The 72089-nt window shown below is 46.0% G+C and overlaps 10 non-coding genes across 10 annotated transcripts; all 10 read left to right on the forward strand.

Moving 5' to 3' along the window:
- The first annotated feature begins 1974 nt into the window (after positions 1-1974).
- On the forward strand, positions 1975-2047 carry TRNAF-GAA (transfer RNA phenylalanine (anticodon GAA)). Its single transcript has one exon. It is a non-coding gene; the product is annotated as a tRNA-Phe (tRNA).
- A 24938-nt stretch (positions 2048-26985) lies between these two features.
- Positions 26986-27058, forward strand: TRNAF-GAA (transfer RNA phenylalanine (anticodon GAA)). Its single transcript has one exon. It is a non-coding gene; the product is annotated as a tRNA-Phe (tRNA).
- Positions 27059-27863: 805 nt separating this feature from the next.
- Positions 27864-27936, forward strand: TRNAF-GAA (transfer RNA phenylalanine (anticodon GAA)). Its single transcript has one exon. It is a non-coding gene; the product is annotated as a tRNA-Phe (tRNA).
- Positions 27937-28761: 825 nt separating this feature from the next.
- Positions 28762-28834, forward strand: TRNAF-GAA (transfer RNA phenylalanine (anticodon GAA)). Its single transcript has one exon. It is a non-coding gene; the product is annotated as a tRNA-Phe (tRNA).
- Positions 28835-31196: 2362 nt separating this feature from the next.
- On the forward strand, positions 31197-31269 carry TRNAF-GAA (transfer RNA phenylalanine (anticodon GAA)). Its single transcript has one exon. It is a non-coding gene; the product is annotated as a tRNA-Phe (tRNA).
- An 825-nt stretch (positions 31270-32094) lies between these two features.
- Positions 32095-32167, forward strand: TRNAF-GAA (transfer RNA phenylalanine (anticodon GAA)). The gene has a single exon. It is a non-coding gene; the product is annotated as a tRNA-Phe (tRNA).
- A 2385-nt stretch (positions 32168-34552) lies between these two features.
- TRNAF-GAA (transfer RNA phenylalanine (anticodon GAA)) lies at positions 34553-34625 on the forward strand. The gene has a single exon. It is a non-coding gene; the product is annotated as a tRNA-Phe (tRNA).
- A 1701-nt stretch (positions 34626-36326) lies between these two features.
- On the forward strand, positions 36327-36399 carry TRNAF-AAA (transfer RNA phenylalanine (anticodon AAA)). The gene has a single exon. It is a non-coding gene; the product is annotated as a tRNA-Phe (tRNA).
- Positions 36400-39023: 2624 nt separating this feature from the next.
- TRNAF-GAA (transfer RNA phenylalanine (anticodon GAA)) lies at positions 39024-39096 on the forward strand. The gene has a single exon. It is a non-coding gene; the product is annotated as a tRNA-Phe (tRNA).
- A 1361-nt stretch (positions 39097-40457) lies between these two features.
- TRNAF-GAA (transfer RNA phenylalanine (anticodon GAA)) lies at positions 40458-40530 on the forward strand. The gene has a single exon. It is a non-coding gene; the product is annotated as a tRNA-Phe (tRNA).
- The last annotated feature ends 31559 nt before the right edge of the window (positions 40531-72089 follow it).

Here is a 72089-nt window from a genome sequence, read left to right on the forward strand (position 1 = left end):
TTGCTGTATTCCGCGCCTCTAGATGTCGTCACTGCTTTTGTGATATAGGATGTCTTCGACTAAACAAAAATTATGACTCCATACGGCCAACCGTTTTTTCTCATCCATCCTTAATTGGGGTGGCGGTAACCCTGTGGTTAGAAAGTAAGTCATTTCCATCAACCACCGATCTAGAAAAGTCTTTTCTGTTCTTGCTACTAAAGTTGTTATACGTAGAATGTCTGCATCCGAAAAGTCGTCATCATCTGCTGGAATTTATTGATGTTGTATATCATACCCATTGCTTCATGTTCCGTTGTGGAGTAGTTACGCTGAGTCATTGATAGTTTCCGACTAGCGTAGTACACTAGTCGGTACCAATTCGGTTTCGTGAGCTGCATCAACGCACTACCTATTGCTATATCTGAGGCATCCACAAACACGTGTAATGGTTTCGCCCAAACTTGTGGCTATACGATTGGTGCCTGCGTTAGCATTAGTTTTAGCACATCATACGCCTTCTCTTCCGTTGTTGTACATTTGAAAGCAGTACAGTGAACGGCGGCATGTAATGGTCTCGCGAAATCCGCCAAATAACGTATCATCCGGCTGTGCCATCGTATTTGTCCCAAAAACCAATTGAATGCTTTCGTGTTTCTTGGTGTTTTTGCGTGAGTAATCGCGGAGATTTTGTTCGGATCGACCGATATCCCCTCCTTACTGAATAGGTGGCCGAGGAGGGCCCCACTGGTGACACCGAAGGTGCATTTGGTGGGATTCAAGCTTAAGCGTGCAGTTTGGCAACGCTCCAAGAAAAGCTGCAAATGCGTAAAAAGTTTGGTTGCTGTCTCATATACCGCAAAATCATCTAAAAAGACTTGCATGAAGGCAGGTAAATATTCCCCCAAAATCTCTATGATTGTCCGTTGAAATGTAGCCGGCGCCGTCTTTATTCCCCCCAGTCCGTGATAAACGCCATCTTCTCTTGGTCATCGGGGTGCATTCGTACTTGATTGTACCCACTGATGCCATCTAGAAAGTTGTACATGTCATGCCCTGTGACGACATCCAGTACGCAGTCAATTTCCAGTAGTCTACGCACACACGTATTTTGCCATTTTTCTTTGGTACGACTACTATTGGGCTTAGCCATGTAGCTTGTTTGACTAGTCAAATGAATCCGGCCTTGAGGAGTTTGTCAATTTCCTCTTTGACACGAGCCACGTAATTTGGGTTCACGCAGTATTGACGTTGCTGGACTGGTTTCACATCGGTCGCTAAATTAATCTTATGTTGATAGAACTTCGGATGTAATCACTTCATGTCCTCGTGGGACCAAGCGAACACATCTTTATACTTCCTAAGTAGTGCTATCATCGCCTCTCTCTGATCCAACTGTAATTCTTTTGCGATGGAGAGGAATTGAGGGTCTGACGCCATACCTACGTTTACTTCTTCTAGGACTGAGGCAGCGACTCGTCTTGAAATTTCCATTTCCCTCTCAAACGCCACCCGTGCTCTGTTTAATTCTAATATGGACTCTGGGTCTTGTTCGTAAGCCTCATCGTGGAGCGTAGTGGGCGTGGCGTACTCCGTCGCGGTTTCTAGGACGTCGATTTCGAATAACGGAATGATTCGGGGGTGCTCGTCGAGGTATACTTCTAATTTTGTATCATCCACCCTAGCTAGCATATTTATATCTTCCGCATATAACGGTTGTGCTGCCCTTTCCTCTGTGGGTACGTGAACCTTCGTGCGTCCGCGTCCAAAACTGATGCACTTATGTTGCCAGCTCTGTTTGATATTCACTGAACAAAACCAAGGTCTGCCAAGTAGCATAGGGTAAGCTTTTGGGCCGTCGAGGGCGAGGACTACCGCTGAGAAGTCGAAGCGATGTCCGCCAATGATAATGCCTAATTTTCGTATTAAGCCTAAAGGCCTTACTCAGCGGGTATCCGCCATGCGAAGCCAAAATGGGCAAGCTCCTCATCAAACGCGGTGATAGCTTAGTTGGGAAAGCGTCAGATTGAAGATCTGAAGGTCATGTGTTCGATCCACGTTCGTTGCAAAAAAGATGTCACGAAAAACTTGAGATATGATTTTGCTGCACATCCAGCACAAAGAAACCATCAAATACCCAGATAGCTATTCTTTGAGACTGGCACAGTAGATGTTTGAACATCACATGTTCAATCCACAATCCTCGTAGGTATGTCGCGAACAACTAGATATAAGATTTAGGTCTACGTGAACGAAAAGAGAAAATTCAAATCCGCGGATAGTTGAGTTCACAGAGTGTCAAATTGAGGACTTGATTCGCATATGTTGGATCTATGTTCAGGATACAATATATGTCGTGAACCACCTGAGATATCGATTCATGCTCGACCGATAGAAAATGTCGTAAACTATTAAATTCACCGCAACAATGCGATCTAGTGGGGAAATAGTTCACAAAACAAAATATGTACCGAACCACTTGAGATATGACGTTAATCCCTAGTTACTGCAAGAGTATAATCAAATGTGGGTAGACCGTCATAATAAAAATCTCAGGGTCACGTCCTCAATCCAATTTTATTATAGAAAATATATTGCCAAACACTCGAGATATAATTTTCAACTATATCCACCACAAGAGTACGATGAGATGTTGGGATAGTTGAATTGGGACATCATTCCATTGAAGACATCAAGGTCACATGATCGATCCACGTTCATCGCACAAAATATGTCGCGAACCACTTGAGCCATCATGTGGAACTATAGTTACCATAGAAGAATAATGAAATGTGGGAAGATAGTCAAGTTCATGAAATAAAGGTCGTATGTTGAATTCACGTTCACCTTATATCAGGTTGATTTATATTCCCCATAGAAGTGGCATCAAGCGCGTTGATAGCTTAGTTGGGAGAGCGTCAGATTGAAGATTTGAAGGTCACGTGTTCGATCCACGTTCGTTGCAAAAAAGATGTCACTGAAAACTTGAGATATGATTTGGTTGCACATCCAGCGCAAAGAAACCATCAAATACCCGTATAGCTACTCTTTGAGACTGGCACAATAGATATTTGAACGTCACATGTTCAATCCACGTTCCTCATAGGTATGTCATGAACAACTAGAGATAAGATTTAGATCTACGTGAACGAAAAGAGAAAATTCAAATCCGCGGATACTTGAGTTCACAGAGTGTCAAATTGAGGACTTGATTCGCAGATGTTGGATCTATGTTCAGGATACAATATATGGCGTGAACCACTTGAGATATCGATTCATGCTCAACCGATAGAAAATGTCATAAACTATTAAATTCACCGCAACAATGCGATCAAGTGCGGAAATAGTTCACAAAACAAAATATGTACCGAACCACTTGAGATATGACGTTAATCCCTAATAGGAATACGGTTTCCTAAGCTATGCTCGGCCACAACCGAGACGTTGGATGAATCACAGAAAACAAGAATGTGGTGAGATGTATCTACACACGAAACAGTAAAGAAGAGAGTGCACTGGATGTTAACGTGGAAAACCCAAATCTGGGAAAAACCACGGCAGCCCTTAGACTGCAAAATATCACTATATCAAGATTAGAATAATGGGGCACAGAGGCAACAACCTCTTGCTCCCTCGCTTCGCCACCAGGTGGTTACAACAGAGGCAACGACCTCTTCCTCTCTCTCTCTCTCTCTCTCTGTGTGTGTACACAGTTGCGCTCTGAATTATCGCCACAACGATAATAATACAACCAACTCTACATCATACTATTACGTTTGCCCTAGGTCATATTTATACTAATATGACTTTCATGTTATTTACAAATATAGCCCCAGTGGGCTCTCTGGAACATATTTACATATATGTCCCTTCCATCCAATGAGAGGTTCTCATCGGGCCTGCAACATCCGGTTCTCACCGGGTCTTCCGTTGCCGGGTACTCCACATCCGGTTCTCACCGGGTCTTCCGTTGCTAGGTATGCCACATCCGGTTTCGGCCTCGGCCGAGGTACTCATCAACGCTATTCTTCTCACTTCCCATCCGTAGGGACCTGTTTCCTAACAAACTCCCCCTTCACTCCGGCATGGGATGTCTTACTAGTCCGATCCGCTTCCGACATGCATCCAGCTTGTTGGGTATCAGTACTTTAGTTAGCATATCTAACCCGTTCTGGGCTGTGTGGATCTTCGTTAGCGCGAACTCTCGATCTTCTACTCACTCCCGAATCCAGTGATACCTACGGTAGATGTGCTTCGTCCTGGAATGGTACGCTACGTTCTTAGCAAGGTGGATGACACTTTGACTGTTGCAATAGAGCCAATATTCTTCTTGCCGAATACCGAGCTCTCCGATGAAGTCCTTCACCCATAATATTTCCTTGCCAGCTTCAACAACCTCCATGTACTCCACCTCCGTGGTTGACAATGCAACCGTCTTTTGTAGCCTCGACTACAATGAAACAGCTCCCCCTGCATATGTCATTACATACCCGGATGTAGACCGACTGGTATCCACATCAGCCGACATGTCCGAATTGGTAAAACCGTCAAGTTGAGGTTTACCGGAGCCGAATTGGCGACACATATTCGAAGTGCCCTTCAAGTACCGGAGTATCCATTTGACCACGTTCCAGTGCTCCTTGCAGGGATTGCTCATAAACCGGCTCACCACTCCGACTGCGAATCCAATATCTGGCCGAGCACACACCATTGCGTACATCAAGCTCCCGACGGTAGAGGCATATGGAACCTTCACCATATCCGCTTTCTCTACTTTCGTCTTCGGGCTTTGCTTACCGGATAGTCTACTGTTTTCCGGGAGTGTCAATCCGACCGGTTTTGATTCTAACATGTTGAACCGCTGAAGCACCTTTGTCACGTATTTCTCCTACGACAGCCACAATTGCTTCTTTGACCGGTCCCGGATAATGTGCATCCCCAGTATCTGTCGTGCCGGGCCCAAGTTTTTCATTGAGAATGTTCGGCAGAGGCATATGGAACCTTCACCATATCCGCCTTCTCTACTTTCGTCTTCGGGCTTTGCTTACCGGATAGTCTACAGTTTTCTGGTAGTGTCAATCCGACCGGTTTTGCTTCTAACATGTTGAACCGCTCAAGCACCTTTGTCACATATTTCTCCTACGACAGCCACAATTGCTTCTTTGACCGGTCCCTGATGATGTGCATCCCCAGTATCTGTCGTGCCGGGCCCAAGTTTTTCATTCAGAATGTTCGGCAGAGGCATATGGAACCTTCACCATATCTGCCTTCTCTACTTTCGTCTTCGGGCTTTGCTTACCGGATAGTCTACAGTTTTCCGGGAGTGTCAATCCGACTGGTTTTGCTTCTAACATGTTGAACCGCTGAAGCACCTTTGTCACGTATTTCTCCTGCGACAACCACAATTGCTTCTTTGACCGGTCCCGGATGATGTGCATCCCCAGTATCTGTCGTGCCGGGCCCAAGTTTTTCATTAAAAATGTTCGGCAGAGGCATATGGAACCTTCACCATATCCGCCTTCTCTACTTTCGTCTTCGGGCTTTGCTTACCGGATAGTCTAAAGTTTTCCGGGAGTGTCAATCCGACCGGTTTTGCTTCTAACATGTTGAACCGCTCAAGCACCTTTGTCACGTATTTCTCCTACAACAGCCACAATTGCTTCTTTGACCGGTCCCGGATGATGTGCATCCCCAGTATCTGTCGTGCCGGGCCCAAGTTTTTCATTGAGAATGTTTGGCAGAGGCATATGGAACCTTCACCATATCTGCCTTCTCTACTTTCGTCTTCGGGCTTTGCTTACCGGATAGTCTACAGTTTTCCGGGAGTGTCAATCTGACCGGTTTTGCTTCTAACATGTTGAACCGCTGAAGCACCTTTGTCACGTATTTCTCCTACGACAGCCACAATTGCTTCTTTGACCGGTCCCGGATGATGTGCATCCCCAGTATCTGTCGTGTCGGGCCCAAGTTTTTCATTGAGAATGTTCGGCAGAGGCATATGGAACCTTCACCATATCTGCCTTCTCTACTTTCGTCTTCGGGCTTTGCTTACCGGATAGTCTACAGTTTTCCGGGAGTGTCAATCCGACCGGTTTTGCTTCTAACATGTTGAACTGCTGAAGCACCTTTGTCACGTATTTCTCCTACGACAGCCACAATTGCTTCTTTGACCGGTCCCGGATGATGTGCATCCCCAATATCTGTCGTGCCGGGCCCAAGTCTTTCATTGAGAATGTTCGGTTGAGAGCCTTCTTCAGCATCCGTATTTTGGCTTGGTCCCGTCCGACGATCAACATGTCGTCCACGTACAGAAGGAGTATCAGGAAGTGGCCTCCTTCGAACTTCTTCACAAACACGCAGTGATCGGTTTGCGTTTTGTGATACCCTTGGCCGCCCATGCAGGAGTCGAACTTCCGGTACCATTGTCGAGGAGCCTGCTTCAGTCCGTAAAGGCTCTTCTTCAACTGGCAAACCAGGTGCTCCTTTCCTTTCTTCACAAATCCCTCCGGTTGCTGCATGTAGATCTCCTCTTCGAGATCACCGTGAAGGAATGTCATCTTCACGTCCAGCTGCTCTACCTCGAGGTCCATGATTGCCGCTATGCTCAGCACCGTCCGGATGGAAGTCATCTTTACTACTGGGGAAATATCTCATCGAAGTCTACACCCTTCTTCTGCTGGAACCCCTTCACCATGATTCTGGCTTTATATCTCAGGGGGTTGTCGGCATCTCCTGGTTTCAACTTGTACACCCACTTGTTTCGGAGTGCCCTCTTTCCTTTTGGCAACTCCACCAATTCGTACGTATGGTTCTCATCCTGCATGGCACTTAACCATTTGCAGCTATGGGCGTCACTTTTAGTTTCCTCGAAGCTTTCTGGCTCCCCCTCATCGGTTAGTAACACGTGCTCTAGATCTGGAAATCTCCAGGGGGCCCTTCTCTCTCTGAGAGGATATCTCCGTCTTTTTCCTTCGGCAACCGGCTCCTCTATTTGTTCTTCGTCCGAATCCGATTCGGGGTCTTGGCCGGTTCCGGTTTCAGCTATCCCTTCTTCTTCGGCCTATCTTGTCTCCTTACCGTCACTAGTCGGTTCATCGAGTGTTAACCGGTCTCTTGTAGGTTGGGTCTGCTCATCGTAGAATCGATCCTTACCGGTCGACTCAGAGTTCATTATCTTCTTCTCCGACTCCTAGTCGGCGAGTGTCTTATCCTCCATGAAGATAATATCCCGACTCCGGAATACTTTCTGGTCGACCGGGTCCCACACTCGGTACCTGAACTCATCGTCACCGTAACTGAGGAATATGCATGGCCAGGTCTTTGGATCTAACTTTCCTCTCCGGTCCTTAGCTACATGCACGTACGCAAGACACCCGAATACCTTCAGATGCCGGTAGGACACATCCTTACCGGTCCAGACTCTCTGTGGGGTGTCCCCGTCCAATGGTACTGAGGGTGATCTGTTTATCACATATGTCGCTGTCTACAATGCCTCAGCCCAAAACTTCTTGGGTAATTTTGCATGCGCCAGCATACTCCGGACTCTCTCCATATGGTCAGATTCATCCTCTCGGCCAACCTGTTTCGTTCCGGCGTCTTTGGCACAGTAAATACGAGCCGGATTCCCTTCAAGAAGCAATACTCCTCGAACTGCCCCTGATATTCTCCTTCGTTATCTGCTCGAACCGCCTTCAGCTTCCAACCGGTTTCTCTTTCCACTCTCGCGTGGAGCTCTTTGAAGATGGATAGCACTTGATCCTTCGTCTTCAACAGTGTGGCCCACGGCTTCTGGTTGTGGTTATCTATGAACGTCACGAAATACTGCAATCTAGCATGTGACTTTGTGTCCACTTGACACACATTAGTATGCACCAACTCCAGTGGTGCGTTACGTCTCATCGGTGGCCTTGAACGGAAAGAGGTTCGGTTTTGCTTACCGGCCAGGTAGTCGGTGCACCTCTCAAGATGCACGTTCTTCACTGGAATGAGGTTGTCATCGGCAAGCCTCTTCATCCCCTTCTCGCTCATGTGACACAGCCTCTTGTGCCACAACTCACCGGTAGTGTCGAAAGCCACGTTCACTTCTTCCAGGCATAACCGGGCATTCATCAGGTACAACATGTTTACCTTCCGGGCCCGAGCCACTATAAGGCTCCCTTTGCTGAATTTCATGACTCCGTTCCGGATGCTACCCGTGTAGCCTTCATCATCTAGCCTACCGGCTGATATCAGGTTCAGTCGAACCTCCGGAACGTGTCGGACATCCTTCAGCAGTAGCTTGCATCCGGTTGGTGTTGTCAACCACACATCTCCTATGCTGACAATTCGGCATGTACCTTCATTCCCCATCCGGACACAACCATGATCAACGGCTTAGTAGGATGAGAAGCATTTCCGGTCCGGGGTAAGGTGGAACGACGCTCCGGAATCGACAACCCACGTTGTCTCGTCGCCGGCAAGGTTCAACTCACTCTCCTCGGTGATGAGCATCAATTCTTCTTAACTGTCCGCGATTGCCGTTGTTCCATTCCGGTACGGCCCCCTCTAGTCTTTACCGTTCCGGTCCGGTGTCCTCTTAGAATCGGTGCCATCGGTTTCCTTGTCTTTTCGGAAGTGTCGATAGTTCTTCTGGAAGTGTCTCGGCTTGCCACAATAGAAGCAAGTAGGCCTCTCCCTTGACTTTGACCGTGTCCTCGACTTCTCCCGGTTCTGGGGAGTACGGTTCCTTTGTCGTTCGCGTTCTGATTCGGTAAGGAGCGCTTTGGAGTCGGAGCACGTATCTTTATCTTTCCGACGCGCCTCCTCATCTAGCAAGCTCGACTTCACTCTTGCTAGGGATAATCGTTTTATTTCTGACCCGGCATTGCCCAAAGTGACAACCAACGTCTACCAGCTATCTGGGAGGGAACCGAGCAGGAGTAGTGCTAGTACCTCATCGGCGAGAGGTACTTCCAATGATGTTGCCTGGTGGATCAGCCCCTGGAAGACATTCATGTGCTCCGCTATGCTGGAGCCATCTTGGTACCGGAGTCTTACTAGCTGCCGAAATACCGAAACTTGATTAACAACATTTTTGTTCTGAAACATAATGCCGATCTTCTCCCAGAGCTCATGAGCCTTGCTCTCTTCATTGATGTTGTTGTATAGACTCATGTCGATGAAGCACCATATGTACGTCATTGTCTTCATGTGCATCACCTCCCATATTGTGGCATTGATTTTGTCCGGTCTCTTGTCCCCGAACTAAACCGACAACCAAAGATATTTAACCATGAGCATGTCCAGGTGAGCTTGAACATGCCTCCGAACGAATCATCCATTTTTCTGTGTCGTTTCGCTCTGATACCAGTTTGATAGGAATACGGTTTCCTAAGCTATGCTCGGCCACAACCGAGACGTCGGATCAATCACAGAAAACAGGGATGTGGTGAGATGTATCTACACACGAAACAGTAAAGAAGAGAGTGCACTGGATGTTAACGTGGAAAACCCAAATCTGGGAAAAACCACGGCATCCCTTAGCCTGCAAAATATCATTATATCAAGATTAGAACAATTGGGCACAAAGGCAACGACCTCTTGCTCCCTCGCTTCGCCACCATGTGGTTACAACCGAGGCAACGACCTCTTCCTCTCTCTCTCTCTCTCTGTACACAATTGCACTCTGAATTATCGCCATAACGATAATAATACAACCAACTCTACATCATACTATTAAGTTTGCCCTAGGTCATATTTATACTAATATGAGTTTCTGGTTATTTACAAATATGGCCCCGGTGAGCTCTCTGGAACATATTTATATATATGTCCCTTCCATCCGATGAGAGGTTCTCACTGGGTCTTCCGTTGCCGGGTACTCCACATCCGGTTCTCACCGGGTCTTTCGTTGCCGGGTACGCCACATCCGGTTTCGGCCGAGGCCGAGGTACTCATCAACGTTGTTCTTCTCACTTCCCATCTGGAGGGACCTGTTTCCTAACAATCCCTAGTTACCGCAAGAGTATAATCAAATGTGGGTAGACCATCATAATGAAAATCTCAAGGTCACGTGCTCATTCCAATTTCATTATAGAGAATATATCGCCAAACAGTCGAGATATAATTTTCAACTATATGCATTGCAACAGTACGATGAGATGTTGGGATAGTTGAATTGGGATATCATTGTCATGAAGAAAACCGGTCCAAACAGGAATCAAGGAATTAAAGGCGTGAACCCGCCCTTACACGAGTGTACGCGAATTGATACATTGTACATAACTAAGAATAGGACGACTGATGTATATATACTAGGTGTGACATATTTATTAATTAGGAAATCGATGTGTATCTCTGTCTGAATGGACAAAGAATAATGTTGATGTGTTTTGATGTAACGGCCTCCTCGGTGACCTATAAAAGGGAAGGGGAATAGGAGAAGGGTATTACGTTTTGGGGGGAAGGAAGGAGGAGGTGTTGTGGGACTAGGAACCGAGCTCTCTCTTCCTCTGTCATCATTCTCTACGGGGTTGCAACAGTTTTAATTGCCACTGTTATTGTAATAGAATCTCTTGTTTCCGCCAATCCGTGTTATCCGTGTTCACGGAGTCTCTTCTTTCATTTCTCTCGAGTGTGCTGTTTGATTGAGTCGGTATACGCGCTGGTGGTCCAATCAGCGGGTAAGTGTCGCCAGTTGCTGATAGGTCTAGCAGCCCTCGCACTGTCGCACTCCTCACTGCCTCTTGTCTCTCTTGCTCCTCGGTTCACGGCCCCCGCAGCCCCGCCTTATTTCACACACGCACGCGTAATAATGCGACATATTTGGTGAACCCGACGTGAAACTACGCGGCAAAGGAGTCGAAGATGAGGGAATTGGAGCTCGCCGAAGCCATGGCGGTAGCGGTCGATCGGATAGTAAGTGCTGGCGAGGGCACAAGTTCCCTCGACAAGGCCATTGAAGCAATTGTCAGCAGCGGTCGATCGGATAGTAAGTGTTGGCGAGGGCACAAGTTCCCTCGACAGGGTCATTGAAGCAATTGTCGGCAGGATAGACCTGAGCTATTTGGTGGCCTACCGGGCCGAGATGGTAATGAGAGACATTCCGGAGGATAGGCGTCTCGCCGGGTTCCTTCGAGTGGCGACACCGGGCATCCACGTAGAGGTACTCGAGGTACAGGCTAGATGTCGGACCTGTGGAGAATTCGAAGCACAGCTTCTCGAGAGGTACGGGCTTGATGACACGCTTCCATTATCGAAGCGATACTTCATGGAGTGGATGGAAACCCCTCGGAAGGGGAGGAATGCGTCGGCGCTCATCCAGGAGTTCGAAGAACGCTTCTCACAGCTCTCAACGTTGGATAGGACCGTGCTAGACACGAGCCTTGTCCTATTGTTTGTCAAATCGATGGACGTGCGGGATAGGGGCCAGGTGGATCTCCTGCTGGAGACAGATGATGGGCTGACGTCTGACTGGGCCGTGGTCAAAGGGGTCTCCAACCGCTTCGACAAACGAAGAGAGTGGGGCGATGAGATGTTGTCGACGATGGGACCCACCCCGGCAATGAAGTTCAACGAGCCTTTGTCGGCACGAAGGGAGGAAATCCGGGATTGGATTGAAACTGGCCCAGCGTCGACTGGAGCGGTCAAGGGCCCATCCGAGGGAGCGGTCCTTGAGGAGTTGACACAAATGGTGCACGACCTACAGATCGAGCAGGCCTGGAGAGACAATGGAGGGCACCCACATGACCGAAGGCCACCGGTTGGACAACATTGTATGTGGTGCGACGTGGTCGGGCACAGCCGGCGAGAATGTGTGGAGTTTGCCGAAGCCCTCAGGGGTAATGTGGTGTACCTATGGAACGGACAGGTGCACGCTGGTGATACTCAGAGAGCCGTGTAGACAGATTTTGGGCATGGCGGGATGAAGCGGCTAATAGAAGAAGCGGAGGCGCGTCATGCAAAGGCGGTCCATTATTGGGTATCGGCCGGAATCCGGGTGGGAGGTGACGAAGACCGGAAAACGAAGGACTCTGGGTTCTGGCCCTTGGTGCTAGAAGACGTCTCTGGCGCACGATTGAAGAGGGAAGAAGCGAGTCGCGCAGAGCAGCAGGTCCAAGAGGTCACTAGATGGGACAATCCGGTTGAGGAGAACACCGGTCTCGTGGAAGCCGCGTGCCAGAACTACGAGGTTCTGGTAGAAGAAAAGAGCACGGGAAAGGCCGGAGGTGTTGGGCCCTCACAACGGTATGAGACCTGGTTTAGGCATAAGAAAATAGATGCCAGTAACCTCGGCGCACTGGACAAAATGAAGGGGGCCGGTTACTGGCTCAACACGGAGATCGAGAGGTCACCGGACCTGCGGAAGCTCCTCGAAAAACGGATCCTCGACAACAAGGTGGAGCTGTTGCCGAGGGAGGTTCTCGGGATCGCCAAGAAGGAGTTCCACGATTCCATCATGGATTTGGTGAAACGGAAACGGCTCTCGACGGAGTCGGAACCAGAGAAGCCGGTGGAGGTGCGAACCACGCACCTGGAGGACATGGCCCTGGAAGACGAGTTGACGGAAAGCCAATATTCGAGGTCGCACTAGGCCAGGGCCACTACGGAGACCCTTGTTCGGATCGAGGATGTTCAGGAGCCAGTGGTGGCATTGATAGACCACAGCTCGGAGATCAACCTGATGTCCATGGACTTCTATAGAAAGGAGAAGTGGCCGATCAACACCAAGCACAACTGGAAAATGCGCGTGGTGACCTGAGCTAGGGAGGAGCTGCAGGGGGCGTGCGCGAAGATCGGCGACGTCTAGATCGATCAACAATTTTTCGTGCAGGAGATGTCCTTGAACCCGGTGTTACTCGGCGAGCCATACATTAAGGCGGCGCGTATGGAGACAAGGGCACTGGATAACGGTTCAGCATACACGCGCGTACGACCAAACCATGAGTGGAACCGCGAAACCCTCGGCAGCGTTGAACGAGGGGATTTTTAGAGAGGGCTATCAAGGCGTGGGGACGTGATAGTATGGACGCCCCAGAGGATCCCCACACTTGTACCATAGGTAGGAAATTTTGGTTCTCCGATAACAGAGGTTGTACTATAGCTGGCATCAGCGGTCGAGAGAAGAAGCGGGTAGAGGAACGACTCAGGACATGCGGAGTCCTCGACCCCAATGAGGAAATTAGTGGAGCTGTGGAGGTGGTCTCTTTCGATGACACCCTCGGGGAAATCGGGAGGGTGATCGAAGAAGGCCTCAGTGAAGAGTGGATGATTCCGGTTAACTCAGTGGGAATGTACGAAGTCATTGCCGACTTCGGGGAAAGGGTTAGGTCGGATCGAACGGCCTACATGGATACAAGGTACAAGACTGTGGACCGGAAGGTGAGGCCAATCGCGGCACACTTGCTGGAGGGCAGCGAGGAACGAATAAAGGGGGTCACGTGGGACCCAAGTTTGCGGAATCCAGCCGACATAGGACACCGGTTAACCGACATAACGCTACAAGAGCTCAAGGTCGGTGGGGGTGGCTTCCTACTGTTGGTGAAGGAGGAGAGGTTTTGGGGAATGCTCGGAAGGCACGGGAAGGCCTTCACGTTCATGACGGGGGAGATCGGGTGCGTGGACCTAAGAATTGTAGAACCAGTGGTGATCTTCACGGTACCGCATGTGCCGTGGAATCTCAAACCAATTCCGGTACCTAGAGCTCACATCCCGGAGTTGGTGAAGCTGCTGAAATAGAAGGTGGAAATGGGCATCCTCGAGCCGTCGAGTGCCCCATATTCGAACCGGTGGTTTATGGTGCCAAAGAAGAACAACATGTTGCACTTCATTCAGGACCTCCAACCAGTCAACAAAGTGACTGTTGAGAGACAAGCTCAACATGGGCTGTATCGACTGAAGAAGCCGAGGACCGGATCGGTTGGGACCGATCGGTTAGGCCGAGTGCATAAACCGGGAGGCCGTTAGGAAAGATATTCCGTGAGGAATATATTTGGGAGTTAGTGTAGGAGCTCTTGATGAGCATTGAAGTACTATCAGTACTTCGGTCAGTCCTTCTAGGACTTGTATAAAAGTTCTAACTGAGCACGTCTTATGTACAGATTGAGTATTATTGTTGAATATAGTTTTTTGTGTTTCTCTCTCTGTCTCTCCCGAGTATACTGCGTAAGCTCAAGCTCTCCATTGAACCTGAGTTTCCTTCCTTCTGTTCGGTCTTCATACTTGCTTCCGCACGTTACTTTCTACATGGTATCACAGCACGAGGGTTGAGAACCTCTCTGCAGCCGACACAGCTTGACGAAGAAGAACAGGAAGAACGATGGATAGAGGCGTGGCGAGCTCGCTTCCAACAGAGAAGCTCGACAGAACCAACTACGCGTCTTGGTCCTACAAGATTAACCAGTACTTGCTCGGGCACGGCTACTGGAGTTATGTCGAAGGAGCTAATGACGCGGCACCCGAATCGAAACACAACTATTGAGCTATGTTCGGGATGCAAAGACGCCGAAGGGTGCGTGGGAAAATCTAAAGAAGATCTTCGCCGCGAGCACCACAGCCAGGAAGCTTCAGCTCTGACAGGAGTTGAGCAACCTACGACAACGCGACTTGTCGATGGCAGACTATACCTCGAAGATCAAGGATGTCTGCGACTCCCTCGCCTCCATAGAGGTGAACATCGAGGAGAGTGAGATGGTCCAAATCTGTCTCGGAGGTTTGGTGTCGAAGTTCGGAGCGTTCCGAACGGCTGTGTGTACCCGGGAGAATACGCCGTCCTTATTCGACTTACAGTCGATGCTCCTGGTAGAGGAGAACCACACGGGTGCATCTACAAGCACGCACACCGACAGCAGAATGTTGTACACGGAGGGAGATAGGCCCCGTGGATGTGGAGGACGAGGCGAGTCAGCACGCAATGGAGGCGGCCGACGAGATCAAGAAAGAAGGCACCGAAGTAATGCCGACAGCAACTCCGGACCCTCCGGAAACAGGGGGAGTCGAAGCGATGAGAACCGGCAAGGGAAGTCCATCGCGGAGTGCTGGTACTGTGGCAAGAAAGGCCACAAGGAAAGTGAGTGTTGGAAGAAGCGCGCCGATTCAGAGAGAATTGGTTCCGGGAACGGCTCCAGACATACCGACAAGGGAAATCGGCAGCGATCGCACTACGCCGAAGACTCCGGGAGAGCCAGAGAAGGGACTGCCTTCGTGACGAGACACGAAGCAAACTCAATGAAGTAGACCTCCCCGAGATCGGACGAGGTGTGGTACGTAGACTCCGGCGCATCAAACCACATGACGAGCCATAAGGAGTGGTTCTCGTACCTTGAAAAACCGATACAACTTGGAGTAGTCGCAACAGGAGACGACACTCCGCATCCGATCGCGAATGTCGGAGAAGTTCCCCTTAGCCATGTTGGGCAGAAAGGGAAACTCATGAACGTGCTGCACGTTCCGACAATCACGAAAAACTTGGTCTCGGTCGGACAGATCGTCGACCAAGGGATGGAGGTTCGGTTTACACACCTCGGGTGCTTTATTGAGGAAGAAGGCCGTGTGATTGTGCAAGGGCGCAAAGACGGGAGGATGTTCATCCTCGACTCCACTGACGGCGGCACCGCAATGTTCGCGAAGGGACAAAAGACTGAGTTGGACATCGACTTGTGGCACAAGCGGATAGGCCACGTCAACCACCAACGGCTTCAAGATCTGCAATCAAAACAGGTAGTGTTCGGATTGCCCAAATTTAGTGGCCGAAAGGCACAAATTTGTGAAGCCTGCCAGCTCGGGAAGCAACACTGACTTCCCTTCCCCAACGAGCGAAACCGGAGCTGGAACAAACTCGACCTTATATACTCCGATGTGTGGGGGCCGGCACAAAACGTTAGTCTTGGCGGGAGCCGATATTTCGTCTCCTTCATCGATGACCACACGCGGCACACGTGGATCTACCTCATTGAGAGGAAGAGCGAAGTCTTCGACTGTTTCCGGGACCTCAAAGGGTTCGTGGAAACCGAAACGGGACGAAAGATCAAGTGCCTACGGTCGGATGGCGGGAAAGAGTACTTTTCCGGTCAATTCAACGGTTACCTACAACAAATGGGAATTCGCCGCGAATTCAGTTATAGATACACACCGGAGCAGAACGGCGTGGCCGAGAGAAAGAATCGATCGATTGTGGAAGCGGCACGGGCAATGCTGGAGGAGAAGAGCTTGCCCAAGTTCTACTAGGCTGAGGCGGTAAGGACCGCGGTATACATCCAAAACCAGATCGGAGACAGTGTCGGCGCACGAGCTATATTTCGGAACGAAGCTGAACTTGCGATACTTGAGGGTGTTCGGTAGCATTGCGTATGTGCATGTACCGAAGGAGAAAAGGAGGAAGCTGGACGCAAAGGCCGAGAAGTGCATCTTGGTTGGTTACTCGGACGAGCAGAAGGGTTATAAGTGCTATAACCCTTGCAACAAACAAGTGCGTGTTAGCCACGACGTTGTGTTTGACGAGTCTGTGTCCTGGTACCTGCCCCCGACTCCAAACCCTGCCCCCAATCCGAGCTCTAACGATGAAGTCAGCGAGGCCGAGATGCCTCCGAATGAGCCCGAAATCGAGACCTACGAAGAGAGTCCGATTTCACTCCGGTTAAGTGGACCGATTGGACGACTGGGTCGGTACGACCAGTCCGATGAAGAGCCGGTGAGTAGTGGAGACTCAACTGTGCATTCCCCGTGCAGGAAGCCGAGGAGACGGCTTACGCGCAAAGAAAAAGGGAAGAAGAAGGTGTCGGATTTCGGCACAGATAGGAACGAGTCAGACCGACGCAAGTCCAACTCCGAGGGAACCGGTGACGGGTCTTTAAAGGTGAACACCGCATCGAATGAGAAGGCCTCGAGATCAGCTAATGTGAGATTACGCCGATCTACCCGCCAGAAGAACCCAGTTGTGCGGTTCGGATACAACGAGTACACGGCGCATCATTATGCGTACATGACCCGTGTAGCGGAAGTGCGTGAGCTGGAGAGCTACGCAGAAGCGGCTAAAGACGCGAATTGGCGTGCCGCGATGGAGGAAGAGATGCACGCATTGGCGGAGAACGAGACCTAGGACCTGGTTGACGCACCGAAGGGGGTAAAACCGATCGGGTGTAGGTGGGTGTACAAGGTCAAGTACAACACCGATGGCTCGGTCAACCGGTACAAGGATCGGCTAGTGGCAAAGGGCTACGCGCAGAAACACGGCATCGACTACGATGAGACGTTTGCGTCGGTCGTGAAAATGACGACCGTTCGTGTTTTGCTCGCAGTAGTCACGGCCAAGGGGTGGCACCTACATCAAATGGATGTAAAGAATGCATTCCTGCAAGGTGACCTTGAGGAACAAGTGTACATGGTACAACCCCCCGGATTTCACTCCGGAACGAACTCCTCGACAGTATGCCGACTGAAGAAGTCCCTTTACGGACTGAAGCAAGCCCCCCGTGCCTGGAACGCGAAGATCACGCAACAACTGCGTCGGATGGGTTTCGTCACGTCAAAATCAGACTCTTCCCTGTTCATCCGGAAAGGTCGACTTGGCCCGGTTAGTATTCTACTATATGTCGATGACTTGGTCATCACCGGCGCCGACCTAGGTGAAATCGACCGCGTGAAGCTCCAGCTTGCGGCATCGTTCGACATGAAGGATCTGGGAGACCTTCATTACTTCCTCGGGATCGAAGTGATCCGTACCCCCGAAGGCATATTGATCAGCCAACGTCATTACGTGCTGAGTATGCTCTTCAAATTCGGGATGGCCGACTATAAGTCCATCTCGACTCCTCTGGGCAGAACCGTCAAGCTTCGTCCCGATACGGGAAAGGTATGCGACCCGACGAGGTTCCGACAAATTGTCAGAAGCCTTATATACTTGACCATCACCCGACCCGACCTCAGTTATCCGGTCGGGGTGATCAGTCAGTTCATGGCGCGACCTACCAAGGAGCACCTTCAGTGTGCGCAACGCGTACTTCGGTATGTCAACGGCACTAAGGACCGGGGATTGCTATATCGGACCGGTGCAGCCACGCGGTTAGTCGGCTACACCGATGCTGATTGGACTAGCAACACCGCCGATCGCCGATCCACGTCTGGATACGCGTTCTCCCTCGGGAGTGCCGCGATCATGTGGAGCAGTAAGAAGCAGTCGACAGTTGCACTATCGAGCACCGAAGCCGAGTACCGAGGAGCGGCTGTCGCGACATGCGAAGCCATATGGTTGAAGCGGCTACTTAAGGACCTCCGATCCAACGACGATCCAAGTTCGGAAGCGAACAAAAGGGGAGCAACCGAAGGAGAGAGCCGAAGCCAACCACGCATGAGGAGGATGACGCCATCGAGGGCGAGAAGACCGAAGACGAGTTGGAGACAACCAACTCGGACGAGAGCGAAGACCGATCGGAGGTAGCCGAGTCGGTTCGGATGTTTGATTTAGACACGCCGAATCAATCGAGGCCCAAGCGGAAGAAAAGGCAGCAGAAGAAGCGTCAACACCGCAACAACAGAAGAGCTGATGAGGGCCACATGAGCAGACAAGCCGACCAGAAGGGTCAAAGCGCGCGGAGTCGAACAGGTCGAGGATCGCGAGCGAGGCGAGAAGCCAAGAGGAACCGGTGCTGTGAAGATCCCGAAGAGCCTCAAGTTGAGCTTGAGGGGGAGTGTTGAGAGACAAGCTCAACATCGGCCGGATCAGCTGAAGAAGCCGAGGACCGGATCGGTTGGGACCGATCGGTTTAATAGGCCAAGTGCATAAACTGGGAGGCCGTTAGGAAAGATATTCCATGAGGAATATATTTGGGAGTTAGTGTAGGAGCTCTTGATGAGCATTGCAGTACTGTCAGTACTTCGGTCAGTCCTTCTAGGACTTGTATAAAAGTGCTCACTGAGCACGTCTTATGTACAGATTGAGTATTATTGTTGAATATAGTTTTTTGTGTTTCTCTCTCTGTCTCTCCCGATTATACTGCGTAAGCTCAAGCTCTCCATTGAACCTGAGTTTCCTTCCTTCTGTTCGGTCTTCATACTTGCTTTCGCACGTTACTTTCTATAGTGACCATTCGAAATGAAGGTATCAAGCCGACCATTGACGAGTTTGCAGAGACCTTTGCCGGAAGGTCGATCTATTCGGTCGGGGATCTATACTTGGGTCGGGGTATGACAAGTTTCAACTAGCCGTGGAGAGCAGGGATATTACGACGATGTGGACTCCTCTCGGCCTAGTGCGGATGTGTACCTTGCCACAAGGAGGGACCAACTCGGTGGACCACATGGTGAACTCTATGAAAAAAGTGCTAAGGGACTGCATCCCTGACATCACCATGCCATTTTTGGACGACATACCAATAAAGGGATGTCTGATGGAAGAGAAGGATGAGTCTGTTGCACCGGACAATTGCTGAAGGTTTGTTGCGGACCACATCACAGACTGCGAGAAGGTGCTACAAAGGCTTGAGAACGTGCAACTCAGCTTCTTCCGAGAGAGGTCAGCTTTCGGGAAATCGGAGATCCTAGTAGTCGGGCACTTGTGTAGGCCTTATGGCTGGAAACCATCTCTGACGAAAGTGGAGGCCATCTCCGCGATGAAGGACGAATGCAGGTCGGTTACAAAGGTCCGAAGGTACTTGGGGGCGAGTGCGTTCTATCACATCTGGGTTCCGCACTACGCACATGTCGTGGAACCACTCTATGGGCTGCTGAAAAAGGGGTGTAAGTTCGAATGGGGCGAGGAGCATACTGAGTTGATCCGGAGACTGAAGAAGGCGCTTACTGCGGCACCGGCTCTCCGGAAAGCGGTTTACGGCAAGGAGGTCCCAATCTACGTAACCGTAGATACGAGCTCGACCAGGTTAGGATGGTTGGTCAATCAGGAGGATGCAAGTGGCACGCGGTTCCCGATCCGGTTCGGGGCGAAGGTTCTTAGTGAACGACAGGGAGGATACACCCAAGTTAAGCGCGAACTGTGGGGTATTGTTTCGGCAATCAAGGCCGATAAGGACTATCTAATCAGGACGGAAGTAATAATCGAGACGGACTGCCTATCGATTCTCGGTATGGTTTCCGGATGCATGAATCCGGACCTGGCAATGCTCAGGTGGATTGCGTACATCAAGTCTCTAAATCTGGAGATACGACACATCTCCGGTAAAGACAATACCATGGCCGATATGCTTTCAAGAGCACAATTTGATGATGAAGACGTCATGGTTTCGGAGAATGAAGAGATTGACGAGGACTTCTTCGAGTCGGCTCGCATAACGGTGAGGGCTGGGAGCACTCCGGTGCTTAACGAGTTCAACGAGAACAAGTACGAAGGGGAGTGGATCCAGATCGGTGGATTCCTGAAGACGATGACGCCGGGAGCGACGTGGACAAGGGAAGAGGCTAACCGGATCAGGAGGAAACCGTACCGATTCTTCTTGCGAGACGGAAGCATATGGAAGCACCTAAAGAAGCGAAACGGAGTCCCATTGAGGGTGGTGGCAAGGAAGGAGGAGCAAGAAGCATTGCTAATGGTGTACCACGAGAGTGCTTGGGCCGGGCATTGGGGGACATGGGCCACGTTCGAGGAGCTGAAGGAGAATTACTGGTGGCCGAGACTATCCCGGGACGTGCATCGGTTCGTAACAACTTGCGAAAGCTGTCAAATGCATTCCATAGTCTGACATCGGGACGATCTGCACCCGACTTACCCGCCGACCATCCACTTCAAGTGGATGATGGATCTGATGACGATGCCGATGGGGGTAGGGCAGATGTGGTACTTGGTGCTGGCACAAGAAGATCTGATGAACTAGGAGGAGGGCCGAGCATTACCGAACAAAACGATCGCGGTCGTATGCCGGTTCCTAATCGAGGAGGTGGTTTGTCTGTATGGGTGCATAGGAAAGATTGTAGCGGACCACGGGGAATTGGATGCAGAGGAGACCAAAGGGCTATTTGGACGGTTAGGGGTTAAACTCTGGCTCACTATGGCATACAATCCGGAGGCAAATGGGAAGGTGGAAAATGGGCACGGTTCGATCATAAAAGTGTTCGTACGGGCCTGTGGAGGCCAGGTTGGGAATTGGTCGCGGCTCCTACCGTACGCACTATGGGCAAACCGGATGACGCATAGTTCAATGACCGGGTACATGTTGGCGGAGCTGATGTACAGGCAGAAACCGGTCATGCCGGTGGAATGAACGATTTCCTTGTGGGCGGTGATAGATTGGAGGAACGAGATGAGCCGGGAAGAGTTGTTGGTGGTGCGGATTCAACAGCTCGAGCGAAGACCGGAGGACGTAGAGAAGGCAAAGACAAAGCTACAAATGGCGAGGGAGAGGAACAAAGGCCGGTTAGACCGATTTCGTGCCTTTCGGCTCTTCACCGCTATTTCCTCCTCTAGGACCTTCTTCATGCCGCCTCCATATGTGGAAGAAACCTTCGGACTTCGGATTGTGACTCGCATGCTTCTTTCATAGCTTGAACCGCATCGATCTTGGTCGGTGATGGTCTTCGGCCGTAGGGTCCACATAGATGTCCGACTACCAATATTTCTTCTTGCCCGAAGGCCGATTTCTCCCCGGAAAGTGTTAGGTGTACATCTTCTAACTTTCGAACCACTTTCTCGCAATTGCGAATATGGTCGACTACGAACTTTCGGCATCCTCGATCATCCATAGTTTCATCTTTTTCTTCTATCGCGCATTCTTTCATCGTAATGTCATCTAGGAATGGCATCGTTATCTCCGGAATGCAATCTTGAAGCACCTTGTTCATCGTGTTCATCATATGTGAAACTGAGTTTGTCGCTCCTTGTGGTAGTGTGCACATTCCGACTAACCCTATCGGTGTCCGCATGGTGGTGATGTCTAAGCTCTCCACAGCTAGTTGGAATTGGTCATACCTGGACTATAGGTCTTCGATGGAGTATATCGCGCGTCTGGCAAAAGCTTCCACAAATTCGTCCACTATCGGACCGGTTGCAAGTCTTGGGTAAATCGGAGTGACCCATTCTTCTTCGGAACCGTAAACCAATGATTTGAGTACAGAGCGTTTGATGGCTCTAGAGTCCCCATCGCCACCTTCTCCTTGAGCAAGTCAATGATTTTGGGAATATGCGCCCGCGGCACCAGAATCGGCTTCAGGTTCCACGACACATGGTCAATCGTGAAGATCACCATTGGCCAACTGCAACTTATCCTCTACTTTTCGGTATTCTTTCTTCTTTCATCCGGTTACAGCCGTGTACGTAGATGCCCCATCCGGACCGATTCGTACTTGTTTTGCTCCGAGAGTTTTCTTCCTGTATGGGGTCTCAAGGCTTGTTGGACTATCACTTCCCCACTCCGCAACAGTCCGCTCTAAAACTTCATTCTTGTTTGGGACAAGAGATTTGCCGGCACCGTTAGGAATTGGACGGATTTCCCTCCATTTTGGATCCGAATTCGTGCAAAAGCCGCATCGCTATCGAGCACCTTTGTCTCCATCTGTGAAGCCGGGATAAAGGGTTGCCCGAGGATCACGGAGTGTGAGACCTCGTCTTATACGAAGAAATTTTGGTCGATCTCGAGATCTCTGATCTTCACCGTCACATCCGGACAAGCTGCAAATAGATCTTTCGTTGCTTTAGTGGCCGCCCGAATCTTCCATCCATGATTGGTGTTAATAGGTCACTTCCCCTTCCGGTAGAACTCCGTAGACATCAAATTGATCTCTGATCCGTGCCCAATCAATGCTAGCATGGGCTCTTTGATGTTGCCGATTCGGACTGGAGTCTTGGTAGTTGCACACGCCCAGTGTGGCTTTGTATAGTGGGAATTCGGAATCTCGTCCTCCACTTCGGTGTCGTTCATCAGAACGGTATTTGCATTCACCATCAACACATTTTCTTCCATAGTTTGTCTTTTTCTTTTCATGAGATCCACAAGAAGATCATGGAACTCCTTTTTTGCTATTCCGAGTAGTTCCCAAAGCGAAAAATCTACTCGGCTGTCGAGGATTTTCTCCTCAAACACTTTCTTTATGTCCGTCCGTTGCTCGATGTCCGAAGCGAGTTTCAATGTCAGAATCATTTTTCCTTTCCCTCTTCTGTCGGACTTCCAACTCTCCGATGTCTTCGATGGTCCGGTCACATCCTCCGTGCGTCACTGCTTCTCATCCACATACACCTAATGTAACTGACATAGGGCGTATACGCTATTCTTATTGACAGGGCACTCCCATCCCGTAGCTTCCCCAAATGCCTTCCGCGGTGCTTCGGATCTCGTTGGAGTCGGGTTTCTCGGTGTTTTCTAGCACTTCCGGCCAAAAAGACACATTTACTCCCAATGACTCCCCAACACGTATTCCCGCGGTTGTCGCGTAATTGCTCTTCACCGCTATTTCCACCTCTAGGACCTTCTTCATGCCGCCTTTTCAAAAGTTCGGTCAGAGCGGTTTCCGAGAGTCCATCGAATGAATCTGATTTCCCTCGTAGTAGATAAGATCCTGTCGTAGCGCTTCCTTGTGCTCGTTGCAATCCCTCCAATCATGTTCGGTGCTATCGCACCATATGCACCGACGGTCCATATACTTGGAACTTGTGGGACGGTCATCCGACTTCTTCACCATCGCAATTTTCAGATTCTCCATCTCCTTCAGCAATTGCTCCACCGTGGTTGCATCGATTCCCTTCTCGTTCGTAGTCTCCCGAGCCCACGGTTGATGGTTTTCCGATCCAGATCTCGGTTTCAGAATCGGTTCTGAAACCCTCTTTTCTTCGTTGGCAAGCCATTGGCCCCTCTTTGTGTATCGCGCGACGATATCCCGCACGCTTTCCCATGTTTCGGTGAGGCCACTCTTGGTAGTCATGTCCTCTAGAAGCACTCCAAGATCCTTCCGGTCCCGGACGTCTACGGCTCGTAAGAACATGATAACTTTGTCCGGTGCGAGGATAGCTTGATCTCTCCCAGACAACCTTCCGAACTGACTTTCGAATGCCGAAAACACATCGAGGACCTTCATCCCCTTGTCCGGCGTTTCCACCCAATCCTCGAATCCTGTCCACGTTGCCTTGGAGGAGTCCTCGATAGGGAACGTGGTCTTTAGCGCCTCTTTAAACGCTTCCCACATCGGATTTTGTTGTCGTAGCCCGTGGATACTTGCTTGAAGCCCGTCGGTAGCCACCCGGTTGAAGGATGTCACTTGCAGTCCTTCCGAAATCCCGCACCGTAGCATTTTCGCCTTGTAGTTCCGAAGATAGCATGATACGTCCTTTCCATTGAATTGCCCGATCCGTTGCACGAGCCGCTCTACTGCCACCGCTATCTCCGACATCGCACGTTGTACTTGAAGCATCCGTTCGAACATCATCATCATGTTGTTAACCTCCGGTTGATCTTCCATCTCCTTGCCACCCATGTTCAGGTCGGGTTCACCAAATGTGTCGTGCCATTCGGCTCCGGATCGTTGCGTGAGTCGGGCGGGAACCACTAAGGTTTTGGACTAGGGAAAAAGAAAATTCTAAAGCAATTAAGATATGAAATATATTGTAGGAAAGAAAGATATGAAAAACTCGTGAATCCAACCAGTATAGTGTATTAGTGAGTACTCAGATTAAGAGAGAAAAAATAATTAGCAAATTTGTGAATCCCATGAATATATTATATTAATCAACCTTTGTAAAATAATCAACAACCCTAGACATCTTTCTCTCTTCCTTATAAGTTTATCATATGCAAGCATCATGTTTTTTCTTACTTTAGTTTTCATGCACTCTGCATGTGCATGATTAGCTTTCTGTATGCATGAATAACTTTTTGTACCATGCATATCTAGAATGTTTACATGGAATAAAGTTTAGTATAACTTTAAAATTCATAATATGCTAGCATAGTGGTAAGGCTAGGGTTTGTTTACGTGGAGGTACAGGGTTCGAATCTTGCCCTATGCACGTGATAAATATTTTTAATATTTTATTTTACTTATTATACATACTTTAAATCGGATATAGTATTTTACATATTTCACGTAGTGTGTGATTCACACTACAACACTAGACACACCGACAGCGGCCAAAGAAGATTGAGGAAGGCGACTGGGTGTTGGTGTATGACAGCATTCTCGACAACCAAGACAAGGCAACGCGCAAATTCATGAGGAGGTGGTTCGGGCCCTACGTCGTAACGAGTGTGAATGACAATGGGACATATCATCTTGCGGAGCACGACGACACGCGATTAACAGTGCCGGTAGCCCGAAAACGGGTCAAGCTGTTCAAGAAGTAGCATGAGGACGAGCCGGATCCGGGAAGCATGATTGACAACGACCGGTTCCGAGCAGACGAGGATTCGGGAAATGACGGATGATTATGGGCCGATCTTCTCCGGCGATTGTTAGTGTCTGGCGCATACCAGTGGATGCACGTTTTGGTGGGGGTGGATGTCATGAAGAAAACCGGCCCGAAGAGGAATCAAGGAATTACAGGCCTAAACCACCTGCCCTTGCACGAGTGTGCGTGAATAGGACGGCTCATGTAGATATACTAGGCGTGACATAATTATTAATCAGGAAATCGATGTGTATGTCTGTTCGAAAGGACAGAGAATAATGTTGATGTGTTTTGATGTAACAGCCTCCTCGACGAACTATAAAAGGGAAGGGGAATAGGAGAAGGGTATTACATTTTGGGGGGAAGGAGGAGGTGCTATCGAATTGGGAACCGAGCTCTCTCTTCCTTTGTCATCATTGTCTGCGAGGTTGCAACAGTTGTAATCGCCACTGTTATTGTAATAGAGTCTCTTGTTTCCGCCGATCTGTGTTATCTATGTTTAGGGATCTCTTCTTTCATCTCTCTTGAGTGTGCTCTTTGATTGAGTCGGTATACGCAATGGTGGTCCAATCAACCGGTAATTGTCGCCGGATGCTGATAGGTCTAGCAGCCCTCGCACTATTGCGCTCCTCACTTCCTCTTGTCTCTCTTGCTCTTCGGTTCAGGGCCCCCGCCGCACTGCCATATTTCACACATGCATAATAACGCAATGTCATTCCATTGAAGATGTGAAGGTCACATGCTCAATCCACGTTCATCACACAGAATATATTGCGAACCACTCGAGGTATCGTGTGGAACTATAGCCACCAAAAAAGAATGATGAAATGTCGGAAGATAGTCAAGTTCATGAAATAAAGGTCGCATGTTGAATTCACGTTCACCTTATATCAGGTTCATCTATATTCCCCACAGAAGCGCCATCAAACGCGGGGACAACTCATTTAGAAGCGCATCAGACTTATCAAATACTCAGATAGCTATTCTATGAGACTGGCACAATAGATATTTGAACAACACATGTTCAATCCACGTTTTTCGTAGGTATGTCACGAACATCTAAAGATAACATTTAGGTCTACGTGAACCCAAAGAGAAAATTCAAATGCAGGGATAGTTGAGTTTACAGTATGTCAAATTGAGCGCTTGATGCTCGGGATACAACATATGTCCTGAACCACTTCAGATATCGTTTCATGCTCGACCGAAAAAAAATTCATAAACTATTAAATTCACCGCAACACTGCGATCAAGTGCGGAAATAGTTCACAAAACAAAACATGTACCGAACCACTAGAGATATGACATTCATCCCTAGTTACCGCAAAAGTATAATCAAATGCGGGTAGACCGTCATAACCAAAATCTCAAGGTCACTCACGTGCTCGATGCAATTTCATTATAGAAAATATTTCGATAAACACTTTGATATATAATTTTCAACTGTATGCATTGCAACAGTACGATGAGATGTTGGGATAGTTGAATTTGGACATCATTCCATTGAAGATGTCAAGGTCACCTAATCGATCCACGTCAATCGTACAGAATATTTCGCGAACCACATGAGGTATCGTTTGGAACTATAGTTACCACAAACGAAAGATGAAATGTGGGAAGATAGTCATGTTCAAGAAATAAAGGTTGCATGTTGAATTCAAGTTCACCTTATATCAAGTTTATCTATATACCCCATCGAAGTGGCATCAAACGCGGGGATAGCTCAGTTGGGAGAGCGTCAGATTGAAGATCTGAAGGTCACGTGTTCGATCCACGTTCACCGCAAAAAAGATGTCACGAAAAGCTTGAGATATGATTTTGATTCATATCCAACACAAAGAAATGATCAAATAACCGGATAGGTATTATTTGAGACTAGGATGGTAGATATTTGAGTGTCACATGTTCAATCCACGTTCCTCGTAGGTATGTCGCAAACAGCTAGAGATACGATTTAGGTCTACATGAACCAAAAGACAAAATTCATATGTAGGGATAGTTGAGTTCACAGAGTGTCAGATTAAGGTTTGGATACTCAGATGTTGGATCTATGTTCAGGATACAATATATGTCGTAAACCACTTGACATGTCGTTCCATGCTCGACCGAAAAAAAATGTCATAAACTATTAATTAAATTCACCATAACAATATGATCAAGTGCGGAAATAGTTCACAAAACAAAATATGTACCGAACCACATGAGATATGACGTTAATCCCTAGTTGCCGCAAGACTATAGTCAAGTGTGGATAGACCGTCAAAATCAAAATCTCAAGGTCACATGCTCGATCCAATTTCATTATAGAAAATATATCGCCCAACACTTGAGACATAATTTTCAACTATATCCACAACAAGAGTACGATGAGATGATGGGATAGTTGAATTGGGAGATCGTTCCATTCAAGATGTCAAGGTCACATTATCGATCCACGTTCATTTCACAGAATATGTCACGAACCATTTGAGGTATCATGTGGAACTATAGTTACCACAAAAGACTTATGAAATGTGACTACATAGTCAAGTTCATGAAATAAAGGTTGCATGTCGAATTCACGTTCACCTTATATCAGGTTGGAATAAACGCGGGGATAGCTCAGTTGGGAGAGCGTCAAACTGAAGATCTGAAGGTCACGTGTTCGATCCACGTTCACTGCAAAAAAGATATCACGAAAAACTTGAGATGTGATTTTAATTCATATGCAGCACAAAGAAACGATAAAAAACTGGATAGCTATTCTTTGAAATTGGCACAGTAGATATTTGAACGATACACGTTCAATCCACGTTCCTCGTAGTTATGTCGCGAACAACTAGAGATAAGGTTTAGGTCTACATGAACCAAAAGAGAAAATTCAAATGTGAGGATAGTTGAGTTCACAATGTGTCAGATTGAGGACATGATGCTTAGATGTTGGATCTATGTTCAGGATACAATATATGTCCTTAGACACTTTAGTTATCGTTTCATGCTCGATTAAAAAAAAAAGTAGTAAACTATTAAATTGACTAGAACAAGGCGATCAAGTGCTAAAATGGTTCACAAAACAAAATATGTACCGAACCACTTGAAATATGACATTAATCCTGAGTTGTACTGCAAGAATATAATCAAATGTGGGTCGACAGTCATAATGAAAATCTCAGGGTCACCTGCTCGATTCAGGTTCATTATAGGAAATAAATCACTTAAGACTTGAGATATAATTTTCAACTATATCCATTGCAAGCGTGTGATGAGATGTTAGGATAGTTGAATTGGCACATCGTTCCATTGAAGATGTCAAGGTCACATTATCGATCCATGTTCATCGCACGGAATATTTCGTGAACCACATGAGGTATCGTATAGAACTATAGTTACCACAAAAGAATGATGACATGTGGAAAGATAGTCATGTTCATGAAACAAAGGTTGCATGTTGAATTCACGTTCACCTTATATCAGGTTCATCTATATACGCTATAGCGGCAGCATCAAACGCGGGGATAGCTCAGTTGGGAGAGCGTCAGATTGAAGATTTGAAGGTCACGTGTTTGATCCACGTTCACCGCAAAAAAGATGTTACGAAAAACTTGAGATGTGATTTTGATTCATATGCAGCACAAAGAAACGATCAAATAACCGCATAGCTATTATTTGAGGATAGCATTGTAGATATTTGAGTGTCACATGTTCAATCCACATTCCTCGTAGGTATGTCGCGAACAACTAGAGATACGATTTAGGTCTACATGAACCAAAAGACAAAATTCATATGCGGGGATAGTTGAGTTCACAGAGTGTCAGATTAAGGACTTCATACTCAGATGTTGGATCTATGTTCAGGAAACAATGTATGTCGTGAACTCCTTGACATTATGTTTCCTGCTCGACCAAAAAAAATATCGTAAACTATTAATTAAATTCACCGTAACAATGCGATCAAGTGTGGAAATAGTTCACAAAACAAAATATGTACCGAACCACTTGAGATATGACGTTAATCCCTAGTTACCGTAAGAATATAATCAAATGTGGATCCACTGTCATAATATAAATCTCAAGGTCACATGCTCGATCCAATTTCATTATAGAAAATATATTGCCCAACACTTGCGACACTTGAGACATAATTTTCAACTATATACACCACAAGAGTACTATGAGATTTTGGGATAGTTGAATTGGGACATTGGTCCATTGAAGATCTCAAGGTCACATTATCGATCCACGTTCATGTCACAAAATATGTCGCGAACCATTTGAGGTATCGTGTGGAACTATAGTTACCACGGAAGACTTATGAAATGTGAGAAAATAGTCAAGTTCATGAAATAAAGGTTGCATGTTGAATTCACGTTCACCTTATATCATGTTGATCTATATTCCGCACACAAGTAGCATCAAACGCGGGGATAGCCTAGTTAGGAGAGCGTCAGACTGAAGATTTGAAGGTCAATTGTTCGATCCACGTTCACCGCAAAAACGATGTCACGAAAAACTTGAGATATGATTTTGATGGACATTCAGCACAAAGAAACGATCAAATACCCGCATATCTATTCTTTGAGACTGGCACAGTAGATATTTGAACGATAGTTGTTTAATACACGTTCCTCGTAGTTATGTTGCGAACAACTAGAGATAAGATTTAAGTCTCGATGAACCAAAAGAGAAAATTCAAATGCGGGGATAGTTGAGTTCACAATGTGTCAAAGTGAGGACTTGATGCTCAGATGTTGGATCTATGTTCCGGATACAATATATGTCGTGAACCACTTGAGTTGTTGTTTCATGCCCGACTAAAAAGAAAGTGGTAAATTATTAAATTGACTGCAACATTGCGATCAAGTGCTAAAATGCTACACAAAACAACATATGTATCGAACCACTTCAGATATGACATTCATCCCTTGTTACAACAAGAGTATAATCAAATGTGGGTAAACAGTCTTAATGAAAATCTCAGGGTCACGTTCTCAATTCAAATTTATTATAGAAAATATTTCGCTAAACACTTTGATATATAATTTTCAATTGTATGCATTGCAACAGTACGATGAGATGTTGGGATAGTTGAATTTGGACATCATTCCATTGAAGATGTCAAGGTCACCTAATCGATCCACGTCAATCGTACAGAATATTTCGCGAACCACATGAGGTATCGTTTGGAACTATAGTTGCCACAAAAGAATGGTGAAATGTGGGAAGATAGTCATGTTCATGAAACAAAGGTTGCATGTTGCATTCACGTTTACTATCTATCAGGTTTATCTATATACCCTATAGAAGAGGAATCAAACGCGGGGATAGCTCAGTTGGGACAACATCAGATTGAAGATCTGAAGGTTACGTGTTCGATCCACGTTCACCGCAAAAAAGATGTCACAAAAAACTTAAGATGTGATTTTGATTCATAACCATTTGACATGTCGTTTCATGCTCGACCGAAAAAAAATGTCGTAAACTATTAATTAAATTCACCGTAACAATGTGATCAAGTGCAGAAATAGTTCACAAAACAAAATATGTATCGAACCACTTGAGATATGATGTTAATCCCTAGTTACCGCAAGAGTATAATCAAATGTGGATACACCGTCATAATACAAATCTAAAGGTCACGTGGTCGATCCAATTTCATTAGAGAAAATATGTCGCCCAACACTTGAGACATAATTTTCAACTATATCCACAACAAGAGTACGATGAGATGATGGGATAGTTGAATTGGGAGATCGTTCCATTCAAGATGTCAAGGTCACATTATCGATCCACGTTCATTTCACAGAATATGTCACGAACCATTTGAGGTATCATGTGGAACTATAGTTACCACAAAAGACTTATGAAATGTGACTACATAGTCAAGTTCATGAAATAAAGGTTGCATGTCGAATTCACGTTCACCTTATATCAGGTTGGAATAAACGCGGGGATAGCTCAGTTGGGAGAGCGTCAAACTGAAGATCTGAAGGTCACGTGTTCGATCCACGTTCACTGCAAAAAAGATATCACGAAAAACTTGAGATGTGATTTTAATTCATATGCAGCACAAAGAAACGATAAAAAACTGGATAGCTATTCTTTGAAATTGGCACAGTAGATATTTGAACGATACACGTTCAATCCACGTTCCTCGTAGTTATGTCGCGAACAACTAGAGATAAGGTTTAGGTCTACATGAACCAAAAGAGAAAATTCAAATGTGAGGATAGTTGAGTTCACAATGTGTCAGATTGAGGACATGATGCTTAGATGTTGGATCTATGTTCAGGATACAATATATGTCCTTAGACACTTTAGTTATCGTTTCATGCTCGATTAAAAAAAAAAGTAGTAAACTATTAAATTGACTAGAACAAGGCGATCAAGTGCTAAAATGGTTCACAAAACAAAATATGTACCGAACCACTTGAAATATGACATTAATCCTGAGTTGTACTGCAAGAATATAATCAAATGTGGGTCGACAGTCATAATGAAAATCTCAGGGTCACCTGCTCGATTCAGGTTCATTATAGGAAATAAATCACTTAAGACTTGAGATATAATTTTCAACTATATCCATTGCAAGCGTGTGATGAGATGTTAGGATAGTTGAATTGGCACATCGTTCCATTGAAGATGTCAAGGTCACATTATCGATCCATGTTCATCGCACGGAATATTTCGTGAACCACATGAGGTATCGTATAGAACTATAGTTACCACAAAAGAATGATGACATGTGGAAAGATAGTCATGTTCATGAAACAAAGGTTGCATGTTGAATTCACGTTCACCTTATATCAGGTTCATCTATATACGCTATAGCGGCAGCATCAAACGCGGGGATAGCTCAGTTGGGAGAGCGTCAGATTGAAGATTTGAAGGTCACGTGTTTGATCCACGTTCACCGCAAAAAAGATGTTACGAAAAACTTGAGATGTGATTTTGATTCATATGCAGCACAAAGAAACGATCAAATAACCGCATAGCTATTATTTGAGGATAGCATTGTAGATATTTGAGTGTCACATGTTCAATCCACATTCCTCGTAGGTATGTCGCGAACAACTAGAGATACGATTTAGGTCTACATGAACCAAAAGACAAAATTCATATGCGGGGATAGTTGAGTTCACAGAGTGTCAGATTAAGGACTTCATACTCAGATGTTGGATCTATGTTCAGGAAACAATGTATGTCGTGAACTCCTTGACATTATGTTTCCTGCTCGACCAAAAAAAATATCGTAAACTATTAATTAAATTCACCGTAACAATGCGATCAAGTGTGGAAATAGTTCACAAAACAAAATATGTACCGAACCACTTGAGATATGACGTTAATCCCTAGTTACCGTAAGAATATAATCAAATGTGGATCCACTGTCATAATATAAATCTCAAGGTCACATGCTCGATCCAATTTCATTATAGAAAATATATTGCCCAACACTTGCGACACTTGAGACATAATTTTCAACTATATACACCACAAGAGTACTATGAGATTTTGGGATAGTTGAATTGGGACATTGGTCCATTGAAGATCTCAAGGTCACATTATCGATCCACGTTCATGTCACAAAATATGTCGCGAACCATTTGAGGTATCGTGTGGAACTATAGTTACCACGGAAGACTTATGAAATGTGAGAAAATAGTCAAGTTCATGAAATAAAGGTTGCATGTTGAATTCACGTTCACCTTATATCATGTTGATCTATATTCCGCACACAAGTAGCATCAAACGCGGGGATAGCCTAGTTAGGAGAGCGTCAGACTGAAGATTTGAAGGTCAATTGTTCGATCCACGTTCACCGCAAAAACGATGTCACGAAAAACTTGAGATATGATTTTGATGGACATTCAGCACAAAGAAACGATCAAATACCCGCATATCTATTCTTTGAGACTGGCACAGTAGATATTTGAACGATAGTTGTTTAATACACGTTCCTCGTAGTTATGTTGCGAACAACTAGAGATAAGATTTAAGTCTCGATGAACCAAAAGAGAAAATTCAAATGCGGGGATAGTTGAGTTCACAATGTGTCAAAGTGAGGACTTGATGCTCAGATGTTGGATCTATGTTCCGGATACAATATATGTCGTGAACCACTTGAGTTGTTGTTTCATGCCCGACTAAAAAGAAAGTGGTAAATTATTAAATTGACTGCAACATTGCGATCAAGTGCTAAAATGCTACACAAAACAACATATGTATCGAACCACTTCAGATATGACATTCATCCCTTGTTACAACAAGAGTATAATCAAATGTGGGTAAACAGTCTTAATGAAAATCTCAGGGTCACGTTCTCAATTCAAATTTATTATAGAAAATATTTCGCTAAACACTTTGATATATAATTTTCAATTGTATGCATTGCAACAGTACGATGAGATGTTGGGATAGTTGAATTTGGACATCATTCCATTGAAGATGTCAAGGTCACCTAATCGATCCACGTCAATCGTACAGAATATTTCGCGAACCACATGAGGTATCGTTTGGAACTATAGTTGCCACAAAAGAATGGTGAAATGTGGGAAGATAGTCATGTTCATGAAACAAAGGTTGCATGTTGCATTCACGTTTACTATCTATCAGGTTTATCTATATACCCTATAGAAGAGGAATCAAACGCGGGGATAGCTCAGTTGGGACAACATCAGATTGAAGATCTGAAGGTTACGTGTTCGATCCACGTTCACCGCAAAAAAGATGTCACAAAAAACTTAAGATGTGATTTTGATTCATAACCATTTGACATGTCGTTTCATGCTCGACCGAAAAAAAATGTCGTAAACTATTAATTAAATTCACCGTAACAATGTGATCAAGTGCAGAAATAGTTCACAAAACAAAATATGTATCGAACCACTTGAGATATGATGTTAATCCCTAGTTACCGCAAGAGTATAATCAAATGTGGATACACCGTCATAATACAAATCTAAAGGTCACGTGGTCGATCCAATTTCATTAGAGAAAATATGTCGCCCAATACTTGAGACATAATTTTCAACTATATACACAACAAGAGTACGATGAGCTGATGGGATAGATCAATTGGGGCATCGTTCCATTGGAGATATCAAGGTCACATTATCGATCCACGTTCATCTCACAGAATATGTCGCGAACCATTTGAGGTATCGTGTGGAACTATAGTTACCACAAAAGACTTATGAAATGTGAGAGGATAATCGAGTTCATGAAATAAAGGTTGCATGTTGAATTCACGTTCACCTTATATCAGGTTGATCTATATTCCACACAGAAGTAGCATCAAACGTGGGGATAGCTCAGTTGGGAGAGCGTCAGACTGAAGATCTGAAGGTCACGTGTTCGATCCACGTTCACCGCAAAAAAGATGTTACGAAAAACTTGAGATATGATTTTGATGCACATCCAACATAAAGAAATGATCAAATATCCGCATAGCTATTCTTTGAGACTGGCACAGTAGATATTTGAACGATACATACTCAATACACGTTCCTCGTAGTTATGTTGCGAACAACTAGAGATAAGATTTAGGTCTGGATGAACTAAAAGAGAAAATTCCAATGCGGCGATAGTTGAGTTGACAATGTGTTAGATTGAGGACTTGATCCTCAAATGTTGGATCTATGTTCAGGATACAATATATGTCGTGAACCACTTGAGTTTTCGTTTCATGCTCGACTGGTAAAAAAGTGGTAAACTATTAAATTGAACGCAACAATGCGATCAAGTGCTAAAATGGTTCACAAAGCAAAATATGTACCGAACCACTTGAGATATGACATTGATCGTTAGTTACCGCAAGAGTATAATCAAAAGTGCGTTGACGGTCAAAATTAAAATCTTAGGGTCACGTGCTCGATTCAGGTTCATTATAGAAAATATATCGCGAAACACTTCACATATAATTTTTAACTATATTCATTGCAGGAGTACGAGGAGATGTTGAGATAGCTTAATTGGGACATTGTTCCATTGAAGATGTCAAGGTCACATGATCGATCCACGTTCATCGCATAGAATATTTCGCGAACCACATGAGGTATCGTATGGAACTATAGTTACCACAAAAGAATGATGAAATGTGGGAAGATAGTCATGTTCATGAAACAAAGGTTGCATGTTTTATTCAGATTCACCTTATATCAGGTGGCATCAAACGCGGGGATAGCTCAGTTGAGAGAGCATCGGATTGAAGATCTGAAGGTCATGTGTTTGATCCGCATTCATTGCAAAAAAGATGTCATGAAAAACTAGAGATGTGATTTTGATTCATATCCAACACAAAGAAACAATAAAAAAACCGGATAGCTATTATTTGAGACTAGCATGGTAAATATTTGAGCATCACATGTTCAATCCACGTTCCTCGTAGGTATGTCGCGAACAACTAGAGACATGATTTAGGTCTACATGAACCAAAAGACAAAATTCATATGTAGGGATAATTGAGTTCACAGAGTGTCAGATTAAGGACTTCATACTCAGATGTTGGATCTATGTTCAGGAAACAATGTATGTCGTGAACTCCTTGACATTATGTTTCATGCTCGACCGAAAAAAAATGTCGTAAACTATTAATTAAATTCACCGTAACAATGCGATCACGTGCGGAAATAGTTCACAAAACAAAATATGTATTGAACCACCTGAGATATGACGTTAATCCCTAGTTACTGCAAGAGTATAATAAAATGTGGATACACTATCATAATATAAATCTCAAGGTCACGTGGTCGATCCAATTTCATTATAGAAAATATATTGCCCAACACTTGAGACATAATTTTCAACTATATCCAGCGCAAGAGTACGATGAGATGTTGGGATAGTTGAATTGGGACATCGTTCCATTGAAGATGTCAAGGTCACATTATCGATCCACTTTCATCTGAAACAATATGTCACGAACCATTTGAGGTATTATGTGTAACTATAGTTACCACAGAAAAATTATGAAATGTGAGAAGATAGTCAAGTTCATGAAATAAAGGTTGCATGTTGAATTCACGTTCACCTTATATCATGTTGATCTATATTCCGCAAAGAAGTAGTATCAAACACGGGGATAGCTCAGTTGGGAGATCGTCAGACTAAAGATCTGAAGGTCACGTGTTCGATCCACGTTCACCGCAAAAAAGATGTCACGAAAAACTTGAGATGTGATTTTAATTCATATCCAGCACAAAGAAATGATCAAATAACCGGATAGGTATTATTTGAGACTAGCATGGTAGATATTTCAGCGTCAGATGTTGAATCCACATTCCTCGTAGGTATGTCGCGAACAACTAGACATACGATTTAGGTCTACATACCCCAAAAGACAAAATTCATAGGTTGGGATAGTTGAGTTCACAGAGTGTCAGATTAAGGACTTCATACTCAGATGTTGGATCTATGTTCAACATACACTGTATGTCGTGAACCACTTGACATATCGTTTCATGCTCGACCGAAAAAAAATGTCGTAAACTACTAATTAAATTCACCGTAACAATACGATCGTGTGCGGAAATAGTTCACAAAACAAAATATGTACCGAACCACTTGAGATATGACGTTAATCCCTAGTTACCGCAAGGGTATAATCAAATGTGGATACACCGTCATAATATAAATGTCAAGGTCATATGCTCCATCCGATTTCATTATAGAAAATATATTGCCCAACACTTGAGACATAATTTTCAACTATATTCACCACAAGAGTACTATGAGATGTTGGGATAGTTAAATTGGGACATTGTTCCACTGAAGATGTGAAGGTCACATTATTGATCCACATTCATGTCACAGAATATGTCGCGAACCATTTGAGGTATCGTGTGGAACTATAGTTACCACGGAAGACTTATGAAATGTGAGAAAATAGTCAAGTTCATGAAATAAAGGTTGCATGTTGAATTCATGTTCACCTTATATTAGGTTGATCTATATTCCGCACACAAGCAGCATCAAACGCGGGGATAGCCTAGTTCGGAGAGCGTTAGATTGAAGATTTGAAGGTCACGTGTTCGATCCACGTTCACCGCAAAAATGATGTCACGAAAAACTTGAGATATGATTTTGATGGACATCCAACACAAGGAAACGATTATATACCCGCATAGCTATTCTTTGAGATTGGCACAGTAGATATTTGAACGATACTTGTTCAAACACGTTCCTTGTAGTTATGTTGCGAACAACTAGAGATAAGATTTAGGTCTCGATGAACCGAAAGAGAAAATTCAAATGTGGGGATAGTTGAGTTCACAATGTGTCAAATTGAGGACTTGATGCTCAGATGTTGGATCTATGTTCAGGATACAATATATGTCGTGAACCACTTGAGTTGTCGTTTCATGCTCGACTAAAAACAAGGTGGTAAACTATTAAATTGACCACAACAATGCGATCAAGTGCTAAAATGCTACAGAATACAACATATGTACCGAACCACTTGAGATAGTTCATTGATCCCTAGTTACGACAAGAGTATAATTAAATGTGGGTAAACAGTCTTAATTAAAATCTCAGGGTCACGTTCTCGATTCAAATTCATTATAGAAAATATTTCGCTATACACTTTGCTATAAAATTTTCAGCTATATGCATTGGAACAGTACGATGAGATGTTGGGATAGTTGAATTTTGACATTATTCCATTGAAGGTGTCAAGGTCACATGATCGATCCACGTCAATCGCACAGAATATTTCGCGAACCACATGAGGTATCGTGTGGAACTATATTTACCACAAAAGAATGATGAAATGTGGGAAGATAGTCATGTTCATGAAACAAAGGTTGCATGTTGAATTCACGTTTACTTTCTTTAAGGTTATCTATATACCCTATGGAAGTGGAATCAAACACGGGGATAGCTTAGTTGGGACAACATTAGATTGAAGATTTGAAGGTTACGTGTTCGATCCACGTTCATCGAAAAAAAGATGTCACAAAAAACTTGAGATATGATTTTGATTCATATCCAGCACAAAGAAAAGATCAAATAACCGGATAGCTATTATTTGAGATTAACATGGTAGATATTTTAACGTCACATGTTCCATTTACATTCCTCATAGGTATGTCGCGAACAACTAGAGATACGATATAGGTCTACATGAACCAAAAGAGAAAATTCATATGTAGGGATAGTTGAGTTCACAAAGTGTCAGATTCAGGACTAGATGCTCAGATGTTGGATCTATGTTCAGGATACAATATATGTCGTGAACCACTTGACATGTCGTTTCCTGCTCGACCGGAAAAAAATGTCGTAAACTATTAATTAAATTCACCATAACAATGCGATCAAGTGCGGAAATAGTTCACAAAACAAAATATGTATCAAACCACTTGAGATATTACGTTAATCCCTAGCTACCGCAAGAGTATAATGAAATGTGGATAGACCTTAAAACTCAAAATCTCAAGGTCACGTGCTCGATCCAATTTCATTATAGAAAATATATCGCCCAACACTTGAGACATAATTTTCAACTATATCCATACCAAGAGTACGATGAGATGATGGGATAGTTGAATTGGGGCATCGTTCCATTGGAGATGTCAAGGTTACATTATCGATCCACGCTCATCTTACAAAATAAGTCGCGAACCATTTGAGGAATCGTGTGGAACTATAGTTACCACAGAAGATTTATGAAATGTGAGAAGATAGTCAAGTTCATGAAATAAAGGTTGCATGTTGAATTCACGTTCACCTTATATCAAGTTGATCTATATTCCGCACAAAAGTAGCATCAAACGCGGGGATAGCTCAGTTGGGAGAGCGTCAAACTGAAGATCTGAAGGTCACGTGTTCGATCCACGTTCACCACAAAAAAGATGTTACGAAAAACCTGAGATATGATTTTGATGCACATCCAACATAAAGAAACGATCAAATATCCGCATAGCTATTCTTTGAGACTGGCACAGTAGATATTTGAACGATACATGTTCAATAAACGTTCCTCGTAGTTATGTTGCGAACATCTAGAGATAAGATTTAGGTTTAGATGAACTAAAAGAGAAAATTCCAATGCGGCGATAGTTGAGTTGACAATGTGTCAGATTGAGAACTTGATCCTCAGATGTTGGATCAATGTTCAGGATACAATATATGTCGTGAACCACTTGAGTTTTCGTTTCATGCTCGACTGGAAAAAAAGTGGTAAACTATTAAATTGACCGCAACAATGCGATCAAGTGCTAAAATGGTTCACAAAGCAAAATATGTACTGAACCACTTGAGATATGACATTGATCCTTAGTTACCGCAAGAGTATAGTCAAATGTGGGTAGAAGGTCAAAATTAAAATCTTAGGGTCACGTGCTCGATTCAAGTTCAGTATAGAAAATATATCGCTAAACACTTGACATAGAAGCGTGACCAAACACAGGGATAGCTCAGTTGGGAGAGCGTCAGACTAAAGATCTAAAGATCACGTGTTCGATCCACATTCACCGCAAAAAAGATGTCACGAACAAATCGAGTTATGATTATCCAACATCAAGAAACAATCAAATACCCGGATAGTTATTCTTTGAGACTAGCACACTAGATATTTGAACGTCACATGTTCAATCTACGTTCCTTATAGGATGTATGTCACGAACAACTAGAGTTAAGATTTAGGTCTACGTACGTGAACCACAAAAAAAATTCAAATGCAGGGATAGTTGAGTTCACATAGTGTCAGGTTGATGACTTCAAGCTCAGATGTTGGATCTATGTTCATCACACAAAATATTTTGCGAACCACTTTCGATATCATTTCATGCTGGGCCGAAAAAAACAATGCGATCAAGTGCGGAAATAGTTCAGAACACAAAATATGTACGCAACCACTTGAGATATGATGTTTATTAAAGAGTACGATCCAGGTTCATTATAGAAAATATATCGCCAAACACTTGAGATATAATTTCCAACTATATCCATTGCAAGAGTACGATGAGATGTTAGGATAGCTGAATTAGAATATCGTTCCATTGAAGATGTCAAGGTCACATGATTGATCCATGTTCATCGCACAGAATATGTCGCAACCACTTGAGGTAACGTGTGGAATTATAGTTACCACAAAAGAATGATGAAATTTGGGAAGATAATCAAGTTCATGAAATAAAGGTCACATGTTGAATTCATGTTCACCTTATATTAGGATGCCATTTCCCCACAAGAAATGGCATCAAACGCGGCGATAGCTCAGTTGGGAGAGCGTTAGACTGAAGATCTAAAGGTCACGTGTTCGATCCACGTTCACCGCAAAAAAGATGTCACGAACAACTTGAGATAGGATTTTGATGCACATGCACCACAAAGAAACAATCAAATACCCGGATAGCTATTTTGGGAGAGTGGCAAAGTAGACATTTGAACATTATATGCTCAATCCACGTTCATCATAAGAAGTATGTTTCGAACAACTACAGATATGATTTAGGTCAACGCCAACCATAAGTGAAAAATCAAATGCGAGGATTGGTCAGTTCGCAGAGTGCCAGATTCAAGAATTGATGCTCAGATGTTGGATCTAGTTCAGGGCACAAAATATGTTGCGAACCACTTGAGATATCATTTCATGATCAACTGAAAACAAATGTTGTAAGCTATTAAATTCATCGCAACAATGCGATCAAGTGCGGAAATAGTTGACAACACAAAATATGTACCGAACCACTTCATATATCATGTTGATCCGTAATTACTGCAAGAGTATAATCAAACGTGGTGGGAGCATCATACTCGAAATATTATAGAAGATATATCGCGAAATTCTTGAGATATAATTTTGATCTATGTCCACTGCAAGAGTACGATGAGAAATAGGAATTGGGACATCGTTCCATTGAAGATGTCAAGGTCACATGACCGAACCATGTTTACAACAGAAAGTATGACGCAAACCACTTGAGGTATCATATCGAACTATAATTACCAGAAAAGAATGTTAAAATGTGGGAAGAGAATCAACTTCATCTCATAAAGGTCACCTATTGAATTCATCTTCATTGTATATCATGTTGATCTATATGCCTCGGAAAACTAGGATCAAACACGGGGATAGCTCAGTTGGGAGAGCGTCAGACTAAAGATTTGAATGTGACGTGTCGATCCACGTTCATCGCAAACTATAGATTTGAACGTCACATTTTAAATTCATGTTCATTGTAGGAAGTATGTCAAGAAAAACTAGAGATATTATTTAGGTCCACGTTAACCACAAGAGAAAATTCAAGTGCAGGGATAACTGAGTTCGCAGAGTGTCAGATTGAAGGCTTGATTCTCAAATATTGGATATATGTTTAGGGTATAAGATATGTCGCAAACCATTTGAGATATCGTTTTATGCTCGAGACAACAAATGTCGTAGACTATTAAATTCACCGCAACAATGCGATCAAATGCGGAAATAGTTCATGTAAAGAATCGGGTATCATTCTTGTGTAATGGAAGATATGTGTGTTATGTGTATGTGTGAGAGGAATTAGAGGAGAGATTAGAGAACACAAAATAGATAGAAAAGGAATACTCAAGAAGAAGGTGTATATTGCACAAATAGAATAAGAATTACAAAATGTAGCATAATAAGGAGTCACAACCGACTTAGTGTGAAGTATGAGGAGGGTGCTTTATATAGATTCACCCTCTCTCTTCATTAACTTAAAATAACCACTCTGTCTCTTGGGGAATGTGAAGACTCATAGTAATGGGGAATATGTAACTCATTAGTTATGTGTCATAGAATATGATTCTATGACACATAGTTAATGTGTAGAGAGTAGTGGTGTGATTCTTGACCTTTGAGTAATCACGGATTCTCAAAAGGTGTGTTCACACATTGCACTATGTTTAGCTTGATTCTCAACACATCCCCTCAAGCTCAACTCGGGTAGGTTCCTTTTGGTGGATGTCTGCTTCGGCTCGTATCCGGTTCGGACGATCTTTGGTGTCCACTTCGGCTCGTACCCGGTTCGGACGGTATCTGGTTCTTGCTTGTACTCCCCCTCAAGCTTGGCAAGTCAGGAATCGTCAATCCGAGGTCTAACATGAATTGCCAACGTTTCTCGGCTCCTAAGGCTTTGCTGAAGATGTCAGCCATCTGAAGATTCATGTTGAAGGTCGACATCTCCGGCCTATACGTGCTCTCAAATGAAGTGATAGTGCACTTCGATGTGCTTTGTGCTCGCGTGGAACACTGGGTTCCGAGCCAGATATATACTACTCATATTGTCGCAGTAAATGGGAGTCGGATCCTTGATGGGGACGCCCAGATCCTTCAAAATCCTCAAGAGCCATACGGCTTCACATGCAGCTACGGCTGCGCCCCTGTATTTGGCCTCCGTACTCGAAAGTGTGACGGTAGGCTGCTTCTTACTACTCCAAGATATTGCTCCGCTACTGAACGAGAAGACAAATTCGGAGGTCGGTCGTCGATCAACGAGATAGTCGTATTGGTGTGGCCGATGCGTAGAGAACGTAATCCATTGTGCCGCTCACGTATCGTAATACTCGCTTAGCGCAATCCAAGTGAATGTTGTGTGGTTTTTGCATGAATTGGCTGAGGAGTTGGACTAGATAGCTAAGGTCGGGTCGAGTGATCGTGAGATAGAGGAGACTCCCGATTAGTTGACGATATTGGGTCGGCTCGCACTCATCTATGCCGAGGTCAACATCCAATTTGAGGTTTCGATCGAGAGGCGTAGCGAACGATTTGAACTCAATCATCCAGAACTTGTATAACAAGTTGAGAATGTAGTGCCGTTGAGAGATCATAATGCTGGCCGGAATCCGAATTACTTCAATGCCAAGGAAGTAATGAAGCTCGTTCATGTCCGTCATCTCGAATTTGTTGGAGAGGAGGGACTTCAACTTGTTGATGTCGACTAAATGCTCACCTCCAATAACCAGATCATCCACGTAGAGGATGATGACAATTAGACTTCTAGAGTCGTGGCGTACGTAGAGGGAGTTGTCGGATTTCGACATTCGAAATCTGATTTGGTGAAGATATTGCGTAATCTTCGAATGCCAAGCACGCGGTGCTTGCTTGAGGCCGTAGAGTGGCTTCTTGAGTTGGCACATGGCTTTCGAATGAATGCATGATTCGAAGCTGGGAGGTTGTACCATGTACACCTCCTCTTCTAATTCGCCTTGAAGGAAAGCGTTCTTGATGTCCATCTGGTGGAGGTGCCACCCTTTCGCCACTGCAAGTGCAGTTACGGTCCGCACCGTCATCATCTTTGCCACAGGGGTAAAGGTCTCTTCATAGTCGATTCCATGTGTTTGTGCGTATCCTTTCGCTACGAGTCGAGCTTTGTAGCGGTTGACGGAGCCGTTGGCATTATACTTCACCTTGTAGATCCATCTGCAGCCAATTGCCTTCTTGAGCGGTGAGTGGCGAACGAGATCCCATGTCTCGTTCTTGCATACTGCACACATCTCCTCGTTCATTGCTTCGATCCATCGTGGGTCCTTCGCGGCTTCGGAAAAGGTTTCCGGCTCCCGCACTGTTGGTACCTTATCATAAAGGCGTAATGGTACACCATGTAATCGTTGTAGCCGAATCGGCTTACGGGGTTCTTTTCATGGGTGGATCGGCGGAGCTTCTTATTTGCGGATACTATGGCTTTCTCCGCTCCATTTGTCCGGATCTCAAGGCCTTCAAACTCATTATCGAGGGAGTGAGTCGATTCGTTGCCGTCGAAGTGATCGTCTTCATACTCTGGCATTTTCACCATCCCTTTGTCCATCTTCGGACTCGGCTCAGATGTGCTTTGATCGCTCGGGGGCTCTTGTGGCTCACTAAGCCTTGTCGTTATTGGGCTTTCTTCGTAATTGAGTCGATCTTCGGCTTCTATCTCTATTTCGGCGGAATCCGGGTCAAGCAGAATCAAAGTCGAAGTTGTCTCTGGTGCATACCAGGATGCGGACTCGTCGAAAATGACATCTCGACTTACTCGAGATTTTCGAGTTGAGGGGTTGTAGCACTTGTACCCCTTTTGCTCCAGTGAGTATCCTACGAGGATACATTTCTTCGACTTCGGGTCAAGCTTTTGACGCTTCTCGTCGGGGATGTGCACATACGCAATGGATCCTAATATCCGGACGTGTGATAGATCTAGCTTCTTTCGGAAAAACTTTTCGTGCGGCGTGAGGTCATGGACGCCGGATGTTGTACACCGATTCATGAGTTATACGGCTCTGTTAGCCGCTTCTGCCCAATACGACTTCGGCACGTGCTTTTCGTTCATCATGGCCCGTGCTACTTCAAGGATGTGCCGATTCTTTCGTTTGGCCACTCCGTTTTGTTGTGGCGTATGTCGACACGAAAACTCTCGCCGAATTCCTTCTTTTCGTAGATATGCCGTAAACTCATTCGAGAAATATTCCTTGCCTCCATCTAACCGAAGACATCGTACATGTTGACCCGTGTCTTTCTCGACTTCATTCTTGAATTTTTGGAAGTGTCCAAACACTTCACTCTTTTGCCGCATCGGGTAGATCCAAGTGTGCCTAGAGAAGTCGTCTATAAAGGTCACATAGTATTGGCATCCACCGAATGTCGTCGTCTGAGCCGGACCCCATACATCGGAAATGGGTGCCGATGTTGCTTGTCGAATTGGCAAGCGGCACACACACCTTCAATCTCTTTCTCCATGAATGTCGGGAGCCCGATGATGACTCCTTTCGATTGCATTGCCTTGACCTTTTGGAGGTTGATATGGCCAATCCGCTTGTGCCATAACTCTATGTTGGAATCGGCTTTCATGCCCTTTGCGAACATGGCCGATTTCATCTCGTGCGAGTCGAGAATGAACATTCGGCCCTCTCTCCATCCGCGCACGATGAGTTGGCCCTCTTTTTCTATGAAGCAACCACCTTGATTAAATCGAACTTCCATTCCTTGCTCTACAATTTGGCCGAGGGAGACCAAATTCTTCGTAATTGTTGGAACATGCAAGGCATTTTTAATGTATTTTTTCTTACCTTCTTTTCTGAACGAAACATTGCCGATGTGCCGAATCGGATGCGTAGTGTCGTCTCGGTTTCGACATAGTCGGGTCGGTCCGGCTCTCGAAGTTCTTGGAACCATTCTTGATGTGACGTCATATGGTTCGAGGCATCGGAATCCATGAACCATACATCTTTCGGACCGGAGACACTAGTAGAAGTAGAGGCCGACATAGAATTCACTCTATGTCTCATTACGAATAATCCACTGTAGTCGTCGTACTCGTAGTCCGTGCGTAATTGGTCAGTTGTCGACTAGTGGAAGCCAACTCACGCATCTTCTTTCGGCACTCTTCTTCGCGGTGGCCGATTTTGCCGCAATATCCGCATTCGACCAAGCTTTGTCGGTTTGGACCGGAATGGAAGCTCCCCCTTCTTCCAAAGGTTCCTCGATGGCTTCCGTCTTGATGCCGAAATTGCGAGTTGTTTTCGTATGTTGGGCCTTGTCCGCCTTGTCCTTGGCCGAATTGGCCTCTTCTTGCACGGTCATGTCCTCTTCCTCCGTCCGAATGTGTGTAGATCATGTGGCCTTCTGAGGCATTGCTCCTCGTTAGAACATGGTTTTCTTCGACCAACACCATAGATTGAAGATCAAAGGAGGGTGGATTCTCCTGTGCTAGTACGGCGGTCCGCATTGCGCTGAATCGTGGTGCAATGCCGCCGAGGCATATTTGCACCATCTCATCATCGTCCACATTGACTCTTATCGAGCCAAACGAGTCGCAAAGCTCCTTGATCTTTAGGGTGTAGCTTGTGATGCACATATCCCTTTGTTGAATGTTGTTCAACTCTTGGCGGAGTTGAAGCTTTCTCGCGGTAGTGTTGGCGGCGAAAATCTTTCGTAGATTCTCCCACGCTTCCTTCGGCGTCCCGGCTTCTCGAATGTACCCAAGCATGTGGTTGTGAACACATGTCATCAAGCAATACATCACTCGGCTTGCCGCTTGCTCCCACGTTGCATAGTCGGCATCTTTCGGGTTGGGTCAGTTTTCTTGTGCTCCCTTGATGTAACCCCAATAGCCTTGGATGACAAGATATTGGTGCATCTTGTACTCCCAAGATGTGAAGTTGTTTCGTTCCAACTTCTCGCTAGGGAGAGCGCACCCCATTTGAGTATTCATTGTCGATTAAGCTTCCTTTCTTTTCCTTCTCTCTCGAGCACGAGCTATGTAGTGGTACTATGATAGCGATGAGCCAGTTCTTCTTGAACGTTGGCGTAGAGCACAACGAACGATCATGATGAGGCGAGTGGGCTAGATCGAGCTACCAAATCACTCTGATACCATGTAAAGAATCGGGTATGATTCTTGTGTAGTGGAAGAGATGTGTGTTATGTGTATGTGTGAGAGGAATTAGAGGAGAGATGAGAGAACACAAGATAGATAGAAAAAGGAATACTCAAGAAGAAGGTGTATATTGCACAAACAGAATAAGAATTACAAAATGTAGCATAATAAGGAGTCACAACCAAGTTCATTATAGAAAATATATAATTTTGATGTATATCCACTATGAGAGTACAATGAGAAGTTGGCATTGGTGAATTGGGACATCGTTCCATTGAAGATGTCCATGTCAAATTATCGATCCACGTTCACTGCAAAAAATATATCGCGAATCACTTGAGCTATTGCATTAAACTATAGTTACCACAAAAGAATGATCAAATGTGGGAAGAGAGTCAACTTCATCACATGTTGAATTCACATTCACTGTATATCATGTTGATCTATATTCCCTAGAAAACTGGGATCAAACGCGGGGATAGCTTAGTTGGGAGAGTGTCATACTGAAGATCTGAAGGTCACGTGTTCGATCCATGTTCATTGGAAAAAAGATGTCACGAACAACATGACATATGAATTTGGTCCATATCCACGTGTTCGGTCATTTCTTTGTGTTGTGCTCTCTTATAAATAACCCATATTTTTCTTCCATTTGATATAACGAAATATTTGAAGAAAAAAGTTCAAACAAATGGGACAAAACTGCCATATTAGTTAAAAAAGAGTTTTAAGAGAATTTTTTTGCAATAAGAAAAATATCATCTCCCTCTATACTATCCTTTCCAACCATTTTATTCTTATTTTTGCATACTTCTCTAATAGAAAGAATGACATAGATCATAAGGAAAACCCTTAGTCCTAATAGTATATTTTGTTGGCTTTTTGTTTCACTTTGACAATAACTAATCAAAAGGTAAGTCGGGCTAAGCTTTCTCCCACTTCAATGGCTTAACGATTTCCATATGAAGTCGGGGTCATCACAACCAAAGTGACCATATGTAGGGGTCTTCTGGTAATGTTTGTTTCCGCCTCTGCAAAGGTCAAGGTGAATAGCTGTCATCTAAGGTAGAAAAACATTGGGATTAGGGTTTCTTGAAGTAAAAAACATTCTCATCATTTCGTTTCAATTTCAAGAATAAAAAGGAAACACAATGAATACATTTTCCTAAACTATTATACATTCCTTGACCAATATGCACAACCAAACTTGGTTTCTACTAAGCTCCAAAGAAGAATAGTGTTCAATATTTTGTCATGACTTTATTTGTATGAAAAAGGACAAAACATGCCACAATGAGTAAAGAACAAGGCTTAGGAAATACCGGGACAATGCAATGATGAGCAAGTCTTGTTGCTGCAACAATACTCTTCACAACTTGCCTCACAATGTAGCCTTACTCGAATTGAACTTGGCATGGTCCTTCCTAGAGAAAGCACCACCATCATGAGCTCCCAATGAGGCTTCTCAAGACCATAAGAACTCTTTTTGCCAGTGAAATGACAATAGCAAATACACAAATTAACATGGAAAAAAAGAACATGAGATGGAATGCTACCAATGCATGTGTGCATGCATTCATACATGCATACAAATAGACACATACAAACACAACTATGCATATGCAAATACACATGCACACGTATGAATATGGTAAAAAATTGATATGGTACTAAATCAATAACCCTCGAAAAGTGGTTTGGATCCTAATGGCCACAAATTCTCACCTTCTTGTAGCTCATCCTACACATCCTTGCTTGCCAAAGGAGGCCACTTCGAAGAGGTCAATCATGCTCATGGCTCCTTCTCTCTTGCTCTCTTTGCTTTCTTTTCCTCTCTCTCTCTCTCTCTCTCTCTCTCAAACCAAAGCAACTCACTTACTATTGATAACTCCAAAATGTAAACATACATACATCCATGTCATGAAGAAAAAACCCTTACAAATAAATTCCCAATAGCTACTATTTCTAAGCAACTAGACTCAATAAAGTGGAAAAGGCCGATAAAAAATGCAAACAAAAAGACACTACTTCTCTTGGATAGTTAATTAATTAATTTTAATCAAACAATGAGAATCCCTTTCTCTTTTACTTCTTCCTTCTCTTCTACAATAGGAGCACCACCACCACCACCACTACCCCCTCCCCCACCCGTAGCCGATGTTATTGATCCACTAGACACAAAGCCGCCCCTCATCCACCGCCAATGATTACCTGGAAGACTGATCCAAAAGCGCAAGAAGAGAGAGAGAGAGAGAGAGAGAGAGAGAGAGAGCTTCATAAGCAAGTGCTAAATATTGAAGGAAGAATCAATGGATCTCTCAAGGCAACCTCCATCCTCCGAAGCAAGGTGTTTCTTAGCTCTCCAAGAGCCACCGCCGCTTGTGCTGATGAAGGTCAAGACGACCAACCATAGATACAAATAAACATTGTCTCTCTCTATCTCGTTTCTCCTGTGAGAAAAAGGGAAAGAAGCAATTAACAAAGATGAATCTCTCTCTCTCCCCCCCCCCCTTCTTCCCCCATTTTTTCAAACAATTAGTGTTTTAAAAATAGTGTGTGTATGTTGTATATATATGCATGTGTATATATGTATGTGTTGTGTGTATGTAGGTAGGTACATATTGTATTGTATATATTGTATGTATGGCATGTTAGTATGTAGGGTATGTGTTATGTGCTTATGCGTATGTTCTATGTATGTGCATATGTATTGCATGCATATATTGTATGTTCTATGTATTGTATATTCTATGTATGTGCATTGTATTGCATGTGTGTATGTATGTATATGTTTTTATTTATTTTTTTATTTTTTTATTTTTTTAATGAAGATATCCTGTCATTAGTATAAACAAATTACAAGATTTTAAACCTCTATGTAATCGGCGGGGGAAACAACCATTTCGGTGGCTGAAAATGCCAATAAGGAGTAGTGTACCTGGATGTCACAAATGGAGTAGCTGTCCAGATAATAAGAAACTCCTGCCGTTGAGCAATTTTAGCATCAGAATCTCCCACTATACCATCCCATTGACCCTTCAAAGCATGAACTATCTCTAACCAAATATTTGAAATCACTTCAGCAGGTGGTGTTTTCAGATTATGGAAAACGAGAGAACACCGAGCTTTCCAAATGTGATAGACAGTGGTACTACTCAATATCTCCCATATTGGCTGAACTTCCTTCCTTACTCCTGAAAACTGTAATGACATCAGTGATAATGTACGAACACTTCCATTTTTAGTGTAAAACCCATGGTCCATAGATTCGATGCCATAATGGAACACATCACGGGCAAGTGATGTCCAAACGACCATGCCCCAAGTGAGAACCAACGGGGGAAAATAATTAGCGAAAATTCTAAGGAGCCGTTGCCATATCTGTTGAGAATCAATGCATTCCCATAAACAATGTTTTTGAGTTTCCGTTTGTAAATGACATCGAGTACAACATGAAGACACTCCCATCCTATGCAACCATGTGCCAACCGACAACGCCTTGTGTACAACTAACCACTGTACATGTAATATTTTGTGTTGCTGTTTTCTTGCCCATAAGATAGCCCATAATTTTGCAAGGAATTGGGGAGTAATACCTTGTTGATTCCAATATTGAGATGCAGCTGGTACCACATCACGTGTATCTGAAAGTACATGTCTTCCCAACTGTACAGAATATTGGAAGAAATTGAACTTGTTACCCGTGTAAGGATCTGTCCAATGATAGTCAATTGGGTCCCAATCTAATCTGAATACCGGTCTTTTAGCTAACACCCACAGCTTCCAATGTGTCCTTATTTCCTCTATCATTGGATCAATATACCATTTACGATCGGCATATCCAATTATCCTTATCTTGTGCTCAATGGCATAGGGGTAATCTATCACCATTTCCCCGGACTGAGACAATTGATTTGTTTCATCCACCTCAAACAACCGGTATGTCTTATCATTTGAATAACCCTTAACAGCCAAGAGTACTTCCAATCTTGAAAAAACCCCAATCCATCTATGGGTAGTGTTATTGGGTGGTATGGGTTGTCTACTCATAGCTTCTTGAATTTGTTGGTACATTATATGTCCGCCATGCATATTACGTAAGATTTCTTTTTGTTCTTCCAACGATCGCGATAAAAATTCTTTCCAAGTCTGAACTGTTTTCGCGGGACCTTCTGTCATTTTTCCCCACGATAACCATTGTCTAGAACCCAACACAAAACCATCTGATGTTGTAAACAACGGGTTCCAAACTATCTTTTGTCTGAGATACTCAAGATAATGTTTGGGGTTCGGTTTATTGCGAAGCAAACCAGGTAGTACTTGTTTCCATGCTGCAAATAATGTCCTAATAAATTTGTCTTCCCATCTAGTGGATGAAGGTACTCGGAAATTTTCCCTAAATATCCAATTCACATCCTTCGACCAGGGAGCACCTAAGCGAGGAAAGCAATCTGAGCAACGGTCAAGCAATAATACTTTCCATATCTCTTGCCCCGGCATAAATCCTCTAACGAGCAACTTACTTAACAATGCTCTTGATTGGTCCACTGGATCAATAATACCTAATCCTCCTTTAGAGCGAGGTAAGGTAATAACATCCCATTTCACTTTGGACCGAGCATTGCCTTCTGTTTTACCGGACCACAAGAAGTTACGAACCAATCTACGTATTTTCAGAATACATGACTTGGAGAATATCCAACATGACAAAACATACCATGTTGAAGCCAATAAAACCTGATTAGTCACTACAATCCGACCAGCAAAAGATAGCTTGGCTGAACTCCATAACAACAACTTTTTCCGCAGTGACAATAGGAGGGGTGCCACTTGATTTTCCATTGAAAGATCAATACCTATCGTACACCCTAAGTATCGAACTGGACAACCTGATGGTATCCATTGAAATTGCGGGTGTGGACTCCATAGAGGAGGCTCTACATCCCCCACCCAAAATGCAGAGGACTTGTTCCAATTAACCAGTGCACCCGAAGCCTTACAAAATGTGGATATGGCCAATTCTGTTTTCTGCAGATTTTCCAAATCACCTTTTAAATATAGGGCAGTGTCATCTGCAAATTCAGCGTCCCTTACTTCTATATGTGAGAATGGGATGCGTATTCCGCGTATACCAATATCACCAGCATTCAAAAAGGAAATCATTGCCTCAGCAAAAAACAGAAACAAGAAAGGAGCTAAAGGACAACCCTGTCGAACTGATCGAGAAATAGTAAACAAAGGTCCATAATTCCCAACCAGTAAGACTCTGCTTTGTGCCGAATTATATAATGAAGAAATACCTTTTATCCATTCTTTCGAGAAACCAAAACGAGCCAGTACACCTTGTAAAAATTCCCAGTCAACACGGTCATAAGCTTTCTCAAAATCAAGCATAACAATGGCCAACTCTTGATTAGATTTGGCTGCCAAGGCAGCAGATTCCCAAAATGTATACACATTATCCAATATGCTCCTTTCCTGAATAAATCCTGTAAATATTGTATTATCCAATGTATGTATATGTTTTATACTTGTGCTTAAGTATATATTGTATGTAAATTTATATGTATGTGTATGTTCTATATATGTGCATCTATATTGTATTGCATGCATATATATGTATGTGTTGTGTGTATGGATTGATGCATATATGCATGTTTATGTATGTATATGTTGTGTGTATGTATCTATGCGTATATGTATGTATGTACATGTTGCATTGCATTGTATTGTATTGTATTGTATCGTTTTGTTTTAATTGCATTATTGTATATATGCATTGTATGTATGGCATGGGTGCATGTGTATGTATGGCATACATATTGTATTGTATTGCATGTGACGTATGTATGGCATGTGGCTATGTATATATATGTATGTGTTGTGTGTATGTATCGATGTGTATATGCATGTATGTACATGTTGTATTGCATTTTATTGTATTGTATCATTTTGTATTAATTGCATTATTGTATATGTGCATTGTATGTATAGCATGTGTCCATGCACGTATGTGTTATATGTGTGTATGTGTGTATCACATGTGTGTACATATGTATGTGCTATATGTGTGCGTGTATTCTATATTTCTACGTATGTATGTATGTATTATGTACATTGTATATATATCATGTGGCTATGTATGTATGTGTTATGTGTGTGTGTGTGTGTGTGTGTGTGTGTGTGTGTGTGTGTGTGTGTGTGTGTGTGTTTTCTATTGATGTACATATGCATGTATTGTATTGCATGTGTATATATGTATGTGTGTGTATGTACATATTGTATTATATTGCATGTGTTCAATGTATCGTATGTATGGCATGTGTGTGTGTATATATTCTTTACATGTCCATATGTATGTATTGTATGTATGGCACATGTGTATGTGTTATGTGTGTCTATTCATGCATTCAATACAATATCTACATACACACATACAACACACACCACATACATGTTAGGAAATAGGTCCCTCTAGATGGGAAGTGAGAAGAACAGTGTTGATGAGCAAACTCGGCCGAGGCCGAAACCGGATGTGGAGTACCCGGCAATGGAAGACCCGGTGAGAACCGGATGTGGAGTACCCGGCAGCAGAAGACCCGGTGAGAACCGGATGATGAGTACCCGGCAACGGAAGACCCGGCGAGAACCGGATGTGGAGTACCCAACAACGGAAGACCCGGTGAGAACCGGATGACGAGTACCCGGCAAGAGCCGGATGGCAAAGGCCCAGTGAGGAGTGCTCTCCGGATGAAGGGACATATTCGTAAATATGTTTTCTGAGAGTCCATCAGGGCTATATTTGTAAATAGCCGAAAAGTCATATTAGTATAAATATGACTTAGGGCAAACTTAGTGTGTTGTTGTTGTCATTCTTGTTGGTCCAAGATTTGAGCGCGTAACTTTGTACAGAGAGAGAGAGAGGAAGAGGTCGTTGCCTCTGTTGTAACCGCCGCCTGTGGCGAAGATAGCAAGCTCAAGGTCGTTGCCTCGGTGCTTTACTATTGTACATTGTGATATAGTGATAGTTTGCAGTCTGTGGGTGTGGTTTTTCCCTAGTTTGGGTTTTCCACGTTAACATCCTGTGTACTCTTCTCTTCACTAAGTCGTGTGTACCTTACCCATTTTCTGTGTTTGATCCTAGACTCGGTTGTGGCCGAGTGTTGTGCTTAGGGAGCGTGTATTCTTGTCAAAGTGGTATCAGAGCGAAACGACACAGAAAATGGACGATTCGTTGGGAGGCATGTTCAAGCTCACCGGCTCCAACTATTCGGTGTGGAGGTCGAAGATGAGGGACATGCTCGTGGTTAAAGATATTTGATTGCCGGTTCAGTTCGGGGACAAGAGACTGGACAAAATTGACACCACGATATGGGAGATGATGCACATGAAGAAAACGACGTACATACGGTGCTTCATCGACCTCAATGAAGAGAGCAAGGCTCATGAGCTCTAGGAGAAGATCGGCATTATGTTTCAAAACAAAAATGTTGTTAATCAGGTTTTGGTATTTCGGAACCTAGTAAGACTCTGGTACCAAGATGGCTCCAGCATGGCGGAGCACATGAATGCCTTCCAGGGGCTGATCCACCAGGCAACATCATTGGAAGTACCTCTCGCCAATGAGGTACTAGCGCTACTCCTGCTCAGTTCCCTCCCAGATAGCTGGGAGACGTTGGTTGTCTCTTTGGGCAACGCCAGGCCGGAAGGGAAACGGTTATCCCTGGCAAGAGTGAAGTCAAGCTTGCTAGATGAGGAGGCTCGTCGGAAAGACAAGGATACGAACTCCGACTCCAAAGCGCTCATTACCAAATCGGAATGCGGAAGACAAAGGAACCGTAGTCCCCGGAACCGGGAGAAGTCGGGGACACGGTCAAAGTCAAGGGGGAAGCCTACTTGCTTCTATTGCCGCAAGCCGGGACAATTCCAGAAAAACTGTCGGCACTTCCGAAAAGACAAGGAAACCGATGGCACCGATTCGAAGCGGACACCGAACCGGAAGGGAACGATTGCAATCGCGGCAAGTGAAGAAGAGTCGATGCTCATCACCGAGGAGAGTGAGCTAAACCTTGCCGACGACGAGATGACCTGGGTGGTCGACTCCGGAGCGTCGTTCCACCTTACCTCGGACCGGAAATACTTCTCATCCTACTCAGCCGGTGATCATGGCTGTGTCCGGATGGGGAATGAAGGTACATGCCAAATTGTTGGCATAGGAGACGTGTGGTTGACAACACCAACCGGATGCAAGAAGCTGCTGAAGGATGTCCGACACGTTCCGAAGGTTTGTTTGAACCTAATATCAGGCGATCGGCTAGATGATGAAGGCTACACGGGTAGCATCCGGAACGGTGTTATGAAGTTCAGCAAAGGGAGCCTGATTGTGGCTCGGGCCCGGAAGGTAAACACGTTGTACTTGATGAATGCCCGGTTATGCCCGAAAGAAGTGAACATGGCTTCCTACACTGCCAGTGAGCTGTGGCACAAGAGGTTGTGTCACATGAGCGAGAAGGGGATGAAGAGGCTTGCAGACAACAACCTCATTCCAGTGAAGAACGTGCACTTGGAGAAGTGCACTGATTGTCTTGCCGGTAAACAAAACCGGACCTCCATCCGATCGAGGCCACCGATGAGACGTAATGCACCACTGGAGTTGGTGCATATTGATGTATGTCAAGTGGACACGAAGTCACATGCTGGATCGCAGTACTTCGTGACGTTCATAGATGACCACAGTCGAAAGCTGTGGGCCACACCGTTGAAGAAGAAGGATCAGGTGCTATCCGTCTTCAAAGAGCTCCACGCGAGAGTGGAAAGAGAAACCGGCCGGAAGCTGAAGGCGGTTCGAGCAGATAATGGAGGTGAATACCGGGGGCAGTTCGAGGAGTACTATCGCTCGAAGGGAATCCGGCTCGAATTTACCATGCCGAAGACGCCGGAACTAAACGGGCTGGCTAAGAGGATGAACCTGACCATAATGGAAAGGGTCCGGAGTATGCTGGCGGATGCAAAATTACCTAAGACATTTTGGGCTAAGGCGCTGTCAAAAGCAACGTATGTGATAAACAGATCACCCTCAGTGCCCTTGGATGGAGACACACCGCAGAAGGTGTGGACCGGTAAGGAAGTGTCCTACCGGCATCTGAAGGTGTTCGGGTGTCTCGCGTACGTGCATGTTGCTAAGGACCGAAGAGGGAAGTTGGATCCAAAGACCCAGCCATGCATATTCCTCGGATACGGCGATGATGAGTTCGGCTACCGATTGTGGGATCCGGTTGACAAGAAGGCTTTCCGGAGTCGAGATATTATCTTCATGGAGGACATGACTCTTGCCGACTGGGATTCAGAGAAGAAGATAATGAACTCCGATGAGATTCGGACACACCCGGCCAAGAGCCAGTTGACACTCGAGGAACCAGCCGATTACGGTGAGAATACCGAACCGGCAGAAGAAGAAGTAGAGGAAGCTGAAATCGGAACCGGTCAAGACCCCAAATCGGATTTGGATGAAGAACAAATAATGGAGCCGGTTGCCGAAGGCCAAAGACGGAGATATCCTCTCAGAGAGAGAAGGGCCCCTCGGAGATTTCCGGATGCAGAGCATGTGCTGATGATCGATGAGGGGGAGCCAGAAAACTTTGAGGAAGCTAAAAGTGACGCCCATAGCCGCAAATGGTTAAGTGCCATGCAGGATGAGATGGATTCCCTGCATGAGAACCATACGTACGAATTGGTGGAGTTGCCGAAAGGAAAGCCAGAATACGGATGCTGAAGAAGGCTCTCAACGGAACTTTCGCAATGAATGACTTGTGTCCCGCAAGACAAATGCTAGGGATGCATATCATCCAGAACTGGCCAACGAAGCAACTGTGGTTGTCACAAGAGAAATACGTGACAAAGGTGCTTCAACGGTTCAGCATGTTAGAAGCGAAACCGGTCGGATCGACACTCCCGGCAAACTGCAGATTATCAAGTAAGCAAAGCCCGAAGACGAAAGTAGAGAAGGCTGATATGGTGAAGGTTCCATATGCCTCTGCCGTCGGGAGCTTAATGTACGCAATGGTGTGTACCTGACCGGATATAGGATACGCAGTCGGAGTGGTGAGCCGGTTTATGACTAATCCCGGCAAGGAGCACTAGAACGCGGTCAAATGGATACTCCGATACTTGAAGGGCACTTCGAACATGTGTCTCTGATTCGGCCTCGGTAAACCTCAACTTGACGGTTTTACCGATTCAGACATGTCGGCTGATGTGGATACCAACCGGTCTACATCCGGGTATGTAATGACATATGTAGGGGGAGTTGTTTCGTGGCAGTCGAGGCTGTAGAAGATGGTTGCATTGTCAACCAGGGAGGCGGAGTACATGGCGGCTGTGGAAGCCGGCAAAGAAATACTATGGATGAAGGACTTCATCGGAGAGCTCGGTATCCGGCAAGATGAATACCGACTCTATTGCGACAGTCAAAGTGCCATCCACCTGGCTAAGAACGCTGTCGTAGTGTATTCCACACACTACGTGAAAACCATAAAATAATATATCTGATTTTAGATACATATAAATAAATAAATAATATATCAAAACATTTATCACGTGCATAGGGTAGGATTCGAACCCTGCACCTCCACATAGATAAACCCCAACTTTACCATTGTAATAACTTATCTTTAGTGTTATATATATAGATTTAATACGTATAAGACCTTTATTTACACATACCTTTATTAAAAGGTAAAAATCATGTATTCTTTAGGGTGTGAATATTTTATTTACACGTGACATTAAAAGTGACTCATGCACATCTAGCGTGCATGAGCCCTATACTTAGGAAATGACAAAGCATCACATGCACATTTAGTGTGCATGGACACAGTTGGGGAAAAAGCATGAAGCCATGATTAGCCTCTTCCATCTTTATATAAGGAGGAGAGAAATATGTATAAGGTTGTGGATTAATATACAAGGATTGATCAATCCAATATATTCGTGGGATTCACGAATTTTGCCATCTAAATTACTCTTATAATCTAAATATTGTTTTAAATACACTAAACTCGTGGGATTCACGAGATTGCTATCTTACTTCTCTTTCCACTATTCATAACTAGCCTTAAGTTGTATTCCTCTTCCTCCTAGTCAAAAACCTCGGCGGTTCCCACCCGACTCACGCAACGATCCGGAGCCGAAGGGCACGACACAGTTGGTGAACCCGACGTGAAAACCGGGTGGCAAGGAGATGGAAAATCAACCGGAGGCTAGCAACATGATGATGATGTTCGAGCGCATGCGACAAGAACAACACGCGATGTCAGAGATAGCGGCATCAGTGGAGCGGCTCGTGCAACAAAACGGGCAATTCAACGTGAAAGACGTGTCGCGGTATCTTCGGGACTACAAGGCAGAGATGCTACGGTGCGGAATATCGGAAGGACTGCAAGTGACGTCCTTCAACCGGGTGGTGACCGACGGGCTTCAAGCAAGCATCCATGGCCTACGACAACAAAATCCGACATGGGAGGCGTTTGAAGAAGAGCTAAAGAGGACGTTCGCCATCGAGGATTCCTCCAAGGCGACGCGAAGGGGATTCGAAGATTGGGTGGAGACGCCGGACAAGGGATTGAAGGTCGTTGATGTGTTTTCGGCATTCGAAAGCCGGTTCGGGAGGTTGTCCGTGAGAGATCAAGCTATCCTCGTACCGGACAAGGTGATCATGTTCTTGCAAGCCGTGGACGTCCGGGACCGGAAAGATCTCGGAGTGCTCTTGGAGGACACGACCACGGAGAGTGGTCTCACCGAAACATGGGAAAGCGTGCGGGATATGGTCGCGCGATACACGAAGAGGGGGCAATGGCTTGCCAACGAGGAAAAGAGGGTTTCGGAACCGATTCCGAAACCGAGAACCGGATTGGAAGACCATCAACTGAGGGCTCGGGAGACTACAACCGAGAAGGGGATTGATGCATCTACGGTGGAGCAACTATTGAATGAGATGGAGAATCTGAAGATCGCGATGGTGAAGAAGTCGGATGACCGCCCCACAAGCTCCAAGTATACGGACCGACGGTGCATATGGTGCGATAGCGCCGAACACGATCGGAGGGATTGCGACGAGCATAAGGAGGCGCTACGGCGGGATCTCATCTACTACGAGGGAAACCGGATTCATTCGATGGACTCTCGGAAGCCACTTCGACCAAACTTCCGGAAAGGAGGCATGAAGAAGGTGCTCGAGGAGGAATTGGCAGCAAGAAGCAACTATGCGACAACCGCAGGAATATGTGTCGGGGAGGCATCGAGAGAAAAGATGTCTTTTTGGCCGGAAGTTCTAGAAAACACCGAGAAAACCGACTCCAACGAGATCCGAAGCACCGCGGAAGGTGTCCGGGAAGCTACGGGATGGGAGTGCCCTGTCGACAAGAATAGCGTATACGCCCTATGTCAATTGCATAAGGTGTATGTGGACGAGAAACGACGACGCACGGAGGATGCGGCTGGGCCATCGAAGATACCGGAAAGCTGGAACTCCGGAGGTAAGGGAAAAGAAAAGGCGACTCCGGCATTCAAGCTCGCCTCGGACATAGAACAACAAACTGACTTGAAAAGAGTGTTCGAGGAAAGAATCTTGGAAAGCCGGGTAGATTTCTTGCTTCGGGAGCTACTCGGAATAGCAAAGAAGGAGTTCCACGATCTTCTCGTGGATCTCGTGAAGCGAAAAAGACAAAGTACGGAGGAAAATGATCTAAGGGTGAATGCGAACACTGTTTTAATGAACGACACCGAAGTGGAGGACGAAATTCCGAACTCCCACTATACAAGGCCACATTGGGCACGCGCGACTACGGAGACTCCGGTCCAAATCGGCAACATCAAAGAACCCGTGCTAGCATTGATTGATCACGGATCGGAGATCAACTTGATGTCCAAGGAGTTCTACCGGGAAGTGGCCTATTAACACCAACCATGGATGGAAGATTCGGGCCGCCACCAAAGCAACGGAAGATCTATTTGCGGCTTGTCCGGATGTGACGGTGAAGATCGGGGATGTCGAGATTGACCAAAATTTCTTCGTGCAAGATGAGGTTTCACATTCCGTCATCCTCGGCCAACCCTTTATCCTCGGTCCGGATGGGGCATCTACGTACACGACTGTAACCGGAGGTTTGAAGAAAGGATACCGACAAGTGGAGGATAAGTTGCGGTCGGCATCAATAATAAAAGAAGATGAAGAAATCATGGGGATAGTCGAAGAAGTGTTCTATGGGAGCACGTTACAATGACTTGAAGAGCTTGCAGAAGATAAAAGCCAAGGGAACCGGGTAGTCCAGGTGGAATCGGTCGAGATGTATGAGATCATTGCGAAAATGGAGCCGGATACGCTCCGCAAAGAAGAAGCAATGGTAAGTACGAAATACAAGACCGTGGAGAAGAAGGTGAAACCGGCCGCGGGACCACTACCCACCGATAGCGAACAAAAGAGGAAAGAAGTCTCGGGAGATCCGACACTTCGGAAGTCCGTGGATATCAGACATGCCTTCACGGATGAGACCCGGAAGAAACTTCGGATCGGTGGAGGTGGGTTCCTATTACAAAAAGAAGAAGAACGGTTTCGCGAGATGTTGGAGCAACACGGCAAAGCATTTGCATTTACATCAAGGGAGATAGGGTGCGTCGATCCGAGAATAGTGGAGCCGATGGTGATCTTCACGATTGACCATGTACCGTGGAACCTGAAGCAGATTCCGGTGCCACGAGCGCATATTCCGAAAGTCATTGACTTGCTCAAGGAGAAGGTGGCGATGGGGATTCTAGAGCCATCAACTGCTCCGTACTCAAATCGATGGTTTACGGTTCTGAAGAAGAATGGGTCACTCCGATTTATCCAAAACTTGCAACCGGTGAATAAGGTCACGATCCGGAACTCGGGAGTCGGTCCGATAGTGGACGAATTTGCGGAAGCTTTTGCTGGTCGTGCAATATACTCCATCAGAGACCGATACTCGGGGTATGACCAATTCTAACTAGCCGTGGAGAGCCGAGACATCACAACCATGCGAACACCGATAGGATTAGTCCGAATGTGCACACTACCACAAGGAGCGACAAACTCGGTTGCTCATACGATGAACGTGATGAACAAGGTGCTTGGATCACATAGGGTTTGTCGTCGGTCCGCTTCTTGAAAATCTTCACCCGCTTCCCAGCTATAGGAACTCGTAGTATTGTTCCATCCAATTCGGACAGTCGGTACGTTCCGTTGTCGAAGACTTTCCGAACCTCGTATGGCCCGAACCACCTTTTCGCGAATTTCCGCATCGTTGTATATTGATGGTCCAAACTACTGTCATAGATGATCACCCAATCTCCTTCTTCAATTTTCCTCGGTCGTAGTCGGTGCATTGTGTCGAACCGGCTTTTGTTCCGGAATCGTGCTTCTTGTTGTCGGCGTATTGCTTCCGCTATATCTGCCGGTCTTCCCTCTAGTTGTCATATCCGGACCGCTAGTAGTTCTTCCCGGCTCATCTCTTCCTTCCACGGTAGCACTGTCCATGTTGCGATCGCGGTTTCCGTCGGCATTACCGGTGCTTGTTCTGTAAGGAATAGGCCCTTCTCTCCACCTTCTTATCTCGGCCACAACCGATTAATCGCGGATCAATGGAGCAGAAAATAGGAAACACACGTAGAAACAAAACGAAGAAACGCGAGTACACAAGGATTAACGTGGAAAACCCTAAACGGGGAAAAACCACGGGAGTACAAGACTCCAAACAACACTATACAGAGAAGTATACAATGACGAGCTCCAAGGCGACGACCTTGAGCTCGCTGTCCTCGCCACAGGCGGCGGAAATACACAGAGGCGTCTACCTCTTTCTCTTCGCGCTCTCTCTCTTTCTCTCTCACACGGCTGCTCTCTCTTCACTCCTCTAAAGTGGAAAAACAGAAAAATGAGAAGCAACAGAAAAACTGTTTGCCCTAAGTCATATTTATACTTATATGACTTTGGGCTATTTACAACTATAGCCTCAGGGGGCTCGTAGCGAACATATTCACGGATATGTCCCTGCATCCGGATCGCTCTCCGGGTACATTCGTCATCCGGCACCGAAGCCGGGGTCTTCGTCATCCGGATCCGAAACCGAAACCGGGCTTGTCGGCATTCATCTCCGATATCCGACCATCCCATCCGAAAGGGACCGAAATCCCAACAAACTCCCCCTTCACTTCGGCATGGGATGTCTTTCCAATCCGATCCTCTTCCGGCATGCTTCCAGCTTGTCGGGTGTGAGCACCTTGGTCAGCATATCCGACCCGTTCTCGTCGGTGTGGATCTTCGTCAGCACGAACTCCTTGTCTTCTATCCTTTCCCGGATCCAGTGATATCTTCGCTGGATGTGCTTCGTCCGGGAGTGATAGGCTGCGTTCTTCGCAAGGTGGATGGCACTCTGACTATCGCAGTAGAGTCGGTACTCCTCTTGCCGGATACCGAGCTCTCTAATGAAGTCCTTCATCCATATTATTTCCTTGCCGGCTTCAACAGCCGCCATGTACTCCGCCTCCGTGGTTGACAACGCAACCGTCTTCTGCAGCCTCGACTGCCACGAAACAGCTCCCCCTGCATACGTCATCACATACCCTGATGTGGACCGGCTGGTATCTGCATCAGCCGACATATCAGAATCAGTAAAGCCTTCGAGTTCGGGCTTACCGGAACCGAAACGGAGGCACACGTTTGCCGTGCCCTTCAGGTATCGGAGTATCCACTTGACCGCGTTCCAGTGCTCTTTGCCGGGATTGCTCATGTACCGGCTCACCACTCCGACTGCATATCCTATGTCCGGTCTCGTACACACCATGGCGTACATCAAGCTCCCGACGGCTGAGGCATACGGCACTTCCATCATATCCTCCTTTTCAGCCTTTGTCTTGGGACTTTGCTTGCTGGTCAGCTTGCAGTTTGCCGGGAGGGTCGATCCGACCGGTCTTGCTTCCGACATGTTGAACCGTTGAAGCACCTTTGTCACGTACTTCTCCTGTGACAGCCACAACTGCTTCTTCTTCCGGTCCCGGATGATGTGCATCGCTAGTATTTGCCTCGCCGGACCCAGGTCCTTCATTGAGAAGGTTCGGTGAAGAGCCTTCTTCAGCATCCGTATCTTGACCTGGTCCCGTCCGACGATCAACATGTCGTCCACGTACAGGAGGAGTATTAGGAAGTCTCCTCCTTCAAACTTCTTCACAAACACGCAGTGGTCGGACTGCGTTTTGAGGTACCCTTCGTCGGTCATGAAGGAGTCGAACTTCCGGTACCATTGCCGGGGAGCCTGCTTCAGTCCGTAAAGGCTCTTCTTCAACCGGCATACCAGGTGCTCCTTCCCTTTCTTCTCGAATCCTTCCGGTTGCTGCATGTAGATTTCTTCTTCGAGGTCACCGTGAAGGAATGCTGTCTTCACGTCCATCTGTTCTACCTCGAGGTCCATGCTTGCCGCTATGCTCAGCACCGTCCGGATGGAGGTCATCTTCACTACCGGGGCAAATATCTCGTCGAAGTCGACGCCCTTCTTTTGCTGAAACCCCTTCACCACGATCCTGGCTTTGTATCTCGGGGGGTTTCCGGCATCTCCCGGTTTCAGCTTGAACACCCACTTGTTTCGAAGTGCCCGCTTTCCCTTCGGCAACTCCACAAGTTCATATGTGTGGTTCTCATGCAGGGAATCCATCTCGTCCTGCATGGCACTCAACCACCTGCGGCTCTGGGTGTCATGCTTCGCTTCTTCAAAGCTCTCCGGCTCCCCCTCGTCGGTTAGCAGCACGTGCTCTGGTTCCGGAAATCTCCGGGGGGCCCTTCTCTCTCTTAGAGGATATCTCCGTTCCGGAGCTTCGGTAACCGGTTCTTCCGATTCTTCTTCATCCGAGACCATTTCGGGATCGGGGCCGGTTCCGGTATCATTTTCATCTTCTTCGGCCGGTTCTGTGTCTTCACTGTCTTCGGCCGGATCCTCGAGTGCTAACCGGTCCCTTGCCGGTCGGGACTGCTCCTCGTAGAGTTGATCCTCACCGGTCGACTTGGAGCTCTTCATCTTCTTCTCCGACTCCCAGTCGGCGAGCGTCTTGTTCTCCATGAAGATGATATCACGACTCCGGAATATCTTCTTGTCGACCGGGTCCCATACTCGGTAGCCGAACTCGTCGTCGCCGTAACCGAGGAATATGCATGGCCGGGTCTTCGGATCTAGCTTTCCTCTCCGGTCCTTTGCCACATGCACGTATGCGAGACACCCGAACACCTTCAGATGCCGGTAGGACACTTCCTTACCGGTCCACACTTTCTGCGGCGTGTCTCCGTCCAAAGGTACTGAGGGTGATCTGTTTATCACGTATGTCGCCGTCGACATTGCCTCAGCCCAAAACCCCTTGGGTAATTTCGCATGCGCCAGCATACTCCGGACCCGCTCCATTATGGTCCGGTTCATCCTCTCGGCCAGCCCGTTCAGTTCCGGCGTCTTCGGCACAGTAAACTCGAGCCGGATTCCCTTCGAGCGACAGTACTCCTGGAACTGCCCCCGGTATTCCCCTCCGTTATCCGCTCGTATCGCTTTCAGCTTCTTGCCGGATTCCCTTTCCACTCTCGCGTGGAGTTCTTTGAAGACGGACAACACTTGGTCCTTTGTCTTCAACGGTGCCGTCCACAGCTTCCGGCTGTGATCATCAATGAATGTCACGAAGTACTGGGCTCCGCCATGTGACTTCGTTTCTACCTGACACACATCAGTGTGCACCAACTCCAATGGTGCGCTACGTCTCGTCGGTGGCCTTGAGTGGAAGGAGGTTCGGTTCTGCTTACCGGCCAGGCAATCGGTGCACTTCTCCAGGTGCACGTGCTTCACTGGGATGAGGTTGTCTTCTGCAAGCCTCTTCATCCCCTTCTCACTCATGTGGCACAGTCTTTTGTGCCACAGCTCACCGGCAGTGTCGGCTGCCACATTCAGCTCTTCCGGACATAACCGGGCATTCATCAGGTACAGTGTGTTGACCTTCCGGGCCCGAACCACTATCAAGCTCCCCTTGCTGAACTTCATGACACCGTTCCGGATGCTACCCGTGTAGCCTTCATCATCTAGCCTCCCGGCCGAAATCAGGTTCAATCGGACCTCCGGAACGTGTCGGACATCTTTCAGCAGCATTTTGCATCCGGTCGGGGTTGTCAACCACACGTCTCCTATGCCGGCAATCCGGCACGTACCTTCATTTCCCATCCGAACACAGCCATGCTCGCCGGCTGTGTAGGATGAGAAGTATCTTCTCTCCGGGGTCAGGTGGAACGATGCTCCGGAATCGACCACCCAGGTCGTCTCATCGCCGGCAACGTTTAGCTCACCTTCTTCGGTGATGAGCATGATTTCTTCCTCACTTGCCGCGAGTGCCGTTGTTCCTTTCCGGTCTTGCCCTCGCCGATCCGAACCTCTCCGGTCCGTGGCTCCCCGGTATGCACCGTTTCTCTCCGGTGACTTCTTCGAGTCGGTGTCGTCGGCTCCGTTGTCTTTTCGGTAATGCCGACAATTCTTTCGGAAGTGCCCCGGCTTCCCACAGTGGAAGCATGTGGGCCTTCCTCTTGACTGCGACCGGGTCCCCGACTTCTCCCGTCTTTGCGGACTCCGGTTCCATTGTCTTCCCCGATCCGATTCGGTAAACAGCATCTTCGGGTCGGAGGCCGGTTCCTTATCTCTCCGACGCGCTTCTTCATTCAGAATACTTGTCTTTACAGTTTGTAAGGACAAGTTATCTTCGGTGCACGAGGTGCTGAGAGTCACCACCAAGTTCTCCCAGCTTTCCGGCAATGTACACATCAGGATGATGGCTTGCATTGCATCCTCCAACGGGAACTTGATCGCCGCAAGCTGGTTCACGAATCCCATGAACGTGCTTACGTGTTCCACCATACTCTCGCCGTCCCGATACTTGAGATTCACAATCTTCCTCATCAGGGAGGTCCGGTTCAACGCATTCTTCCTCTCATAGAGGCCAGACAGCTTCTTCCACATCTCGTATGCGTTGGTGTCGTTCGCCACATGTTGCAGGACGCTTACGTCGACATATTGTCGGATCGTCGCTACGGCTTTCCGGTTCAGGAGCTTCCACTCCGACTCAAGTACCCCCTTCGGTATTTCCGACCTGTCAATCGGTTCGTACACGTCCCGAACAATCAGAAGATCCTCCATCTTGATCTTCCAGTCGGCGTAATTCTGTGCATTCAGCACCATCATCATCGGCTGCCCGCTGCCGCCGCCTTCCATTTTCTGCAACAGTCGCTCTGATACCAGTTTGTAAGGAATAGGCCCTTCTCTCCACCTTCTTATCTCGGCCACAACCGATTAATCGCGGATCAATGGAGCAGAAAATAGGAAACACACGTAGAAACAAAACGAAGAAACGCGAGTACACAAGGATTAACGTGGAAAACCCTAAACGGGGAAAAACCACGGGAGTACAAGACTCCAAACAACACTATACAGAGAAGTATACAATGACGAGCTCCAAGGCGACGACCTTGAGCTCGCTGTCCTCGCCACAGGCGGCGGAAATACACAGAGGCGTCTACCTCTTTCTCTTCGCGCTCTCTCTCTTTCTCTCTCACACGGCTGCTCTCTCTTCACTCCTCTAAAGTGGAAAAACAGAAAAATGAGAAGCAACAGAAAAACTGTTTGCCCTAAGTCATATTTATACTTATATGACTTTGGGCTATTTACAACTATAGCCTCAGGGGGCTCGTAGCGAACATATTCACGGATATGTCCCTGCATCCGGATCGCTCTCCGGGTACATTCGTCATCCGGCACCGAAGCCGGGGTCTTCGTCATCCGGATCCGAAACCGAAACCGGGCTTGTCGGCATTCATCTCCGATATCCGACCATCCCATCCGAAAGGGACCGAAATCCCAACATGTTCGGTCATGAGTTCTGCCGGCATGTAACCGGTTACGGAGCTATGCGTCATCCGATCCGCCCATAGTGCATACGGAAGCATTTGCGGCCAGTCCTTCACCTTTCCATCGCATGCCTTCGCAAGTGCTTTCACGATTGGACTATGTCCACGTTCGATTTTCCCGTTGGCCTCCGGATTGTATGCCGTTGTCAGCGATAACCGAACTCCGTGTTTGGCGAAGAATTCCCTAGCTTTGTCCGAGTCGAGTTCACCCCGGTCCGCAATCACTTGTCCTACGCACCCGTACCTGCAAAATACTTCCTCCAAAAGAAATTGGCATACCGCGGAACACGTTTTCCTCTAAAGCGCTCGACCTTCTACTTGATTCTTGAGATCTTCCCGAGCTAATACCAAGTATTTCTTTTGTCCGATCCCGGTCGGCATGGCCACTATGTCGACCATCCACTTGAAGTTGATTGTCGGTGAGAATGTCGGATGTAACTTATCTCGATGTCAAACCCCGGAGTAGACTTGACATTTCTTGCAGCTTTCCGTGAACTCTGCGACATCTTTGTACATTTTCTTCCACCAATATTTTTGCTTGATCTTCACAAATGTTGCCCATGTTCCTCGGTGTCCAGCCCAATCGGATTCATGAAACTCAGACTTTATCTGGTTTCGTTGCTCTTTTGTCCCGACTACTCGAAGTGGTATACCATCCAGTCTTTTCGGCACCCTCCATATTAATCCGTTTTCCAAGAAGAACTTTTGGACTTGCCTCTTCTTCCTTCGGATCTCGGCTCTTCTTCCTTTATCGTTTGTTGAATCCTCGGCCTCTTGTAACATCTTTCCGATCATCAAGCTTTCTCCCTCGTATTCTTCTTCCCGGAATTCTCGGATTACGTTCACTCGGCATATGTGCTCCGACGCGAAGTAGTCTTCGGAAACTTCTTCATTATCCGATTCGGTTATGTCATCTCCGAACCGAGCCCTTGATAACATATCCGCTACCGCGTTGTCCTTCCCCGAGATGTGTGGAACCTCCGGATTAAGCGACTTGACATATGCAACCCACCTTAGCATAGCTACATCCAGTATCGTACAACACCGCATCATCCCGAGTATCGGAAGACAATCCGTCTCGATCACCACTTCGGCTCCAATCAAATAATCCCGATCCGATTTTATCGCCGACATGACTCCCCACAGTTCTCTTTTGACTTGTGCATATCCACGTTGCCTTTCGTTGAGAACCTTTGCTCCGAATCGGATCGGATATCGCGAACCATCCGAGTCGGCTTGATTGATGACCCACCCGATACCGGTTGGACTTGTATCAACCGTTACTATGATCGGTCGGTTGTAGCTCGGCTTCTTAAGTGCTTCCGCCCTCCGAAGTGTCTTCTTCAATTTCTTCATGGCTTTGGTGTGTTCCGGTTTCCATTCGAATTTCTTACCTTTCCGCAACAAGTGGTAGAGCGGGTCCGCTATATGTGCATAGTGCGGAATCCATATGTGATAGAATGCACATGCACCGAGAAACCTTCGGACTTCCGATGTTGACTCGCATACTTCCTCCATAGCTTGAATCGCATCGATCTTTGTTGGTGATGGTCTTCGGCCGTAAGGCCTACATAGATGTCCGACCACCAATATTTCTTCTTGCCCGAATGCCGATTTCTCCCCGGAAAGTGTTAGGTGCACATCTTCTAGCTTTCGCAACATTTTCTCGCAATCATGAATATGGTCGACCACGAACTTTCGGCATCCCCGATCATCCATAGTCTCATCTTTTTCTTCTACCGCGCATCCTTTCATCAGAATGTCATCGAGGAACGGCATCGTCATCTCCGGAATGCAGTCTCGAAGCACCTTGTTCATCGCGTTCATCATATGAGCAACCGAGTTTGTCGCTCCTTGTGGTAGTGTGCACATTCGGACTAATCCTATCGGTGTTCGCATGGTTGTGATGTCTCGGCTCTCCACGGCTAGTTGGAATTGGTCATACCCCGAGTATAGGTCTCCGATGGAGTATCTCGCACGACCAGCAAAAGCCTCCGCAAATTCGTCCACTATCGGACCGACTCCCGAGTTCCAGATCGTGACCTTATTCACCGGCTGCAAGTTTTGGATAAATCGGAGTGACCCATTCTTCTTCGGAACTGTAAACCATCAATTTGAGTACGGAGCAGTTGATGGCTCTAGAATCCCCATCGCCACCTTCTCCTTGAGCAAGTCAATGACTTTCGGAATATGCGCTCGTGGCACCGGAATCGGCTTTAGTGGGTAGTGGTCCCGCGACCGGTTTCACCTTCTTCTCCACGGTCTTGTATTTCGTACTTACCATTGCTTCTTCTTTGCGGAGCGTATCCGGCTCCATTTTCGCAATGATCTCGTACATCTCGACCGATTCCACCTGGACTACCCGGTTCCCTTGGCTTTTATCTTCCGCAAGCTCTTCAAGTCGTTGTAGCGTGCTCCTATAGAACACTTCTTCGACTATCCCCATGATTTCTTCATCTTCTTTTATTATTGATGACGACCGCAACTTATCCTCCACTTGTCGGTATCCTTTCTTCAAACCTCCGGTTACGGTCGTGTACGTAGATGCCCCATCCGGACCGATTCGTACATGTTTTGCTCCCATAGTTTTCTTCCTGTGTGGGGTATCAAGCCTTCTCGGACTATCACTTCCCCACTCCGCAACAGTCCGCTTTAAAAATCCATTCTCACTTGGGACAAGAGTTCCCTCTTGTTCCTTTCGTGATTTGCTGGCACCGTTAGGAATTGGACGGATTTCCCACCATTTTGGCTCCGAATTCGCGCAAAAGCCGCACCACTATCGTGCACCTTCGTCTCCATCCGTGATGCCGTGATAAAGGGTTGGCTGAGGATGACGGAATGTGAAACCTCATCTTGCACGAAGAAATTTTGGTCAATCTCGACATCCCCGATCTTCACCGTCACATCCGGACAAGCCGCAAATAGATCTTCCGTTGCTTTGGTGGCGGCCCGAATCTTCCATCCATGGTTGGTGTTAATAGGCCACTTCCCCTTCCGGTAGAACTCCTTGGACATAAAGTTGATCTCCAATCCGTGATCAATCAATGCTAGCACGGGTTCTTTGATGTTGCCGATTCGGACTGGAGTCTCCGTAGTCGCATGTGCCCAATGTGGCCTTGTATAGTGGGAGTTCGGAATTTCGTCCTCCACTTTGGTGTCATTCATTAAAACGGTGTTCGCATTCACCCTTGGAGCATTTTCCTCCATACTTTGTCTTTTTCGCTTCACGAGATCCACGAGAAGATCGTGGAACTCCTTCTTTGCTATTTCGAGTAGCTCCCGAAGCGAGAAATCTACCCGGCTATCCAAGATTCTTTCCTCGAACACTCTTTTCAAGTCAGTTTGTTGTTCTATGTCCGAGGCGAGCTTGAATGCCGGAGTCGCCTTTTCTTTTCCCTTACCTCCGGAGTTCCAGCTTTCCGGTATCTTCGATGGCCCAGCCGCATCCTCCGTGCGTCGTCGTTTCTCGTCCACATACACCTTATGCAATTGACATAGGGCGTATACGCTATTCTTGTCGACAGGGCACTCCCATCCCGTAGCTTCCCGGACGCCTTCCGCGGTGCTTCGGATCTCGTTGGAGTCGGTTTTCTCGGTGTTTTCTACAACTTCCGGCCAAAAAGACATCTTTGCTCTCGATGCCTCCCCGACACATATTCCTGCGGTTGTCGCATAGTTGCTTCTTGCTGCCAATTCCTCCTCGAGCACCTTCTTCATGCCGCCTTTCCGGAAGTTCGGTCGAAGTGGTTTCCGAGAGTCCATTGAATGAATCCGGTTTCCCTCTTAGTAGATGAGATCCCGCCGTAGCGCCTCCTTATGCTCGTCGCAATCCCTCCGATCGTGTTCGGCGCTATCGCACCATATGCACCGTCGGTCCGTATACTTGGAGCTTGTGGGGCGGTCATCCGACTTCTTCACCATCGCGATCTTCAGATTCTCCATCTCATTCAATAGTTGCTCCACCGTAGATGCATCAATCCCCTTCTCGGTTGTAGTCTCCCGAGCCCTCAGTTGATGGTCTTCCAATCCGGTTCTCGGTTTCGGAATCGGTTCCGAAACCCTCTTTTCCTCGTTGGCAAGCCATTGCCCCCTCTTCGTGTATCGCGCGACCATATCCCGCACGCTTTCCCATGTTTCGGTGAGACCACTCTCCGTGGTCGTGTCCTCCAAGAGCACTCCGAGATCTTTCCGGTCCCGGACATCCACGGCTCGCAAGAACATGATCACCTTGTCCGGTACAAGGATAGCTTGATCTCTCGCGGACAACCTCCCGAACCGGCTTTCGAATGCCGAAAACACATCAACGACCTTCAATCCCTTGTCCGGCGTCTCCACCCAATCTTCGAATCCCCTTCGCGTCGCCTTGGAGGAATCCTCGATGGCGAATGTCCTCTTTAGCTCTTCTTCAAACGCCTCCCATGTCGGATTTTGTTGTCGTAGCTTATGGATGTTTGCTTGAAGCCCGTCGGTCGCCACCCAGTTGAAGGACGTCACTTGCAGTCCTTCCGATATTCCGCACCGTAGCATCTCCGCCTTGTAGTCCCGAAGATACCGCGACACGTCTTTCCCGTTGAATTTCCCGTTTCGTTGCACGAGCCGCTCCACTGATGCCGCTATCTCCGACATCGCGCATTGTTCTTGTAGCATGCGCTCGAACATCATCATCATGTTGCTAGCCTCCGGTTGATTTTCCATCTCCTTGCCACCCGGTTTTCACGTCGGGTTCACCAAACCGCTGTCGCGAAGATTCGCACGTGCGTGTGCTACTTGAGCGACCACCGGGGTCTTGGACTAGGGAGGATGTTTGCAGAATTATCGAAGAGATGACAATCAATGTAAGATTAGATGAAATTGGTTTACTTGAGAAGAAGAAAGATAGTACACTTGAGAAGTAGAAAAATATGAAGAAGATAAAGAAAAATATAATTATATTGATGATAATGGTGTTGGTGATATCACATATTGAGCCCCACTTACACAAGCCCAACTAGAGGCTTTTATAGGTATTTCCATGTTTGTGACATGCACAAAACCATGGGCTAAAACCATGGTTTTGTGCACACGGTTTTGCTTATGTCATGCACAAACCATGGGTTTAGAACCATGGTTTTGTGCACATGTTTTTCTAATGGTTGTTTCATCTATAATTCACATATGAAAAGTAAATACATAAAATCTATACTATATGATAGTTTTCCTAGTGGTAAGGCAATTATCTTGTATCTTAGAGGTGCAAGGTTCAAACCTTGCTTGCACCCCTTTGTATAAACTCAAGTGCCACTAGGCGTTAGGTTTATTTGCTAAATGCATGTGCAATGTTGCACATCCTTGGTTTATTCGTCTCACTCGGTTTCACACCATAGCCGAAAATCGTCACGACATCCACCCCCACCAAACCCGCACATCCTCCGGTATGTGCTGAGAAAGGTGAAGAGGTGAGATCTTTGGCAACGGTGATCAACCGAGTTCCTCTGCATGCTCGTCTGACTTCGTCTTCCACTTCGAGTATGCGCAATCTTTCCAACCGAACCACCGTAGC

The sequence above is a fragment of the Azolla caroliniana genome, unplaced genomic scaffold, assembly GCF_043228905.1.
Source record: "Azolla caroliniana isolate FFs.n. ecotype wild unplaced genomic scaffold, voAzoCaro1.0.p SCAF_9, whole genome shotgun sequence".
In the NCBI taxonomy this organism is placed as follows: domain Eukaryota; kingdom Viridiplantae; phylum Streptophyta; class Polypodiopsida; order Salviniales; family Salviniaceae; genus Azolla; species Azolla caroliniana.